Source organism: Phaethon aethereus (assembly GCF_964289735.1).
Source record: "Phaethon aethereus genome assembly, chromosome: 1".
Taxonomy (NCBI): domain Eukaryota; kingdom Metazoa; phylum Chordata; class Aves; order Phaethontiformes; family Phaethontidae; genus Phaethon; species Phaethon aethereus.
In genome coordinates this window covers 59,819,981-59,892,069 of record NC_138575.1, presented here as the reverse complement: position 1 = coordinate 59,892,069, position 72,089 = coordinate 59,819,981, and the positions used below count along the sequence as shown (strand labels likewise).

Below are 72,089 nucleotides of genomic sequence, written 5' to 3'. Positions count from 1 at the left end.
AGTGCATGCTTGGTATGGGATTTTCAAACATTCATATCTCAGTTAAATAAAAGTCAATTTCCTTCACAATATGTCTGGGCATTATGACCTAGGCTATAGCTAAGTCATGGCTATGGAAAATCACAGGAAAATCACAGTTTTCGACTGTCAGCCATTTTGCTCATGAGTTGTTAAAAAGGGTCACAAGATAGATACAGTAGGAAAAATATAACCTGCTTCTCATTCTCACTTGAAACTGGTCTGAATACTTTATATGTAAATCTTTCAATTTTTTATTCACAAAACATGGCAAATTTTAGCCTAGAAAGTGGATGTTTCACAACTATTGCAAAATACAGGTTTATAATAAAAACCATTTTGCCATCTTAAATAGAGAGTTAGTTGTCACTAACTTTAACACCTGGTATTATGGCTTTATAAATATGCAAATAGCATATAATTTTGCATCTAGTACCTTGATTCTAGGCTTTTAAGACTTCTAGGAAATAAAAGTAACAAATATGAAGCAACATGATAAAAATTCAGAGCTTTTTGGCATTCACTTTTGAAGCACAAGAAGCATAAAGGTATTTGAAGGGGGAGAGGGATAATATCAGGCTTAGCCATGACAAGCTGTGGGATGACATGCCAAGGTTAGAGGGATGGGGTGCTAGCGAGGCCCCTCAGCCTGTTCTACCAGTGAAAGGCCTCAAAGGAACTAGGGGGTGTTCCTCTTAGAAGGTGACACGTCTGACAGCCCAGCTGCAGTGCCTCTACACCAATGCACACAGCATGGGCAACAAACAAGAGGAATTGGAATCCACTGTGCTGCTAGAAAGCTATGACCTGGTTGCCATTACTGAGACTTGGTGGGACAAATCCCATGACTGGAGTGTGGCTATCAATGGCTACAGGATTTTCAGAAGGGACAGTCGTGGAAGAAGAGGTGGAAGTGTTGCCCTCTACATCAAGAAATGGATAGAATGTGAAGAGCTGTCTCTGAAGAATAGCCATGAGCAGGTTGAAAGTTTATGGGTAAGAATCAGAGACTGAGGCAACAAAGGGAACCTTGTGGTTGGTGTCTACTACAGGCCGCCTGATCAAGGGGAGTCTATTGATGAAGCCTTCTTACTCCCACTACAGGAGACATCACGTTCACAGTCTCTCATGCTGCTGGGGGATTTCAATCACCCCGACATCTGCTGGAAAGTAGCACAGTGACCTGTAGGCAATCCAGGAGACCCCTGGAGTGCATGGAGGATAACTGCCTAAGCCAGGTAATAGCGCTACCAGAGGAGATGTGATACTGGACCTGTTGGTCACTAGTGCAAGTGAGCTAATTGATGATGTCAAGATTAGAGGCAACCTGGACTGCAGTGATCATGCAATGGTGGAGTTCGCAGTCTTGAGGTCTATGGGTCAGGTAAAGAGTAGTCGGGATGTTGAATTTTAGGAAAGCAAACTTCCAGCTCTTCAGGGAGTTAGTCAGTAGGACCCCCTGGAAAACTGCCCTCAGAGAGCAGAACAGAGCTGGCAGATCTTTAAGGACACTTTCCGTAGAGCACAAGAGCTCTCGATCCCCAGGTGTGAGAAATAGGGAAAGGAAGGCAAGAGACCAGCATCACTGAGTGGAGACCTGCTGGTCAAACTAAAGGGCAAGAAGGAAATTCCAAGGCAGTGGAAGCAGGGACAGGTATCCTGGGAAGAGTACAGGTACAGGGACGTTGCCTGGTTGTGTAGGGATGGGGTCAGGAAGGCCAAGGCGCGGCTGGAGAGGAACTTGGCAAGGGATGCAAAGAATAATAAGAAAGCCTTCTACAGGTATATCATCCAGAAAAGGAAGGTCAAAAAAAGTGTACACTCCTTGATGAGGAAGATTGGCAGACTGGTAACAATGGATGAGGAGAAGGCTGAGGTACTCAACGACTTCTTTGCCTCAATCTTCACTGGCAGTCTCTCTTCCCACAGCCCTCGAGTGGATGGACTGCAAGATGGGGACTAGAGGAGTAAAGTAAGACAAGATCAGGTTTGAGACTACCTGAGGAACCTGAACATGCACAAGTCTATGGAACTTGACGAGATGCATCCCAGAGTCCTGAGGGAATTGGCTGATGTAGATGCCAAGCCACTCCCCATGGTATCTGAAAAGTCATGGCAGTCAGGTGAAGTCCCTGGAGACTGGAAAAAGGGAAACATTGCACCCATTTTTAAAAAAGGTAGTAAGGAGGACTCTGGGAACTACTGACCTGTCAGCCTCAACTCTGTGCCTGGGAAAATCATGGAGCAGATCCTCCTAGAAGCTATGCTAAAGCACATGGAGGACAGGGAGGTGATTCGAGACAGGCAGCATGGCTTCACCAAGGGCAAGTCCTGCCTGACCTGCCTAGTGGCCTTCTGTGATGGAGTGACTACATCAGTGTTCAAGGGAAGAGCTACTGATGTCATCTATCTGGACTTATGTAAGGCCTTTGACATGGTCTCCCACAACATCTTTCTCTCTAAGTTGAAGAAATATGGATCTGATGGGTGGACTTTTCAGTGGATGAGGACTTGGCTGGATGGTTGCATCCAGACGGTAGTGGTCAATGGCTCTGTCATGGTTTAACCCCAGCAGGCAACTAAGCACCACGCAGCCACTTGCTCACTTCCCCCACAGTGGGACAGGGGAGAGAATCAGAAGGGTAAAAGTGAGAAAACTCATGGTTTGAGCTAAAGACAGTTTAATAGGTAAAGCAAAAGCCGCACAATGCAAGCAAAACAGAGCAAGGTGTTAATTCACTCCTTCCCATGGGCAGGCAGGTGTTCAGCCATCTCCAGGAAAGCAGGGCTCCATCACGCGTAACGGTTACTTGGGAAGACAGATGCCATAAACCCCAAATGTCTCCCCATCCCTTCCTTCTTCTTTGGCCAGCTTTATATACAGAGCATGATGTCATATGGTATGAAATATCTCTTTGGCCAGCCTGGGTCGGCTGTCCTGGCTGCGTCCCCTCCTAGTTTCCTGTGCACCACCAGCTTTCTCACTGGCAGGCCAGCATGAAAAGCTGGACATTCCTTGACTCCTTAGCAAGAACTGAAAACATCAGTGCCTTATCAACATTTTTTCATCCCAAATCCAAAACGTAGTCTCATACTAGCTTCTTATAAAGAAAATTAACTCTATCCCAGCTGAAACCAGGACACGCTCACTGTCCAGATGGAGATTGGTGACAAGCGTTGTCTCTTAGGGATCCATACTGGGACCAGTACTGTTTAATATCTTCATCAATGACATAGACAGTGGGATTGAGTGCATCCTTAGCAAGTTTGCAGATGACACCAAGCTGACTGGTGCATTTGACACGCCTGAGGGACAGGATGCCATCCAGAGGGACCTGGACAAGCTCGAGGAATGGGCCCCCGTGAACCTCATGAGGCTCAACAAGGCCAAGTGCAGGGTCAGGGCAACCCCCGATATACCGGCTGGGCGATGAAGGGATTGAGAGCAACCCTGCTGAGAAGGACTTGTGGGTACTGGTGGATGAAAAGCTGGACATGAGCCAGCAATGTGCGCTTGCAGCCCAGAAGGCCAACCATATCCTCGGTGGCATCAAAGGCAGTGTGGCCAGCAGGTTGAGGGAGGTGATTCTGCCTCTCCACTCCACTCTGGTGAGACCCCACCTGGAGTCCTGCGTCCAGCTCTGGAGCCCTCAGCACAGGAAAGACACAGACCTGTTGGAGCGGGTCCAGAGGAGGAACACCAAAATGATCAGTGAGGTGGAACTCCTCTCCTATGAGGACAGGCTGAGAGAGTTGAGGTTGTTCAGCCTGGAGAAGAGAAGGCTCTGGGGAGACCTTATTGCAGCCTTCCAGTTCTTAAAGGGGGCTTATAAGAAAGATGGGGACAGACTTTTTAGCAGGGCCTGTTGCAATAGGACAAGGGGTATGGTTTTAAACTAACGAAGGGTAGATTCAGACTAGACCTAAGGAAGAAATTTTTAACAAGGAAGGTGATGAGACACTGGCACAGGTTGCCCAGAGAGGTGGTAGATGCCCCATCCCTGGAAACATTCCAGGTCAGGTTGGACAGGGCTCTGAGCAACCTGATCTAGCTGATGATGTCCCTGCTCATTGTAGGGGGGGTGGACTAGATGACCTTTAAAGGTCCCTCACAACCCAAACTATCCTATGATCCTATGATTCTATGACTGATTCTATGGCTCTATGATTCGTGTTTGCAGGTTTCCGAAGAACCATTGAAGCATTGGCTTAATTGGTTTTACAGTGGGATCATTCTGCTATAATCTTGTGAGAATTTTAAAGTGATTTAAAGGAGTTTCTCCTGCATTTTCCTATACTAAACAAGAAACTTCATCATCACAAACCATATTCTTCAACTTGGGCACAGGTCTCTGCTGTATTGCAAACGTTTCTTTGGAAGATCAGCTCCAACAACTAAGCAGAAGGCTAGTGCCTTAAATGCCAGAAGGAAAGCTACCATTCCACCTCTCAGAAAGAAGACACCACCACCACTAAATGCAAATAATCATCCTCATACCGAACTCCATCTCATTAGTGCTCCAACTGAATTAAATCTTTTTTTTTTCTTTCTTTTAGCTGCAATGTTCCAGCTAAATTATTTTCTTTAGTCACAAGACTTAATTAGCTGCTGAAGTCAGTGGAAAACCTCCTACCAATTGAATGCGAAGTGGTCAATCTTCACTTCCAACGAATGCTTGGAGTGATAGGATAAATAGTGCAAAATGGCAGCAATATGTGGACAGATATATTAGTTACACCTGTCACAGCCACAGTTAATCACAGTAGGATTTGGCTCACTGTGGTATCCTGAGGTGATAGCTCTACGTCTGTATACACAGAGCTGAACGTACCTCTTAGTCCTCTGGTTATGACGGCTCCCCCACTTCAAGTTGATGTTGTTCCTGCTACTTGCTATGAACCCATACAGCATTTGATAGGAATTCTTTTTTAAGTTTTAATGGAAGGTACAGTGTGATTCCCTGTGGCAGCAGATCTGCTCTATAGGAAGGCTTGATCCTTTGGAAACATTGGATGGCCACTTTCCAGATCCACACACAAACTCCAGCTTCCGCCAGATGCAATTTCTCCACCAGGGCCAAAGCAGCTATGGAAAAACAGAAATGGCAACAAGCTTAACAATCTTTTCTAATGACTGGTCAGTACACAGTACCAGAGGATATAATTCTAAGTCTGCTCCTGGGAAACACAACTTACTTTCATTTGCTTTATATTTCAGAAGAGAAATGATACCTTCTTTGTTGAGATATGCAACCCCACCTGAAGTGTCAAAGATTTTCTCTGTTGATTTTTTAGCTCCTGGTTCTCTTAGCATAGATGTCTTCTGTAATGTCAAAGAAGGATGTAATTCTTGGCCATTTGCACAGCATATGCACTGGCCTAAATTGCAATTTCTTACAGATATGTATGAAATACAGGAGCTGACACGGTAAACCGGCAGTCTGCCTAGTCCGCTGCCCTACCCGCAACAGCCATGGATGCACAATTATCTCTAAAGAGACAGCCCCAGTCCCACCCTCACCTCAGATCCGTTACACCTTTCTCCCAACGCTGCCTCAAAGCTTTCACGGGCTCTGGGGATGTCACACCCTGCCTGCATGAGAGCTGCTTCCCTCACCTGTTACGCAAACCGTAGCCTTCCAGAATCACTGCTAGGTGACAGGGTGGCAGAGAAAATACCTTTTCAGAACAGAGGTTCACAACCAAAAGAAAAATTACCACACTGTATCACCTTAGGCAGGTACTATGGTAGCAGCCATAACACTCCAGCTGCCAGTAGCCTTTTCTTCCTCCCTGCTAGACCTTGTGCTGCTTTGGAGTGGCTAAGGTGTTGCTAACAGCACCTCTGTTGCCATTTGGGAGTATGAGAACTTTAGGACGTGGCAGACTTTGCAAGGATGCAAAGTGACATTCAAGTCAGATCTAGCCCTAGGGTAGGGAAGCAGAAAGTCAATTCAGGCAAATATTATTGAGTGATTTTAATACATTTGTTGTTCTTAGTCTTTTTTTTTTTTTTTCCTTTCTTGTTGGTATAATTGATCCTTTGGAAATTAAAAAAAGAAAGATTCAGCAAATTCATTTTGGGTTATAATGAATAACAGCTTTTGGAATGATTGCCAAGTGCCTGAATTAGGACAAAATATAAATTTCTAGATGCACACAGAGAAAAGGGATAAGAAGAAATGGAAATTATAAAGGAACATTTATGATTTATGAAAAATTCTTCTTTTTACTGCTAATCATAATGGACTCCTGCTGCTTATAACCTTATTGTAATCAAAGAGGTATATTCATTTCTTGCATAGTTATGTGCACATAACTCCTGTTGAAGGTAATAAGTGTTATGTGCTTGCTGTGAGGGGCAAAGAGGTGCCACACAATTAAATCATTTACTATAGCTGCATTGTAAATGATAAAAATGACCTGGAATGTTATAATTATAGATAGCATTGTCCATTTTTAATTTTAAAATGGATGTATAGCATTGGCCCTTTGGCCTTGTGCTTGAGGGAAGACAGAAACAGTGGCAGGCATTGGAGGCAGTGGGAGGATAGGTTTCTGTGCATGGTCAAGCTCTCTGCAGGACTCCAGTCAGTCTTGCTACATGCTATACAGGAAACTGCTTAACCGCTTTCCAGTAAAGCTTCCTATGGGTGCCTGCAGGGCTGGGTAAAGGCTACCCACTTCACCATGCCCGAAGTTGTGGAAGAACTGAATCTTGTTGGGATCAGACACCACGCTGAAAATATCATAGACAGCAACTTTGAAGAAACAGAAGAGATGTCTGCATGGACCAGCAGGAAATTAATAGCCCCTTTTCAAGGGTATTAAGGAACCTGCAAGCAATTGTCTTGCAAATCTTGGTTCAGTATATTTTAGATGTGATCCATTGGTCAGGATCTGGCATCAGACTCCAAACCAGTGGCAGGATATTCAGTGTTGTACTTATTTTGAGTGCTCCTTTTTGGGAAAAGTGTGTCCAGATCCACCTTGGACAGCGTACCACAGCTGCAGGTAAACTAGAAGATCATATTTATATGTAAAAAGTTGTAGTTTGGCCATATAATTTCAGTTTTGTATGTCAGACTGAGATGAATTTTCAATATTAAAAGCCAAAATGGTGCAACTTAGCTATTAGACTACAGCTAAAAGTTTGCTTGGTAATGCTTAACCAAAACATTTCCATCATGCTGATTGAAGTAATTTCACTCAAGGTTATATAGATGAAATTGGTACATCCTAAAAAAATGCTTTGATTTTTGTGAATTATTATTTTCTGAAAGAAAACTGGAGTCATGTTTTCCAGTCCTAAGCAGTATTTTCCAAATTTCTGCATTTCCCTGAAGGAAATATTATAAAAAAAAAATAATGAAGAGTTCACAAACCTAGATAAGGGACTATGGTATCATAGATATTGCAGAAACAATTCACCGTAGTGCAGTTCAATGTCTATAGAACTGTTTGAAGGACCACTATCTTAGGCTGCTGCACTTCACACAGTCCCAGGATGCCCTGACATCAGTATTCTTGAATACAGCATTCCCAGCACCTTAGGAAAGCAAGAATTATGCAGAAACCAGAAAAAAAACAGGTTCCAAAAACAAATTCTTCAGAAATTTTGTGTCATTTTGAGTTTAGACAGCCTGATTTGAGACAAAAGGCACCTCATGGATTAATGGAAGTTGCAGTAGAACTACCCTTCCCCCTACTTCACCTCAGAAATTAACATCGTCTTCTCACATGATACACAGCATTTAATGGAGGAACTGCTGCCAGTAATTAAAGCAGCCAAATCTTCAGTGCTTACACAGCGCACACAAGCCCATGAATGTTACAGTCTGGAAACAAGGACAAATATCCAAATTCCTATTTAGTTAATGAAATAACTAGCACTTATTCTCAGATGTGCCAGACCATCCAAGTGTCCAGTTTAATTGCTTTCAGAGACTGTGGCCAAACATCCTCTTTCAGATCCAGCTGTGCTTCTGGATGTTGCCACTACAGCTGCTCATCTGTTGTGTCCCCTGTCCTTGTCTTACTGCCCCTTCCCTCCCCGAGCATGAAGCACTCACTTGAACCAGCTCACACAGCAGTTTGTGTCAGCATTCCCCCATTTGTGCCAAATAAAACCACCCAGGTTAGTTTAATGGGTTTAAATAGGAGGTGGCAGTAGTGACTGTAGCCCTGAGAGGTATCAGTCTGTGGGCAGCAAGGCAAGGATAAATGGCCAGCAGGCAGCTGCCCGGGAGCTGATTAAGAAGCTCAGATGCAGAACAAAGGCAAAGAGTCTGTTCAGACCTAACTCACCCTTTCGTGGTGCTGGGGAAAAAAAAAAAAAAATCAGGACACTGCACTGGTCACTCCCATAAGTTTGACCTGCAGATCTCACATTTTCTTGTATATCTGGTTTTCCAGCTTGTCCCATGCTCTGAGGTGTCTCACCTGCCATGAATGGAAATACACTGTTCATGTATGACTGCCATCTATCCACAGTACCTGGAGCACACCCTTTATTCTTCTGCCTGGAAATGCTGTACCAGGGACCTTTGAAATCCTTGTTTATATTTTTTTTCAGGGATTCAGACAAGTATTGCTAGTCAAGTATCATTACTTAGCACAATGAGTCCAGAAAGAAGTGACTTTGCTGCCTCCAAGATACACACTTAGCAGCTCTGATGCAATCAGGGAGTGTCTAGCTCCTCGTGTGTGGTGTGTTCCCATCCAGGAATTCCCAGCTAGAAATGTGGCAGCATTAAAATGATCAGCAGAATGGAACACCTCTTCTGTGGGGTCAGGCTGAGGGAGTTGGGGTTGTTCAGCCTGGAGAAGGGAAGGCTCCATGGACACCTTGTCATGGACTTTCAGTACTTTAAGGGGGCTTATAAGAAAGATGGACACACACTTTTTTTAGCAAAGCCTGTTGCGATAGGACAAGGGATAATGGTTTTAAACCAAAGGAGGGTAGATTTCGACTAGATATAAGGAAAACGTTTTTCACAATGAGGGTGGTGAACCACTGGCACAGGTTGCCCAGAGACATGGTAGATGCCCCATCCCTGGAAACATTCCAGGTCAGGTTGGATGAGGCTCTGAGCAACCTGATCTAGTTGAAGACGTCCCTGCTCATTGCAGGGGGGTTGGGCTAGATGACCTTTAAAGGTCCCTTCCAACCCAAACTCTTCTATGAGTCTATGAGTCTATGGTTACCTGGATGGCGCACACAACCCAGAAAGCTTGATTGGTCCCGAAAGCACTGGTTCTCCTATGTTTGGGGATGCAACATTTGCACTTCTAATACATGTTCTTTTTCAGTCAGTGACTCTGAACAGTAAATCCTACAGCCTTTTTCATTTAGGAGATGATTCAGGCTGACTTTCTCCTCTCTCCCCTTTGCCCAACCCCAGCTGCCATGAAGTTTGCTAATAACGCTAACATGTCAAAATGGTAACATGTCAAAATATTAGCACCCATGCAAAAGATAATCCAGTGTCCTCATCGCCGTCTTTGAGGAGCTGTGCCCAGTGAGGCATGAAGCATACTGGCAACTTTCTCATCAAGTGAAGCTCAGCTGCAGAGAGTTTGGGAATCCCCATCCAAATCAGCAGACCAGGCTGGAGAGCTGGGATGTGGGAGGGAGTGCAGTCCGTGAGAAACTGAATCAAGAATGTATTAAGTAAAGTCACCTTGCTCTCAGTGAGGACAGGTCATAATCCTCCCTGAGTCCCAGTGGGAACATAAGAGCTTAAATAATGAATCTCAAAGTCTCCTTTGTGAGGTACAGTAATGTGACACCTCTTTCTCCTCCTCAGCTTGTCCTCTGCAGCTGTTTGATTCCCAAGGAATTGCAGTGAACGTACAGATTCTTCCCTATTACACAGAGCGGGAGAGAGCATCCGCCAAGGAGTTATTCTTACATTTTCAGTCACCTGCTGTCCTGCCCCAGCCAATTATGCAGTTGCAATAGAGACTGTTAAAAAGTGACTGTATTCTGTCCCAGAACTAGCTGCATTCAGAGGTGAGTGAAATCTGGGCTTCTCTCAGTTTCAGTGTCCTCTGGATTAAAAATTAAAGAGGAGATATTTGTGTTAACTTTTCTCATAACCTGGGGAAGGATTTGAACAATTTGAAACCTCAAATAGCTTCAGAGAGAGGTTCTGCAGTTGTGCTACCAGGCACAGTTACGCCTCGTAACCCTGAGGAAGACAGGCAAAGGCTTATAGTGTCAAGTAGCACTTTTAGGTATATAGAGATGCTGATTCTTTTTTCCACTACCTTTACAATGGAGCAGGATCTTAAGGTGAAAGTAAATATTATTTTTGCACAATTTTTCCTTGCTGTTACATCAGGGATAGACTTATAGGGAGGAGGGTTGATGGGGCTATAGCTCTGCTTATGGCATGTACTGGATGCCATGTACTGGATGCCATGTATCCCTCTTAGCCGCAGGTTGGGGAGTAGCTGTTCCTCTTTCCCCACTTCCTTAAATTGTGGTCACATCCCACTCAACTCTACACTGCCAAAATTTGTAAAAAGACTTTTCTGTATGTGAGAACAAAACACCATATATATATATTTTTAGATCATTTCCTCTTTTGTTTTGCTTTGCAACAAGTGGTGAACAAAATTATTTCTATAGTCATAGTTGTGTTACAGAGTTCGTCTGGGAAACTTTCTAGAGAGTGATTAAAGAATAGAAATTATCTCTTGTGATCAATAGAACCTGCATGTTCCAGGGTGCCTCGAAGGCTTCTGTTCCCATTATACAAAATAATTAGTAGTTCTTTAAGAAGCTCCAATAAATTATGTCCTCAAATGAAGATGTTCTGCTCTCTGTGTACAATGTTACTAATTTCCTTTGTACAAAGAAGAAAAAACATTAAGCAGAGGTATGAAGGGCATCTACAGTATCCCTCCTTTATGATCACGTCTGCCCATCTTCACAACCTTTTCTTCTGGACTCACTGTTTGAAGTCTTTTTTGCTCTTCCTTTTCCAGAAAATATTCATATTCTGAATGGCCTGATTTGCTAGGACAAATTCATCTAATATATTGTAATTAGGAACATGGTAAACTTCTATTCATGTACAAAAGACAAAAGGTAACAGCTAGCAAGTGATTATTTCGATCAGTAGGTTTTTGTATAACATTTCAGACAAAACATTCCTGCTCTTAATAGCTTGAATGTCTCAGAAGAAATCCATGGTAACTTGATCAACAATGTCTGAATCTTTTCACAGCCTGGATGCTTTTCAAGAAATAATGATATTTGATGAATCATCTTTCTTAATGAAGAATATTGCATCAATACAATGTGCCAGTTCTGTTGCTTAGCCACTCAAAGTTGGCACAGGCTTAACATTAGGTTTGTCTACTTGGTGACTGCAGAGTGCTAAGGCCCTGATCCAAGAAAGGAATGAAGGACGTGTGCCTAAACATAAGTCTGAAAGTAATTCTTCAGACTATCTGTGTTCAATGCCATGCTCCTGCTCCAAGTACCTTGCAGAAACGGGATGGGAAAGCCAGGAGGGAAAGGAGATGGGTGTTCTTTGCAAACACTTTTGACAAACACATCCCAGCATGGAACATCTGACATTATGCAGCACCTGGAGCTATGGTCTCCTGAGCATATTCAAGGTATGTGAATCACTCACTACAGTCTCCTTAATTGTCTGGAGGATCAGGAGGCACAAAGCTGTTGTACTGTTCAGCACTACACCAGACTGCCATAACTGGCATCTCAAAGAATGATCATAGAAACATAGAATAGTTTGGGTTGGAAGGGACCTTTAAAGGTCATTTAGCCCAACACCCCCTGCAATGAGCAGGGTCATCTTCAACTAGATCAGGTTGCTCAGAGCCTCATCCAACCTGACCTGGAATGTTTCCAGGAATGGGGCATCTACCATGTCTCTGGGCAACCTGTGCCAGTGGCTCACCACCCTCAGTGTGAAAAAAGTCTTCCTTATATCTAGTCAAAATGCACCCTCTTTTAGTTTTACCCCTTGTCCTATCGCAACAGGCCCTGCTAAAAAGTCTGTCCCCATCTTTCTTATAAGCCCACTTTAAGAACTGGAAGGCTGCAATAAGGTCTCCCCAGAGCCTTCTCTTCTCCAGGCTGAACAACCTCAACTCTCTCAGCCTGTCTTCATAGGAGAGGAGTTCCACCTCACTGATCATTTTGGTGTTCCTCCTCTGGACCCGCTCCAACAGGTCTGTGTCTTTCCTGTGCTGAGGGCTCCAGAGCTGGACGCAGGACTCCAGGTGGGGTCTCACCAGAGTGGAGTGGAGGGACAGAATCACCTCCCTCAACCTGCTGGCCACACTTCTTTTGATGCAGCCCAGGATACGGTTGGCCTTCTGGGCTGCAAGCGCACATTGCTGGCTCATGTCCAGCTTTTCATCCACCAGTACCCACAAGTCCTTCTCAGCAGGGCTGATCTCAATCCCTTCATCCCCCAATCTGTATTGATATCGAGGGTTGCCCCGAACCAGGTGCAGGACCCTGCACTTGGCCTTGTTGAGCCTCATGAGGTTCACGGGGGCCCATTCCTCGAGCTTGTCCAGGTCCCTCTGGATGGCATCCCGTCCCTCAGGCGTGTCAAATGCACCACTCAGCTTGGTGTCATCTGCAAACTTGCTGAGGATGCACTCAATCCCACTGTCTATGTCATGAGAAGCCCACTGGGGCAGGGATGTTTTTGCTAGTTTTGTTTTTCTTCCCGTGAGATATCTATGACTATCAGCCTAAAATTACTGAGTTAAAATGATCCCTGTATCCACTGCAAGGTGTGAAGTGGGAATTACAGACAGATGTGGAACCTAGGAATTACCTAAGATGAAGTTCCCAGGGTCTCGCAGGTTGTTCAGGCACCCATACAGCATGCCGCAGGCATGATAGCATACATAGCTGATCTGTGGGCAGAGAGGGGATTCGTCTCTCTCCAGCTTCTCAGGATCAATGATGAACAGAATTTGATTTTCCCTGTCTGCAAGAACTCTGGTGTGAGAAAATAAGAAACTTTGTCCTAAAGCAATGGGATCTGGCCACAGAAACCACAGACCTCAAGGTTCCTAGGTTGGGGAAAATCTGTGATAACTGTTGGGAGTTTATGGCTCTCCAGAGACCCAGTAAAGCAGGAATATGTCTGTGCAACATCAGTGTGCACAAGAGGGAGGATGCAAATGGTTTAGATGCAGCTAGGCACAGGTCAGTTTGTGGGGACAGACTTGAAGGAAGAAATTTTTGCATTTTATTTCAAGCTAATTGTGTGCATATTTCTCATCAGTATCCCATGGTCAAACTAGAATATTGGAAATCTCTCCTCCTTTTTTTTTCCTCAGCTGCATTCCTATTCTTTGCAGAGCAAAATCACTCATGAATCTTGAACAGCTTTTGCACAGAATCAGCTCAACTAATGAAAAAACAGAGAAGAATGCCATAATCTCTTGAATCTAAGGAGTAATACAGAGCACTGATTCCGTCAGGATGAGACAGACAGACAGACATGAGAAAGATGGCCAGGTGCACTATGAATTCTCTGCAGTTCTTTAAAAAATGTGTGGGAGGGAGAGGTGACAGTATTTTAACAATACCATTATTTCACATCATCCTTCTCCTCATTACTTATGGACAGGCTGATGCTGAGATTTAGCACAGGAAACAGTTTTAAGAATCCATATATTCTTGGCTACAGTTCATGCCCTCACACTGTGCCACAACTCCAGCTGAATGTTAAATATCTAATCTACCTATGCATTTTTAATGCACGCATTACCATCATATTGAAATAACACTGAGTGCTAATAGCAATTCCTTTATTTTTGTTATCCAATAAAAGGCAGTAACCAGAAAATGTATTGAAAAAATAGGTACACCCAAAAGTGACGTACACTGCAAAACCTTATGATTTCTTCCCAGACACGATGTGCCATATTAAAGAGCATGGAATTGGATATAAACACACTTGTAGATAAGGTTTGTTGGACTGGTAGCTCTTTATTTGGAAGATTTAGGCAGGTCTGCAATTTATTCTAGTACTGCCCCTTTGTGTGCCCTCAACTAAGCCACTTTAGACATGTTTGTCACTCAAGGCAAGATGAGTGATGGCTCTTCTGCCAATGCTCCACAGACTTGCTGTGGACGTGGAAACCACATCAGCCTGTCAGCTCTCCCACACTGACCTGGGTCAGAGGAGGGACTCCAGTACGGGCACAGCACTGCATCTGAGAGGCTTTTTTGCACCTGAGGCTTGTGCCCGGGGGCATTTCAAGGCACTAGCTTGGTCAGAGGTCTCTAACCAAGCACTGCTTTGGGTGGATGTTCCTTTACAAATTATGAGGACTGTCAGAGAAATTGAACAGGAGTACATCTCTCCTCTTTTCTGCCATGGCTTCTCCTGTCTAGTTGAGCACTGATGGCTTCAAGCCTAGGACTCTTCCTTAGTGTTTGTACAGATACAGCACAAGGGAGCTTCAATTTCAGTGGCAGCTGCTAAACACTACTGCATGATAAATAATATGAATTAATTGTATATACCAAAGAAACTAGCTGACCGGCAGGCCTGAAAAGATTATTAGCTCTTTATTTTTCTCTCTGCTTATAAATACATACATAGGTGTGTATACCAGTTTCTTTTCCACAGAAAAACTTCGGTGATTGACCCTTTAAAAAATAAGGTAAATAAGGCTTGAGATCTGGAGACAATTAGAGGTATTTTCCTAAACCATGACATTTTCAGGACTTTCAAATGGTGTCTTCCATTTTTTAAAATTATTTCTGGAACAAACATACTAGGTTTTCATTACTGCTCATGTGTCTGATCCATTCATCTTTTCTCTTGAAAACAGAAAGACTCAGTGCAAAGAGAAGAACTGTTGATCAGCTGCTACATAAGTAATTAAAAAAAAAAATCCATATCCCTGGAACAGATTTTCCCTCCTTCTTGTCTTCCTAAAACATACAGCTTAAAGTAATCTTTCATTTGTATTGCCTTCTGCAATGTTCTCCTTTAGTTTTGCCTACTATTAATCTAAAACATTTTTACTCTAGTATTCGGGACCCAGTTCTGAGGAGTGATGTTTCCTCACTGGCAGAAGGACTTTCTCTGATAAAAGGGGATGAAACCCTGGCTAGACAAAGCAGTTACAGTTCTGCAGCAGTTCACTAATGACCTAAAGTGGGATCCATATTCAATAATCCTGCATCAAACAAATATTTATGCCTCTAATGCAAATACCATTTCTGGGTTTTGCTCACTCGTTCTGTCATTGAGACACTTGCAAAGTATGGGTACTCTGTTACATCCCAAAGGCAAACTATCACATTTATTTTCCTCAGGGAAATTATATTCTCAGCTCATGTCTTTACCCCAAGGTGTCCAAACACTTTCACCTTCATTCCTATTTCAGGTGCTGAAAAGCAGGCAAAGGGACTTATGCTCTGATGTTTTAGTTGCTTTTTTTCCAGGTACATGATACGTATTTTGCCTTTGTTTCCTCTGGCAAATCTGGTACTGTGGAAACACTGTGACAGGAAGAAGTACTTCAGTTGTCTAAAGAATAAGCACCTAGTTCTCAACACCAGCTAAAGTCAGCTGAAATGAATCACACTCACAGTCACTGCTACTTTCTGGGTAGCTCAAAGCTACCTGTTATAAGCTGCTCATGCTGTGCCAGCAGTCTCGCTTCAATCAATGCAACACCTCACACAGTGAGACATGACCCACCTAGAGGCAGAACTGATTTCCCTGTTCTTTAAATCAATGAATTCTGCCATTGATTTTCCTTAGGACTAAAATATTTCTTTATCTTTATATACCTTATAAGTATGGCCTTGTTGGTTAAAAGCAAAGGTGTGTGCAGCCCAACAGATTAAAAAAAAGTTAGAAGCAAGGCTGGAGTAGAGCGATTATCCCCATGCCTATATGCCTTTCCAGCAGCTAGATACTATGTTATTTCCTGAGCTTACAGTTGTGTCCCATCACTCAAAAATACAGCCTTTGTTTGGCCTAATGCCAACAGCTTTATTTAATTGTTGTTGGTTTAATTTTATTACATTTTGGCTTTCAAAATTTCCTGTGGCAATGAGTTCCTCAGTGCCGTTGAATACTTACAGTACTTCTTTTAAAGCTGCTGTCTAATAAATTGTTCCCTCCCTCCAGTGAACCTTGTCATCTTCTTAATGAAGTTTCTAGTTCTATATTTTCCACACCTACCTTCTTTTTTATTCTGCCAGGAGACCTGAACTGCAGACAGCATTCAACATGTGAGCATAGCATAGGTTTGCATGGAAACAAAAAGTATGTCTTTGTTATGTTCTCTATTTCTTTCTTAATAATTTCTAATATTCTATTTGTCTTTTTGACCACTGCTAGCACTGAGCTGATGTTTTTGAAGAATTATATGTAATGATTCCCAAATCTGTCATCTGAGCGGTAGTAGCTCAGAGTCCACTACTGTGAACGTATAGTTAAGGTTGTTTTCCTCCATGTGCATTACTTTGCATGTATTGACACCGAATTTCATCTGCCATTTTATTACCCAATCAGTCCGTTTCTCAAGCTCCTTCTGCAAGCCTTCACAAACCATTTTAACTTTGACTGCTGTAAATAATGCGATGTCAGCAGCTTACTATGCCAAGTCATTATTCACCTTTTTTGCAAAGAGAGTGTTTAGAGGCATGCTGTGCCTTTGGGACCACAACAACAACCTCCCGCTTCCATGAAACTGCCCCTACCTTCTAAGCTGTTAAAGCACCAGGATACCCTGACATTACCCAAACTGACCTGTATCTCTAGGGTGCCTAGGCCATGTGGCTTTCCCCTGCTCCTTCTAGAGACTCATGCTCACCCACACCTTATTCCCATACTAAAACTCCCTTGGTCCATTCCCAGAGCCAGGCTTCTTAATCCCAGACCGGCGGGGCGAGGTAAGGAGTTTGCTTCCCGTCCAGAACCACCGAAGAAGCTCCTCCCGACCCTGGCACGGGGCAACCCCCCACGCCTCCCAGGCCCTCGGTGCCCTTGTCGGCGCGGCGCGGCAGGACCAGCCCATCGGCAGAGCCGCGGCCCGGCCGTGCGCACGTCTCCCTCTGGCGGCAGCCGGCCAGCACGGCTGCCCGGCGGGATCCTCGGCATGGGCACGGCCGCGGTGCCTCGGCGCTACTTACGGAGCAAGAAGCAAACAGACTACTCGGCAGGAAGGAGGCAGGGAGGCTGCCAGGCCTGCGACTCAGAGATGTCTGCATGATAAACCTCCAAGATTGCACGAGCGGTGCAGGAAGCACTCCGGAGCTTGAAGTTTGAAGCTTTTGGAAAGGAGTTTGTTAGTGCTGCAGTCCCTGACATCTGCTAGCAGCGTCAGTCATTCCCTGCTGCACTTGCTGCCATAGTCCTTCGCAAGCCATGGCACTGTTACAACGCTTTAGAATTTATGTCGGCCCCAGCAACAGTGGGAGATGAATGCTTTAACAGGAAAAAAAAAAAAACCCTGTTTGCTGTTCTGTTCACATCTTCCCCAAAGGAAGGTGGGAGAAGAGAATTAAACTGAAGCTCTTGAAGAGAAATAGCTAATGAACAGGGAGCCCAGGACTCTGCCAGGGTAGTACGTTTCACCTGGGAACTTATCTACTGTAACTCAGAGCTCAGTGCTTTTGTTAGCATGTTGCTAACTGCTGGCAGACTAGCTATCTATGCTGTACAGTGCAGACTGAGAAAAACTTTCTAGTTAATTCTTCACTTGCTCAGGGAGCGGGCACTGAGAATGGAGGGTTCACCTCTCTCACTCTGGGCAGCACCGTGTGTTGATGCAAAAGTCAGTGCTGTAAAAGGTAACTACTTCGTCAGGCTCACGCCACAGAACAGGACTAAGTAGCTTGTTTGGGACTCTGTGTTAACTGAGACAGTTCCATGGGTCTTAGAAGCAGCATCTCAGTACAGCAAGGTTCAGCACAATCCTACCTAAAGCAACCAGCATGTTTGAAACTAGCCCATACATCTCTGCATTGCATGGTGCTGACGCGCCCTGATGCACCTAGAAGTAAGTTCAGATACAAATCCTTAAACTACAGCCATGGTTCAGCTCATCCCAGTACAGCCCATTCCACCAAGGGCAGCATGAAGACATAACAAGATTTTTGTAACATTTTTGTTTTCTTAAGATCACTGCATTTATTTGGCACCTCTCATCTTACACACAGAAGTGTCTCCTTGTTCTATACTTTTACAGCACCTTAATACAAGGATGTTCTTAGGTGCTAATGGTAAGTTGTAAACTCAGTCTAGTGCCTTGAGAAGTCCAGGTGGAAGCTACATTTTGGAGAATTAAACAAACACAGACTGCACACTCAGTGAGTAATATGACTACGGTCCCCACATTAATAGAAAACTGCATCAGTTTGGAGCATGTTTCCAACTTCACAGCTTCCAACCTTTATTTGTGACTGCAGGCTATTGGTCTGAAGACTACATGCTTCGACTCTGCATGGAGAGGACCCACTGCAAGGTTGAACACAGCCATGATGTGAAAGAGGGCCCGTGAAGATACAGAGCCATTCCTTTTTCCTTTGACCTAGTACATGTGCTCTTTGGCCTGGGTGAAACTTCAAGTGTCAAATGAGGCATTAAATCATCCTCGATCAGAAAGCTTTGTAACAGTTGTAATTGTAAGCCAAAAAGCAAAACCTCACCTGATCAATATTCCAGGTCAGCCAACACATGAATTGGGTACATTGCAAAATTGCAAATGTCTTCACTCCTTTTGGCTGTGTTCCTCCAAATGCTCTCACTGCACTGTATTGGTGTGAGCCAAACCCTATCACTTTTCTCAACCATGAACTAAGTCTATACAAGCAATGCAGAAAGTGCATTAACCTTACTTCCTTCACATGTAAAGGTCTCTAGTGCACTTGAAGTCCAGTACTTGAGCTGTGGTCCAGGGATACTCAGTCAGCACTCCAGGCAGACATCTTGACTACATGGATCATAAAACGAACACAGATCTTTTGATGGTCATGTTTTGCCATGCAGAAGGTGACTAGGCAAATGCTTGTTGTCCATCTCTTTCTCTATCGGGAAGCAAATAAAAATACTCTCAAGCTGCACTCATCACAGCTTCCTCATCACAGACACAAGCCTGTGCAAACTCTCTCTCTCCGTGTCTTTAAAACAGTCTATATATTTGGTCTTCTAAAAGGTCACCAGGAAAATTTGTCAACAATTCACTGTGGAGACAAAAGTGGGAGGAGAAGCTGACCATTAGCACTAAAGAGCAACTGCAAACTGGGCAGGCACAAGTCAGGTTAAACCACCAGCTTGTACATGAGGTTTAACATATTGTTTCCCCATCTTTCTCCCTGCGCCAGCTGCAAATAGAAGAGATATGCAAGCTGGATTAATCTTTGTTATAAAAATGTGGAATCTGTCAGGGTCCACAGAGTAAGGACCCTTGCACTCTCTTTGGACTGAAGTATCTTGGATTTGATTAGGTCAGTTACACATGAGGAAAAGTTCTTAATGGAAAGATTTTTGTGGAAGGCAGACACTGTCTTTTCTGAGGGTGAAGCAGGAAATAAAAAGCTTATGCTGCAGCTCTCTTTGATTCTCTGTACGCCCATTATCCAGGCTAGATATTAACTGTGCAGAGTCACCTGTGGATGCTCCACATGAACAGCTACGCTATTTCCACACTCAAAGAGGACATCTGCATGATACTTCATGTTCACAAGCAGTACATTGTCTCTGATGGACACTGGCTTCAACATGTCTGCACTGACATGATATCTGACTATATCCTCTTCTCTATTGCAACCTCCCTGTATGCTCTCTACCCTATTTCAAATACATTCAGTGCCAGCTGTCGTACTGCTTTTTGTGAATTGTGTTATGCCATCTGTATTGCTATTACCTTGCATTATCCCGAGAAAAGAGTACTTGGCTATGTATGATTCTGTGTTTATGTGTGTGTGTGCAATGTTTTTACTGCTGGGTAGCTGTGGAGCTACCCAGGTGGAGCTCCCAGGTGGAGCCAACTGAATATTTATCCATTTAGCTTGTTATGCCTGAGGTGGATTTTTATTGGAATGTGATATTTCTATTATAAGCTATAAGCCCTAAATGCAAAATTCTGCATCTTCAGAACTCTTGAATTCAAAAGATAGTCTCATAAAATTAATATTTCAGACGCATTTGGTAGTTCTAACACTTGGGTATAAATGAAAAAACATAGACATGCTGCAAGCTTGATTCAGCCACCATTTCAATCAAAGGAACTTTTTATTTGACTTTTATGGGAGCCAAGTTGGGCCCTGAACACACAATGTTTCAACTTTTTTAAAATGTTTAAGTGAAACTATAGATCTTCAGGAATAAGTAGGAGGATGCTTGAATGCAGTGTTCAAATTCCTTGGCAGTAGAGTTTTGTTTATTTAGTACAATTTCTAAATAACCAATGCCAAAATATGAAATGTGATCTAGACATACTCCTTGTGTCAGTATTGTTAGTCAAGTGACAGATTACATGTATTGTTAACTAAGCACTGATTTAAAGGTGACAGATTTGGAGATGTAAAAATAATGTGTTTGCACTCCACATTCTTCATAGTTTCTCAAAGGAGTAAAAGAAACTTATTATTTAAAATAGGAAGTGATAGGTAATTATAAACTCATTCTTAATCTCATCTCACTTCTACCATTAGTGTAGTAGCATGTAAATGAAATTTAGAAAAGTATTTACAAAAAAAATCACCAAAGCTGAAAGTGACTGTCTTGTTTATTCACCTAGTCATGTCAACAGTATAGGGATGGCAATTAGTATGTGGTGTCCGCAGGGAAGTTCCCATGGATAAAGCACATACAAGGCTGTATCAGCCTTTGCAGAGCCAGAGGAACAAATCTACATGATGCCCAGGCCAAATTAATGCACAGGCATATGCCTGGGGCTCCAGTTCTGCTTTGGTGACAACAACATCTCTGTTTTCATTATTGAGAAATGCTTTTAGCCCTCCTGGCCTTGAAGGAAAGCTGGAAATGGCAACCTGCAAGTCAGGGATAGAGAAAGATCTGCTTGGATCTGCTGTCAGTGTCCAGCAGAGGGAAGGGCTGTACCTAAAGCTAAAGAGAAATTACAAGAACTTTTTTTTTCCCTAAAAAATAAAGAAGACGGAAAAGATTTTTCATTTTTAAAAAAGTTGCTTTCATGCATTTCACAGAAAGAGCACTGACAATCTGAAAATGCTTTCATTTTTCAACATTTACTCCCATAATAATACAACTAAATGGAACATTTCAGCCAATTAGTTTTATTATTGGCAACCTAAACTGCAAATAAGCTTCAGTATTCAGTCAGAAAAGATACTCACTGCCCTGTTACATGTTACATTGCCACCAGCGTTAGCTGGGGTGGGGGGGAGATGGAGAGACCCCGCACCAGCAGTCCCTAGCAGAAGGGACTTCCCATCCTTGACCAGATTTTTCCTTGGCTGTTTAAGGGGGCTTCTCAGTACCTTGCTTTGGTCATGCACAGCTCAGCTGCTCTGCTCTCTGTTGATGTGTGGTGGGGGTAAATTTTCATTTTCTCCTCAGAGTGGGCCTTGGAAACATTTACTGGATCAGAAAATATCATTACTTTTGTAGCCCGTTTAAGTGCCTCGCCAGTGACTGACATCATCACCAAAGGAGGCTGAATGAGGCAGGAGCAAACCACAGAGGGGGTGATCTACCTAGCAGCTCCCGTCTCTTGCCTTCTGGGCTGAAAAATGCCCTTCCGTCACTCTCAGGGGCCATCTGAACCAGGCAATCCTCATCTGCTGCCTCCTCCTCCTCCTCCCTCATTGGCAGCAGAGTGCCGTGGCATGTGCCACAGCCACGGTGGTTTTAGTACCTACTGGGAGCTGGGGAGGACACAGACAATGGACCAAAATGTGCACAGGGAAGGGGATTGGGGGCCATGGCTGAGGAAGAAAGAGTGCATATAAATGTGTAACTTTTCAGGTAATTCATCAGTCCTGCCTGTGAGACAGATCCACCTTCTGCAGGAGTCCAACCATCTACAAAAGCTTTTAGTATGTCCCAATGCATCTGTTTCTTAATGTATGAGCGGAAGTAATCTCAAGTCTGGCATTGCCTTAGCTTTCCACTACTTAACTCTGCAGCCTCAGCTAATGAAGTCCTTTAGATGGACTTTCTGGTATGTGATTTTACAGATAAAAAACAGACAGTGCACTTGAAGAGAGGCCAAGTTGGCACACAACTGCAGATATGTTACTTTCCTACCACAAACTGCAAGGGAAAAAAAAACACTAAACTATTACATAGCCCAAACAATTTTCATAGCCTGTGTCAGGAGCACATCAGAAAATACAGAAATATGTTTAAAATGTCTGTGGTTATAAAAACATGGGATGGCTTCTTACAGGAAATTTATTTGAAATACAGGAAAGCTGCTATGTTAGGTGTCACCAAGGGGAACAAAACTAGGGCTTTTCTGTCCCAAAGTCATAGGCAGCTTTAGCAGCTGGAGCTAAACTTTGGCTTGAGTGTGTGTAGTTTGTGGGCCAGACCACAGAAGGACCTGCAGTCAGCTGCAGGTGGTAAGTGTCCATTTCCCTGACGTCTGAGTTCTCGTGCCGCTACGTGAGTGGAAATACCATGACTCAGAGAGCAACTTAAGGAGGAAACCCACCCAAACCATACTTTCGCCCCATAATTGGACAATTTATTCCAGTATGCAACTCAATGCCCCAGCAGACCCCCATGCATCTGTGTAGCTTTGGAGATGTCCTGCCTTTATCCAAACCCTAACAGTGACTTGCTGCTCCCCTCCAAAGATGCTGTAATTCCCTGAGTCACAAGAGCCTCTCTCTTCCCCTGCCTGTGCCACTTCAGCACTTGGCCTTTCTCTGGAGGGATGCAGCAAGGAAGCTCTTAATGGGCCCCCGTGGGACATCACAGGGAAGTCCAGGAGTGAGGAAGAACATCAGGCACTTAATTCATGACCTGCATCAGGTAGAAGGGGGCAAACAACAACAGCTGCAACAAAAACAAAGCTCTTCTCTCTAGAGCGGATTAATAGGAGCTCCCACTGGAGCCCATTAAACAAAACAAAATGCTGAAAGCCTAGGAATATTGTGCACTTCATCATTTTCTCAGGATCCCCAGGGACAGGAGGGGGAAAGTTACAATGCTACCGAGGTGGGGCGAAGGAGCCTGGGAAAGGACTACCTCAGGCAGGGCAAGCAAGGCTCATACCTCCTCAGTAAGTGGATGAATGTCTCTTTTGTGTGCCTGCAGGTGATATTTTTCCTTCTCTAGTCTGTACACAAAATCTTGTGCTCTCCCAAGATTTTGCAGGGCCTCAGTGGACTGTTTGCTTGTTTTGCCATTCTGCCATCTGGCCAGCCTGACATGACTGTCCCTGGCAGAGGCTGAAATTTTGATATATTGTCTAAATTTGGAAGTGACATTTTCCCCAGGTTTTGTAAGCAGAGCTAATGAATCACTACAGTGCAATCTCTTTTACTCTCTCTTCATGGAGTTTGACCTGAATTTTAGTACTGATGAAGATGATATCTTGACAGGACAGGTTGCAAGGATAATATCTCCCAGTCTGCTCTGCTGACATATCTTGCTCCTGTCCAGTATCTTCTCTTGCTATCAAGACTTTTTTGTTTACTGCTTTCACTTCTTTGTCAACAAAGAGTTTATTCTCCTCTTCAGACTCCCTTTGTATGGCTCTGAGGACACATTTTCATGCCCTCCTGGCGTTCCTGTTCAGGACCTACAGAGTAATTCAATAATACTAATCATCCCACCTCCCACCTGATCCTGAAATAATACTTAAGGTCTCATCAGGCAAGAGGCTGTTTGGCTCAGCAGGGTCTGGATCAGGATCAGTCCACTTTGTGGGTTAAGTAGAGTTTGGTGTATTTAACAGGAAAAAGCATGAAAGATTGTCACTTTTCCCAGCAGGAGTAGGGAAGTGATTGTGCCCCTGTACTTGGCACTGGTGAGGCTGCACCTTGAATATTGTGTTCAGTTTTGGGCCCCTCACTACAAGAAGGATGTTGAGGTGCTTGAGCATGTCCAGAGAAGGGCAACGAAGCTGGTGAGGGGTCTAGAGCACAAGTTTTATGAGGAGCGGCTGAGGGAACTGGGCTTGTTCAGTCTGGAGAAGAGGAGGCTGAGGGGAGACCTTATCGTTCTCTACAGCTACCTGAAAGGGGGTTGTGGTGACGTGGGTGTTGGTCTCTTCCCCCAAATAACTAGTGATAGGACGAGAAGAAATGGCCTCAAGTTGTGCCAAGGGAGGTTTAGATTGGATATTAGGAAAAATTTCTTCACCAAGAGAGTGGTCAAGCATTGGAACAGGTTGCCCAGGGAGGTGGTGGACTCACCATCTCTGGAAGTATTCAAAAAACATGTGGATGTGGCACTTCAGGACATGGTTTAGGGGGGCATGGTGGCATAGGGTTAACGGTTGGACTTGATGATCTTGAAGGTCCTTTCCAACCTAGTGATTCTGTGATTCTGTGATTATTAATGTCTTTAAAACTGCACGTCTAGGTGCTGGGAAGTCTACAGTTTAAAGAAGACAGGACAACTCTCAGCTTCTCTTGTGCTTTCTAGAATAAGTCACCTGAAAAAAGTGACTCTAGTGACCAGAATTTAACTGATTCTAATTTACTGGCTTTCTTTATAGATATGCTTGCCAATATGACACCCATTTACAAGAAGGGACAGAAGGAGAATCCCGGGAACTACAGGCCTGTCAGCCTGACCTCAGTACTGGGGAAAATTATGGAGAGGTTCACTCTGCAGGCGCTCACAGGGCATGTGCAGGACAACCAGAAGGTCAGGCCCAGCCAGCGTGTGTTCATGAAAGGCAGGTCCTGCTTGACCAACCTGATCTCTTTCTATGAGCAGGTGACCCACCTAGTGGATGAGGGAAAGGCTGTGGACGTTGTCTACCTGGACTTTAGTAAAGCCTTTGACACCATCTCCCACAGCATTCTCCTAGAGAAATTGCCAGCTCATGGCTTAGACAGGTGTACTCTTCGCTGGGTAAAAAACTGGCTGGATGGCCAAGCCCTGAGAGTTGTGGTGAATGGAGTTAGATCCAGTTGGCGGCCGGTCACAAGCGGTGTTCCCCAGGGCTCAGTGTTGGGGCCAGTCTTGTTTAATATCTTTATTGATGACCTGGATGAGGGGATTGAGCGCTCCCTCAGTAAGTTTGCAGATGACACCAAATTGGGCGAGAGTGTTGATTTGCTGGAGGGCAGGAAGGCTCTGCAGAGGGATCTGGACAGGCTGGATTGATGGGACAAGGTCAAATGTATGAGGTTTAACAAGATTTAACCTCAGGGTGGTTAAATCTGCAGGGGGGATTTAAGCCCTACAGGCTTGGGGAAGAGTGGCTGCAAAGCTGCCCAGCAGAAAGGGCCTGGGGGTGCTGGTTGACAGCCGGCTGAACATGAGCCAGCAGTGTGCCCAGGTGGCCAAGAAGGCCAACATCCTCCTGGACTATATCAGAAACAGTGCGGCCAGCAGGAGCAGGGAAGTGATTGTGCCCCTGTATGTGGCACTGGTGAGGCCGCACCTCGAATCTTGTGTTCAGTTTTGGGCCCCTCACTATAAGAAGGACATGGAGTTGCTGGAGTATGTCCAAAGAAGGGCAATAAAGCTGGTGAGGGGTCTGGAGCACAAGTCTTATGAGGAGCAACTGAGACAATTGGGGTTGTTTAGTCTGGAGAAGAGGAGGCTGAGGCAGGACCTTATTGCTCTCTACCACTACCTGAAAGGAGGTTGTAGTCAGGTGGGTGTTGGTCTCTTCTCCAGAGTAACTAGTGATAGGATAAGAGGAAATGGCCTCAAGTTGCACCAGGGGAGGTTTAGACAAGATATCAGGAAAAATTTCTTCACTAAAGGAGTGGTCAAGCATTGGAACAGGTTGCCCAGCGACTGGTAGAATCACCATCTCTGGAGGTGTTCAAAAAACGTGTAGACGTGACATGTCGGGACATGGTTTAGTCAGTCTATTCTGTTCTGTTCTGTTCTGTTCTACTCTACTTCTGTAATTCTGCAAAGCTGAGAAGTTCATATATGCAAAAAATCAAGGTTGTTCTTGGCTTGTAAATCATGGGGTTTACTGTGCCAAGTAATTGCAGGAGAACCTTTGCACGGAAATCAGTTGGATAAGTGTATAACTTCACATTCTGCAGCATCTTTTCACCATGGGCATGACTTGACAAAGTGGAAGACAAGGATGTAAGACAATTTTCACTTCCCCACCTGGGCTGCTGCAGTCCTGGTGTGCTTCCCCACAGGACACTCTGCCCTCTCCTGCTTGGCTTTGAGAGGCAGAAACGGTTCAAGCAGTGGTCACCTAATACTGGCTCTGTCAGCCTGAACATTGAATTAATTACTGGTAACTAAAGCACTGTTTCACAATAGTGTTTGCAAAGTCTATCGCGTGAAAGGTGTTGACTGGTTAAAATCCATGCAGGGTGTCAGAGCCAGTTGTGAACTTTATGACACAAGTAATGCTTTTTTCTCGTGGAAATCAAAGCAATTTTGGAGAAAGGTAAGGTTGGCAAACTTGTGCACACTGAAATCTGTGACCATCCCAGACAGATAAAAGCCCTGTTACGCACGCAGTATAGTTTCTTTATTCCCATATAAATTATCTATGCAATAACTGTTTTCCAGGGTACCTCACAGACTGGACTGCTGGATTTGAGAAAAATAGCTATGGAAACAGAGGAAAAGCCTTTGAAAAAAGTGGGTTTAACAATATAATATGACTAGGTAGTTAACCATGTCTCCTGTTAATTGGGACAGGCAGCAGCCTTAGGAAAAGCATATAATATAACCTTTCCTGAATGTTTTTTGACAAACAGCTGATTTTCCAGTTGCATCTAGGAGACCAGGAAACTGGGTCAGCGGCAAACACAGGCATTTGTTCTGCACATACAGAACACTACACCACCAGGCTTGTATTGTTTGGATTCACTATTCATTTAAAAAAGAAGATGATGAAAATTTTTCAAATTCTTGAAACATGTTGTTCCAATAGTTTCTAAAAGGTTGTTTTTCCATGTTTGAGATTACTTCTTTATTTAAAAATAAATTAATTATGGTGAAAAAATAACTGAAAGTTCAAAAGCAAGACAAAACATCTTATTATATCAAAATGAAATGCCTTTATTGAGCTGAGGCTGATGAACTGGAAAAAAAAACCTTTTTTTTTGAGTCCTTGAGAGTTTGACTTTTTGTTCTGATTTGGTACAGGAACATCTCTTGAAATCTCAAAATGCTCCCAGCACAAGAAGGCTACTTCCCATGAAATTGTACCTAGAAGGTGAATTACTCTAGACTGGTCTTCTCAGGAATGAGACAATAGCTGGCAGCTCCACCCCATCAGTATAGCACAAACGTTTCCCATACAGACAAGGCACTGATGGTCAGCTCAGCCTCACTGACTTTTGCCCACCGCTAGGCTCACTTTGTGTGTGTGTGTGTGCTGTTTTTCGTATGAGCACATTGAAAAAAGTTGTCTATCAAACTACGAGAGTCCAGTGCACATACGGTTAAGAACACAGGACAAAAAAGGTCAGTCTCACGCTCCCAATCTGTGCATTGCATGGTCGATTTTGAAGCGGGGACATTACCACAGTCTAGGCACCCAACTTTTAGATAATTAATCCAAACTGCTTCTTGATGCTTTCTCTCTTGAAAATGTCAAGAAACAAGTGCCTCCTGAGGGAGGCTAGGAACACCTCGCAGACATTTACCTGAGGATAGCTTGAATTGCCCATTGGGAAGTGCCACTCTCCTCCCCAGTGGCAAGCAAGATAGCTTGCCATGGCGCTGTTTAAAAGATTATCTTCTGCTAGTCATCCCCATAATGGAAAATGCAGTGAAGGCCTAATTATTTAATTGCAGATACCACTATAAAACAACAGCGGTCCAGCATAGTGCTAGTGATTCCTGGGAAGATTCTGTGCCTTCTCCACATCTGGATGATGAAGAACTGTTCTGGGACACGGGAAGTTCATTTTCATGCATCACTACGGACATTTATTCACTACCAAACTACAACCAATTTGAAATAATGAGCTAGAGGTCATGGACTTTCCGGTTTACTCTGTTATTGATTCCTGGAGGGTTTTTTTTCTTTTTCCTTGGAGAATTGTTTTTATTTCTGTACATGTAGCCTCTGTAGCCTTCTTCAGTAGGTGGGGAGAGAATTGTTGCTTTTCCCATGTTTGCAAGGATGGGTTACATTAAGCACTTTTTTTTTTTAACTTTTTGTCAGACAAACAGCAGACAGATCAAAGCCAGTTTATTGCCATGCTGGACAGTTCTCCATGGCAATAGCTGCTCAGAAGCCTGAATTGCTACAAAAAGGACAACCTTTGATCTCTCTGGCCCTTCCCACATATAACAGCTCCTGTTCCATTCAAAGCAAAGAGCCAGGCTCCTCGTTGTGGATTAACTAAAGACTTTTGACAGAAAAAAACTCTACAAAGTGCTTGCGGGGCATGGAAGGGGAGAAGAAGCATCATGAAATATGAGAGTGGATTAAACAGAGTGTGAAGTTGCTAAAAACCACCTCCAAACTATATAATCAGTGACCTGGACTCAAACTGTTTGTGTGCTTCATCTCTTGTAGTCCTGCTGCTGCTGTTATTATTATTTTTGGCCTGGGAGAAATATCTTTCTGAGTCTATTTCACCTTGATGGATGATGATGCCATTTTAAATGTCAATTGATAATAATTGTGCCATAAAAAAAACATAATAAATATTATCACTTTAAACCTACAGTGTCCCTTTTATTAATATTTCTAATTTATGAGCTTGTTGAGAAATCTACAGAGACAACAGGGCTAATAAACCTGAGGATAAAAGGACTCCAGAAGGCAGGCTGCATGGGCTTTCTACTAGATCATTACCAGCTGTTGAACTTTGAGAAGATCAGAGCAGCTCAGCTGTCACTGGGGAGATTGTCAGAGTCCAGTAAGGCGTAAAGGATGGAAGACAACCTACAAGGACATGAGGCTCCAGAGGTGATGTGGGCAATTTGCAGCTGCACCATCTCTGGCAGCTGCTGGCACACCTATGCACTAGTGCCTCTGACTGCCCGAGCTCGTAGACTTGCTCTGAACAGTTGACTGAGCACAAGCCCTCGGAGATGAGGTGTTGCGAGATGCAGCATCCGTGCTGTGCATAAACACTGGACAGCTCTGACTCTGAGTCACATGCAAAAGTGGTAGCTTAAAGGAGATGTTTCAGAGGCATCAGGTGGAATGTCATCCCGTTATTGTATTTGTCCAGAGGGAGAGACTGATGGGGCAGGAACGGTCATGCTTCCTGACTGACAGCTTAAGTACAATTCTTATTCCTCTTCAAGACAGGCAATACAGGACAAAAACCTCCCAAGTATTGATCACAGGTTGATTTTGAGTCCACACATCCAGGATTTTTCACTTTCTGAAAGCACACCATATTTCAAAAACTTCACAGGCTTTGTGGACCTCTAGATTTTCCTGGCACAGGCATAACAAGTTGAGAAAATCAACACAGCATTATTTTTTTCTAGACAGCTGCCTTCTGGTGTAAAGAGTTGCCTTCAGAGCTCAGCAACCCCAGGGGAAGATGTGTTTCCTGCCTCAAGGAATTTATAGACTAAATTAAACAGGTAGCACAATAATTGTAACAAATGAGAGTCATCTGCATTTCCAGGTCAAGCACAAATGTAAAAATATCCCCAAACTACCCTACAAAAGCCATCATATTAGAACTTGTCAGAAAAATAACTTCTTCATTCTTTTATAATTTAAAAGTAAATCATTTCTTGTTTTGAACATAAATAATTTGTTACATTTCAGCAACTCAATCATTTGAAAAAGGGGGTCAACTGAACTATTTTAATTTTCAAAATATTCATTTGCATTTCAAGCTTCTATTTTTTGCCACTCATCTTTATTTTAACATAATACAAAGCAAAGAAATTCCAAACTAGCAGCCATTCCAAAGGAAATATTTCTTTTTTTTAGTTAATAAAATAGTATTTGTCATTATTTTTACATTTTTGTATTAAAAATATTAATGTGTTCCAGTCTTTTGGTATTATTTAAACATTTTGATATCAAATCTGCACTTTTTTCTGAAGAAACTTTTGTACACAAAACAGGGGATTTATGCATCATTACACTGTTGCTTTCTAATCCCCTTTCAAGAATTGTCACTTATTCATCCTATTTCCTACTTCAGTGCTTGTTGTGTTTTTCTATATAGAAAAACAAAAATATATTTCTCAGTTGGCATTGCTTTCGGTTTTAATAAAAAGAGCAATACAATACGACAGAATAAAAACAAAGCCTTCACAAGGAAGCTTTCAAGTCATAAATTTACATGTGCACATCTCATTTAGAGACACACAGAAAATCAACTTGTCCCTGCAAGCAGCAGGGAGGTTTAAAGTCACAGGTTGAGACAGAATACTTATACAAACATGCACGGTTTGATTTGGTGACATGGGACTACAGTGTTGTCTCAGCAGGTGCCTACCCAGAGAGAGTTGGTGGCGGTGGAGACAGGCAGCACATACTCGCTGACTACAGGGATACTCTGGTTTCACTTGGTACATGTTGTCAATGTGATCATAAAGGTATTTCACCGAGATGAAAACCTGGAGTGTGCCTGTCTCAGCTCTCTTTTCTTCAGAAAATTTTTAACACAGAGGCACATGCATTTCTTTGGGAGCTGGTGTGAGCGTTCATAGAGACATAACTGCCAAAAGGCTACATTTCTTCCTTTCAAAATAGCGTGTATTTCACTCGACAAAAATGGAGCTGGAGCAAAGAAGGGGGATAGGAGGTGTATTTTTTGCACTAAGAGTCTCTAGGCTAATTTACCCAGCCAGTGACCTCCGAAGATATGAGTCATCTCATAAGGAGTGTTGGGACTTATCAGACTTTCTGGTGAAATCCTGCTCCTCCTCCTCCTGCAGCAGGAAATCAGCCCCTTGAACACAAAGACGCTGAAGCAGACAAATCCATGCACTTCACTCCTGCACCTACATAGAGCCTTTGGAAAAATGGACGGCAGGGGAGGCTTAAAAAACAGAGGCTCCTGGTCGCTAGAACTGGTTGCCCTGTGCCTGAAAGCTTTCAGATAAAAGATAACACGCTAAACATCAGAGTCCAGACACTGTCATATATGCTAAATTAATACACTGAAGGCTGGATCAAGGACATTCAACTCATGATATCTGGGAAGTGAGTAAGATTTGAAGCCATTGCTCTATAGGAAGCCAGTGAAAGAAAGAGTGGCCCCTTTTGTAGTTCCTTAGGCAAGCTGAGTTGGGAAAGTAAGGCATTTGTAAAAGAATGCACCAAGATTCTCCTTGTGGTTTTTCATGGATTTTGAATCAGGAATCACACGGAAAAGGGGGAACCTTGTTATTAAATAGGCAGTTTTCATCCAGGGTGTAGATTCAGAGCATAGTTCTTTCCCTTCCCTCTGCATACCGATAGCACACTCACCTCTTCTCAGCCCATGAATTACCCACCCTTTCATTCTGCCTAAGCAGAGAAGGGGAAGACATCCCCTTTTTTTCTGCCCAGACAGAATTCCAGGCACTGGCAGAAAAGCAGGAGAGGACAGCTTGGCCAGAGCAGCAACCCCCTGTGTGCATCAATTGAAATAGCAAAGTGTCCTCCGCTTATGGAGAGGGCCACAAGACCTTTTGTGCCCACGCAGCAGCTGCCACTTCATCACACAACCAGGAAGGCGTGAGATCCTCCGTTACATAAACAGCTCCGTTGAGCCACTGGGCAGAGGGATGCAAAGGGACCAAAGACAAGCGCTTCCCACTCTCTACCCCATGCATTTCCTCCGTGCGAAAGACACTCGCTTGTCTACCCTGTCGCCTAGGAAGAAGCTTGATTAATAAAATCGGATAACTAAATATTCTTCATCAAGACTGGCTGCACCATTTTTTACCTCTTTCATTGTTCTTTTCCGCACCACCCCCACTGCTTTTCCAGTATCTCTAACCTGGAAAAAGCCGAAAGCCTTTCATCTTATCAGGTGTGGTTTATTGCCCCCTGGTTACACAGTAATTTTGGTCTCCGCTCCATGAAGAGGTCATATGATGGGATATCAGATCAAGAATTGTCAGTTCATTGGACAAATAAGGCAGGGCCAGCCAACAATTATAAGACCCCGATAAGGAAGGCGCAGAGGAGAACCAGCAGGAGAGGGAGGCACAACCATAGCAATTTAAAAGGTGAGGGGCAATCCCAGAAGTAGGCAAGAAATGCCAGTGTGGTCAGGGAGAGGGAAGGAACAGAAGCATATCGAACCACACATTCTTCCCAAAATAAAAGTTAATGAGAAGATAGAAGTGGCTCAGGAGAGCAGTTGCTGGCATTCATCCACATTATCCGGGAAATCTTCTCCCCCTGCGGTGGATGCCCGACGGGGAGGCACAAGTGGCTGGTGGGATGGTTATCAAGCTAGCTTGCCTCATAGCTTAGGAGAGAAAGAAAATAACGTTTTATCTTTAGGAGTATAGGTGGGGGTGGAGGGCACTAACTCCTATCCCTAAGCATGTTGCAAGGGCCATCTCTTTTTCTCTTGTGGCTGATAAGATGGGATGATGTTGAAAAGCACCTGTTTGGAAAGCTCAAAGGGTTTCCAAAGTAGAAGAAAAGAGAATCTGAACCAAAGATGATGTTTGGGGAGGGGGGGGGGGCGGGGGGGACTGGACGATAACCTGGGAATTGCTGGTGAAGGAGGTTTCCATGTCCTCCTTGTACGCAAGAGAAGTTTACAAGGCATCTCTCTTGCTAATAAATGGCATGAGGGACAAGTATTCACCCTGCCGATTATTTTCTTAACTCCATTAATAGTACAAATCCAGTGGGTTTGTCACAGATTTCAGCCTGAAGGCCGAAAAGGAGGATAACTGCCCCACAAACAGGATTTACCAACAAGAAGCAACCCTTTCCAGGGCATTTTTCACCTGGGTCTGCAAGGAGCACGCCTCCTCCTGGGACAGCCACGCGACTGTTCAGAGCTCCGTAAATCCGTGCCGGCTGGGGGATGTTCGGCAGTGGGTGGGGTTGGTAAGACTTTTCACCCCCATTTCTACTGCTGTCTTCCCCAGGCACGGGAGCGCAGGTCTTCGTCCCAAGCTGACCAGCAGAGAGGAGCAGGCGCGTGTGCTCACTCGTGGGTCACCTTTGTTTCTCCTCCCAGTGCTCCTGCAGGTCGGCCGGGCACGGGCAGGGAGAGACGCGTACCTTCCCAGCTGCATGTTCCTCGGGGTGCACCCAGAGCCAGGAGAGCAGGAGAGGACTTTCTACCCCGTGGCCGCTTTGGCAGGAAGATGACGGACCCCCGGGTGTCTGCTGGCCAGGGGAAGCCCAGCCTGTCCTTTTCCATTGAGGAAATCTTAAAGAAACCTTCTGCCAGCAACACCCTAAACAGCGAAACCAGGAACAAAAGTAACTACGCTGAGAGGCCTCCAGCCCTAAAAGCAGGATCACCATTGGCCTTTGGTAAGTACCAGTTATAACACTTAATGAAAATGCTCCTTTCTTTTTAACCCCTTAAGCTATCCCATTTGATTATGTAGAATTTTTATTCTTTAAATTTTGTAGGAATCTGGGATTTCCCTATTCAGGTACAAATCGTTCTTTATATATACAGAAATAAAGTTTTTTAAATAATTTGCTTTCAACCTTGCATTAGACTGGGCTCTGCTGCCAGCCTTTGGTACGATTTTGTATGTTATGAAGCCCCAGTGTCACTGGAGAGGTGGGTATGCAACCTGAACAGTTATTGCAGGTAGCTTTCTTCAGTAACTGTGAGAAGTGCTTACTGTAGACAAATACATCCTGGTGTCTTTCCCTTTAAAAAACAATACTCTTGTTATTTAAGAAAAAAAAATTACCTGTCATAAGGAAGGACAGGTGTTCAAACTCAGGAAGCTAGCCGAAAACTGGTGCAACTTAATGAAGTTGTTGGAGTTTCACTTATATCAAGAATTGACTGTTGTCTGGAATTACAGCCAAATCTTATATAAGTACCATTTTCTGATAAATCTGACCACTCATTCTCAAGCAGGAGAAATGGTCTGTAAGGGTAATGGTAGGTAAGGAGTGTTAGAACTCAATTGCTGGAACAAGAAAAGAGAAAGCATTTGTGTTTAATCATTTCTCCTTATCATGGACACTAGGTCCTTTCATGAACTAAATAAAATCAGCTAGTAGAAAACTAGCATGACTTCGATCTCAGCAAACCAGCAAATGCATTAGCCTTTTTGACTTCGGTTTCCTCAGTTCAGTTACTTTGGCCTTGAGTGAACTTTTACCCCCACAGAAATTGTCTCTTTTTTTCCCTTAAACTAAGACCAATGGCCAACATTTCCTGGAATCAGTATTTCTTCTTCTTTTTTTAATCTACATCTTCCATGAAAAGGAGATGTTTTATCTATACAAACACATCCACTTAACTGAAAAATTACTTGTAGTTTTGACAGAAAATTTTCACTCACCTCTCTCTCAACTGTTTTCAACAAAGCTTAATGCTACACTTTATTTTTTGTAACGCAGGAGAGATCCTTTCATGGATCAGGACCCCATTTCCCAGGACACTGGGTGAACCACCTAGTAGTAAGGGAGAGAATCTTTTTCCAAGTCCAAGTAACCATTGCTTATTCGCATAGTTTCAGCTCTTTTTATGTCCAAACTGGATGCTGACCTGGACTGGAAAGCAAAAAAGGCCTAAATCAGGAAGGAAACCATAGTGAAGTGAGCACCACACTCACTAGTGTAACATTAGTCACCAGCTGGGCTCGAGCCCAGTCCCACTAACACTGCCTCTCAGCCATGCTTAGCACAAGATTTGCACTTTCTTGTTCACCTCTGACACGGGGTAACTCCGCTCACTCTGTACAGAGCTTGTTTCCCAACCATGGGCAGAGCCAGCCCACACCACATCTCACAGCCGTGGGAGCCCCAGGCACGGGGGCTCCGTATACAACTGCTGCCTTTGTGCCAGTACCTGTGGCTTTCCACAGAAACCTGCGTATGGGGAAGGGGGATAGCAAGCTGCTGATTTTCACAGAACCATAGAATAATTGAGGTTAGATGGGACCTCCTGAGGTCATCTGGAACTCCAGCCTGCTGCTCAAAGAAAAGGCAGCTTCAAAGATAGACAAGGTTGCTGAAGGCCATGGCTAGTGTGGCTTGGCTGTTTCACCACTGGTACTTTTGGAGGACTGCAGCATTTAGAGGTTTCCAAAAGCTGCCAGTGCAGATTGGACCTGAACAAGAGCAGACCCAGGCCATGTTTTAAATACGGTACTGAAACAAGCTGAAGCTTGGTCATTTGTAGGGGTACAGAAGGACATAGCTGATGCTGGTGCAAGTGTAATGGGGCCCGTGTGCCAAAGGAGCCCAGGTGCCAGGTTACAAGGAGGAGGAAATGCTGCTGTGAGCTCTGTGGGAGTGACTTTTTGTGAGCTGAAAGTCCTTTCCAGAGAGTCCATGGCAGTCATTTGGTGCCATTGGCTCCAAAGTGAGACAGATAGCACCACTGAAAATTGTCAGTGCTGTTCATAACATGGACCACAGAACTGCATTTTAACAACATGAGACTCTTCTCTGGGAACAGAGAAGTGTGGCAGAGACAGGACCTTTTTATATTAAGCCTGCTTCACGATCAATATGTTGAATCCCTGTTTCACTGCATGTCTCGGCTAAGTGTGCCGCTCCAAGCACAAGGTCTGACAAATCTGTATGCAGGACGTGGAGGGTTCCTAGGATTGCATTACTGCACTGCCAGTACTGCCTCATCCCAAATTGCTCCACCTGAGAGTACAGTCAGTTTTTCACCTTGAAAGCAATACAAGCAGAACAGCCAGGCCTTGCCTTTGACTTCGCTTCATCACCTAGCCTAGGCTGTAGCTGTAGTGATTCTTCTCTCCCCTGCTAGAAAGCAAGGTTGGATTAATATACTTAAGGCAATGTCAAATGTGAACTAATGAAAATAGTATATACGCATGAAGATTCACTAAACTGTTACACTAGCTTGGAAAACAGGAAAGCTGTAACGATATTCCAAATGTTGTTGTATCTTGCTTTTTCCAATTGGTCAAGGTTGTTTAAAAAAGAGAATTAAAATGAAACGTTTTCAGTGTTGGTTTCTTACTAACACCAAAAAGATACATAAGCTTAATACCCTTTGCTTTCCCAGCAGAACTGCCAATTTTTGCAGATAAGGTTTATTTATTTCAGAAGTGCAATACCCTGTGCTGTACATCTTGGGATAATTGCTGTATTTCATCAAAGTCATTCAACTTCATGCCATATAAAACTGGCATTAAACAAGTTGTGTAAATAGTCAGCCATATCTAATTTGGCTCAGTGCTGGTCAAGGTCAGGGGACTGAAATGAGGTAGGGAACTTGTTGGAAATGCCAGGATGGGACACAAATCCAGCTGCTTTTCCAGAATAGTTCAGCAGGAGAAAAGAAGGAAGTACTGCAGGTCAGGGCTGAGTTATATCTTGCTATGGGTTTTAAGAACATTTCCTGCATCCTAGATGGCATGTATCTGAACCAAGCCATTATCCATATGAGAGCAAGAACTGGCACCACACACATACTCATGGCTAGCATAAGGTACATACCCGTGCCAGAAATTATCATCCAGCTCGTCTGCTGGGTCCGATCTAGGCAGTCTAGGTACCAAGATCACACTTGTCCTGACATCTAGTCATTAAGAGCTGAGAAGATGGGTAGGACCAGAGGTCCAGAAGATGCAGAATGTCAGAAATGAGGGACATAGACAAAGCTTACCCTGGAGTCTTTTCCCAAAAAAAACCCAGGGGTGCTGAACCAGATTACTTACAGAAGTTTCTTCTAAAGTGAATTATTCTATGATTCTTTTACAAAAAGGATGCTGTGATGTACAGCACCAGCCTCTCATGGAAAGCTGGGGCAGGATTTGATCATGTATGAGAAGATCTCTGGGTATGACTCCTAAGTTCACAGGTTTTTGTGAGTGTAATTCCAGTGGCATTTGGAATAAGGACTGTGCAGTCTTCCCACAAGTGTGCAGCTTTCCAGTTGCAGTGTTAGCCATCTGTGAGTTTACTGCACAAACACAACTACTAGATGACCTGGAACTGCACCTGTTGATCTGAAGTCTACTGAAATTTTTGAATTTTTGAAAGACTCTTACCAAGGTAAAAAAGGAATAGTGAACAAGAAGACATTTTAGTATTCAGTCTATGCTTTCCCTCTCTTCTTTTTGTCACAGTGCCTAGAAAGGGTAATCATGCCTTTTGCAAGGGACACAAATAAACACCCAGCATGTGCTGATCTCCTCACTAGTGCCAACTCTTTCATTTTAAACAGAGAAGACTAGCAAGCCTATTTCAGAAGAAAACCTTCTTCTGAAATCCCTGGGAACTTGATTTCAATGTGCTTGAAAGTACATCTGAAATAATTGTTCATTATTCCCCCAGCTTCTGGCAGGTTTCGCCAACAGGAGCTCCTTTATCAAGCCAAGGAGAGCTTGGGATGAGGACGTTACGCCTGAGAAATTAATAGTAAAAGCAGTAACAGATACTGTAATTTTGTCATTCTGCCTGTGTTATGCCCCATTATGTTAAGGATATGCAAATTAATAGGAATACAACTGCGGCTTCACACACAAATGTCAATGGTGATTGTTTACTTCACCATTAGCAACACTCCACCCAGCTTTATTGCAAAAGAGGAAACATCTGAAGGAATATAACTGAACAGATACCACCTGGCCATATCACCGATTCACCCCACCTATTACAAGGGAATACAATCCACATTAACCAACAAGGGAAAAAAAAAGGTATAGGAGCAAGACAAAAACAGTACAATACAAAGTTGCTTGCACTCCTCAGTGACAGACCCTTCCCTGTTCACAGCCTTAGTAAGACCCTAAAATCATAAGCCTTATGCCTACAACACATCTCTCTCTCTCCAGTGATTACACAAAAAGGTTTAAATGGAACTTAGGCTATCTGAAATAACCTCCTGCTTCCAAAAAGGAATCTTACTATCTTGCCTGAAATTTCCCATCCTTTCGTATGCAATTGAAAGTCAAGCCAAAAAGACTGTTTTGAGACACAAGTTAAAGTCACATCTGTGCATGACAGTAATAAATATCTCATGTTGTGCCAGACTGAAATGCCATTGCCATCCCTGGAAAAAAAAAAAAAAAGAAAAGAAAACTGCATTCCCTGAAGGAAATTTTAGCCCATGCCTACTCATAGGTATTTGTCAGAAATCTCTGCTGGAGTCACATGAATACGCATCAAAAAATGCTGGCTGCCCTAAAGAGCTACCACTTCAGAGACTCTCCTTGCTTGTTCAGGACAACAAGCACCAGAGAAGGTTGAGGACTAGACCTTGAGGCTCCCAAGTCTCAGATATGTGCTTTAAACTCAGTATCATCTACCTTCAATCTTATCCTTCAGAAAAATTCCTTGATTTTTCCAGCCTCTCTTTAAGGTTCATGCCGCTCTGATTCGCTGCTTTGATCTCAAACAACAGATCCTCCCACTTCTTTTCACCAGTTCACAGAGACATTGGTATTTTCCCATCTGCCTAGCACAGTCTTCCATTCCCTTCCTGTTTTCTCTTCTTCAGCTTATGATTATTCTATCCATGCTCATACACAAGTTGTGCTCATCACTGCAGTATGTGAGCATCTCAGAGAAAAATTTTGGGGAGGAAAGTTGTGTACGAAGGATGAAGACATATGAAAAGTCTTCCATAATTTAGAAAATGCCACTGTCATTCTTAGAAAGCTTTAATCACTACCCATAAAAGCACCTTACTCAGGTACCCTTATGTTCTTCATTATTGTAGGATATAAGCACCATCAATTCTAGAACATACGCATTTTCGCAGCATCACATCTAGCAAGGGAGTGCAACTAGTCCTTAATTTAGGGATGGGGGATTGAGATAGAAATCGTGGGCTAAGAACCTGTGCTGAAACAGGTATCCTCTGAGTTCTTGAGTAAATCATTTAACCCCAGCCCCATGCTGGTGACCACTCCCAGGTCTCTCTTTCTCCTTTATCCCAAAAATACTGTTCAAAACCTCACCTGTTTTCTCACCAGAAAACTCAAACTTAGTTGATCCTAAAGTAATTAAGTGAGTTCCATTTTGCACAATGTGCCTCAAACACAGAGTTGGACCTCATACTAGGTTTTTAAGGTCAGCATGGCTGAACACATGCACTTGTGTTTAGAAGTTTACCCAAAGACTGGTGATAATTTGAAGATAACATTTGAACAGTCATCTTTTATTGACATGAGGCTTTGACTAATTTCCAGAGCTCTTGTAACTGCATTTTCTTCATGTCAGTGTCAGCCCTTTGTAAAATTCCTGTTGTGTGGGCTTTTACTGAGGGCAGAATTGGGCACTTCATCTCCAGATGTTATAATTATCATTGCTCCAAGGCTACTTACAAAAAGAACTTGTTATTTGTTCAGAAAATAAAACTCTGACAAGTCTAAAATGTTAGATGCTTTGCCAATGCTAGATACTGCACAAGAAGTAAAATATATATTAAAAAATGGAGTTTCTTCCAGTACAATCTGTTGGGGTTCACATCTGCTGCTATTTAGGTATGAGAGGGGAACAGCCACAGGTGCTGCAAACCCCAGAGTCTAGACATGGGTGACTGCTCAAGAGTGCAGTCCATTATTGCATTAAGATTCTAATGTTCTTTAGACAAACCTGTGCTGTCACATTCGCTTCAGGGTTGTGCTAACCATGGAACCTAAATTCTCCAATGGGTCCGTAATGCTTATGTGTTGCCTCTTACCTTGCCTTTGCAAGCAAAGAAATCTGGGCATGGAGGAAAGCTAGATCAAATTCTAGGTTTGCCATTAAAGCAGCACGGACCCGGTTATCTTGTCTCTGAAGAGCCAAGCCTGAGCCTTGATTGCATCTACCAAAGGCAGCGCATAAAGCACTCGGAATTGGGGCTTATGGTAAGACTTTCATGTAGAATAGAGTAGGCAAGAGAATGGAAGTATTTGGCACACCTCCCTTGGGATGCTAGCAGCCACAGACAGCACACTGCCTTGAACCACAAGGCTTCCCAGCATGTTATATTTCAGTGCATGGCTTTGCAAGGTCCACTTACCTTTACTGGGAAGAATAAGGACTCATACTACATTCATGAGTGCAGAAAACTAATCTGAAATATCTTTGCAGTGTCCCTGCTACACACGGAGATGATGGTGTTAGTAATAAGACAACATGGAAGAAGAAGTATCATGGTTTCTGTGACCAATTTCATCACCACTCAGGGTCAGGTGTCCTAGCCTATGTCACCACTGGTTACTGATGAGGTTACCTTCAGCTCCCATTGACATTGTTTATAAACCCCATGCTCAAATCTAAGCTAACCTTGTGGCTGCACTTCATGAAAATGGGCCAATATGCATTTCTTTTATGTTCGTCCTGTCAACAAGAGTCTGCAGGTGATTTCATGAAGGTGAGTTGGCTGTCAGTACCTTCCTAGATATCACCAGCATCACCTGTCACAAAGGCAGATGAGAAATGTAACATCTACTGGAACATCGACTGGAACATCTCTTGTATGAGGAAAGGCTGAGAGACCTGGGGCTGTTTAGTCTGAAGAAGGCCGAGAGGGGACCTTATCAATGTCTAGAACTATCTGAAGGGTGGCTGTCAGGAGGATGGAGCCAGTCTCTTTTCAGTAATGCCCAGTGACAGGACGAGGGACAACAGGCATAAACTGCAGCACAGGAAGTTCCACCTCAACATGAGGAAAAAATTCTTTACTGTGAGGGTGACGGAGCACTGGAACAGGCTGCCCAGAGAGGTTGTGGAGTGTCCTTCTCTGGCGACCTTCAAAACCCGATGGGATATGTTCCTGTGCAACCTGCCCTAGGTGATCCTGCCTTGACGGGGGAGTGGGGTTGGGCCAGATGATCTTCAGAGGTCCCTTCCAACACCTACCATTCTCTGATTCTGTGATTCTGTGATTCTGTGAAATGTTGACAGCCCGGGCAAAGGCTGCCTTTAGAATTATCCAATGCCTAAATCTGAGTGGCAGGCAACACAGATGTAGAAGAAAGGACAAATGGACCTGAATTGGGGAAGAGACTAACCTTTAGCCTATTCTCTGGCCCGTCTTCCTATAGAGTAGATGTACCTACAGGGACATAGAAGAAAGGACCAGATTTTTAAAAACGTTTGGTATCCAGTGAATTCCATGGCAATCTTGCTGACAGATATTCAGAGCAGCTCCACATCTATTGTACTTCTGAGTTCTTTAGAAAAGGCAGCCACCAATTTGGATACTAACAGGGAAGCTGAGATTTCTTGATCATTTGGTTGTGTTTCCTTACTTCTACAGTCCTTTTTTGAAAATCCTCCACCAGGACTATTGAAAGTTTTAAGGTGCAAGAACGCAGAGAACAGGATAAATTTTGGGGTCAAATTCACCAGGATCATGCCCATACAACATGGGGTCATCTTGGCATTGATGCACAGCACAGAAGGATTAAGGCCATTTTAAATATGATCAGGTTTGAATGGTAAAGTATCTAGACCACACCCATGTGCTTTTTTTCCCCCACATAAACTGGAAGGTGTGCTGAACAACAGTTGCCTTATGCAAAGTTGTTTTGTGCTGTGTCCTTCACAGATTCCAGCAGCAGGAGTCAGTTAGACTGTGACTTACCTTCAGCCAAAATGCTTCTCCCTGCAACATGTGCTACACCCATGGCCAGGGCAAAGAAAGTGCAGGCAACTCACTGCAGGAGACCTACTGACAGCCCAGCTTCCCTCCTGGGTGAGGACACAGGACGTGAACACCTGGAAGGCAAAAGAAAACATGAAGAAGAGGAAGATCAGCTATGCGATTTCCCAGTGGACCATCCACTTCACGGTGAGTGCCTCTATATCCATATTTTTTCCCAAAGTACCCAAAAATACATCTGTTTGTTACCTTACAGTGATGTACATGGCAATACCTAGCAACAGACATCACAAATATTTCTACTGCCAAAGCTCCTGGCTGAGTCACAGGGATGGTTCTTCAGCCTCACCATTGAAAAAATGGAGACCCACACTTGGAGCTAAAGATCTAGCTCAGGCTTGCCAACCCTACCAATTTTAATGATAGGGACAGCTTTGGGTGTTTATTGCCCTCCTACTTGGGGTGGCAATCTACGAAGTTACCACGTTCAGCAGCCTCGCTCCCTGGGTTGTGCAATGCCCATTTCTGGGTGTTGCACAATGTGGGGAGTGAGGCTGCTGAACATGCTGAATCAGCTCGATGTGTTCTGTACACCTTGGACCCACTGTGCAGGTGATGAAGAGGTCATCAAGCATGTGCATGGGCAAACTGTCAATGTCTGGCATGCAGGATGTGTCAGGCACAATTTTCAAGCCTGACCACGTTAGTAGATCTGCTAATTTCATTAGCTGTGAGCACTAGTAAACAGCAGTCTATCTCTTAGCCAAAGCAAAGGACAATACAAATATACTTTTCCACTATGTTGCACAGAGACTTTAAGCTAAGCAGGGTGCGTGGTACCTGAAGAAGACAAGTTCCTAACAGACAGACTGCAATTTATTAGTAGCATGTGAGAAAAACTGCTTTAAGTTCTTTGAGTTTTAGGAAAAGTTAATACAGATGATCACACTACACTCCAGAAAACAGGTTCTCAGTAGCAGCAGTAAGGTGTGTCCTGCATAGTTTGTTATTATTCACTCCTTTCTGAAAGAAAGAAAAAAAGCAATTTTAATGAAGTTCATTGAAGACTCCTCATGGGCTCATGTGACTGCAGATGCAGGCTTAATCAGCTGGCTTCCCTGAGATCCACACATCTTCCACAGCCCATAGTCTGCAAGCTGGCAGAGGAAAAGTTTTTTTTCTGTGAAATACATTTGAAGCCTTGTTTAGCCTACCTCTGCCCCATAAGCTGCACGCAGCTGATGGCAGCAGGGCAAAATCACGTTGCCTCCTTGCAGAAGACTAGGGGCTGTATGTATCTGACACTCAGAGTTGCCTGTGAGTGTTAAAAGGAAGTATATTTCATGTGGGAGGGAGTCCCCCGCCACGGGGATCACACCGGCGTTGGGAGGTGGCTTTCCCAGGTGACAGAGGAGGGAGGCGGCTGTCCCGGCTCAGCACTTAGCCTCATTGACCAGCACAGTGGTTGGTAGCAGCCTCATCAGCAAAGAAACGGGGGGAAGCATGTGATTATCTGCACAAAACTGAGCCAAGCTGAGCAGACCCTTTCACTGACAACTTATATTTTAAAGTCATTTTAAACAAAATCCCTCTGTTCCCTGGTGGCAGTGGGGATTTGAAACCAAGCAGAGGTTTAATGATCTGCCATTTTCGAGGCTACTGGTTCCCACAGTTGCTGAGCCTTTGATAGAAACTGGCTGAAGGAGGGGGAAGGATCTAAAGCACTGGATTGCCATTTTCCCTGCAGTGCACAAACAATGATGTTTTGGATCCTGTTCGTGCACTGTGTCATTCTTAGCAGAGAGATGGAGGCCTGGGTTTAAAATCCTTTCCAGCATCATAAGCTTCAGCCTCCTTCCTCCACTTTGCTTTAGGTGGAAGAGCTGGCAGCTCTTTCTCCTGAGACTGGCTGTGGCTGGAATCACCTTTCCCAGACAAGGTCAGCAGTAGCACCTGCAGGAGAGGTAGACTGCACCATCCCTGGAAGCAGTCAGAAATCCTTACAGCTCGAGCTGATAGCAAATTAACTTCTGTTTCCATGCCTGTCAGCTCTGCGGTGTTTCAGATGCGCTTCTGGCATGGTTGCTATAGGCCAGTTACAGGTCCTCTAACAAGGCACCCGGGCAGTGCCAAATGCCCATAGCATATGATATGGAGGTGTCCCCAGGACCTCCCTCACACCCACACCGGGGATGCCTATAAGTGCCCAGGGGAACAGCGCCAACCTCAGCAGCAGGAGAGCTTTCTGATCGGAAAGACATCAGAAGTCCTTGGCTGGGCATTCCCTCACCTCTTTCTCACCTCTAGCCCTCACCTAGATAGCCTGCCCCTATCTATATAAAACACCTGCATAATTTGTGAGGAAGGACAGTAAGTTCTGACTAAGCATACACATCTGTATAGGTGGAGGGAGGGCTGGGGTTTGTCTGGTGCTTTTTTGGATAAGAGAAGAAAGATGAGGAGGAGGCTATGACAATAAGCCCTTTATGGACAGGTGGTCTGAGATAGCAAGAGCACCCTGACTGTGACCCTAGGTGTGAATCTGGAGCATATTTCCAGGAAACTCTGTAACACTAGTGTTCCTAAAAATTTGCTTTGCCACAAAATGGCTTCTGTGACTAAGCAGTTTAGAAATGCAGTGTCATTTAAACCAAATAGATTTATGCCCTTATCACAAACCATTTACAGGAAGCAATGCCTCTTGCACATTGAACCTGGAGGCTGCATTGTAAGCACAAGAAGAGAAAAGCCTTCATATGCTAGAGATATGCTGACAGTGGCATTTAGTTTTGCTAAGCCCCCATTTGAATTTGGAACCCTTCGTTGGTTGCTTTCACCTGTGGCCTTCTGCATGAAAAGCTCAGCAAAACTTTTTTGGAAAACCTGGTTCTTGGAAAGCAGTGCTGATAAAACTCATATTAGGAGGAGACCATTCAGAGATAGGCCTTACTTTGGAGCTGTGGGTACCGACTGTGCTTGGGCCAGCTCCCTGTGAAATGATTAATTGCTTCCATTTTGCTGTGTGCAACCACCATCACTGCCAGGGTCTTCAAAACTTAAGAAGAAGCAAGGCAAACTCTTGTGGCTGTCGGTCAGCATCACAGCAATATGTCCATGTAAATGCCCAAGTTAAATCCTGAGCTCCCACTTTCCTTTTAATTCCTTCTCTTTGATTCTCTTGTCACATAGAGAGATTAATTCTCTCTCTCTCTATGTGACACCCTTGGGACTTGACCAGTTCATGACAGCCGAGCACTGAAGCCTGAGAGGACTACATGCCTGCCTGCCTGACCTACAGCAGCTCCTGCTGCCACATACAAGATCCCAGCCTAGTTCAGATACTCATGGGCAATTCTTTTGCAAGGTCTTTTACACGTGCTGGGTCTGACTGTATACATTTGTGTGTGTGCACTATAACTGCTTACATCCAAAGGCAGTGGATGAGTGTGGTCAGCATTGCACGTGGGTAGTGGTTCCAGTCCTCTGCTCCAGTGAAGGAGCAGTCAGTGCCTTGGAGAAGTCAGACAGCAGCATCACCTTAAGACACTGCTGGATGCCCAGTCTTGTGGGATTTCTTCTCTGGGCAGTAATTCAAGCACAAGGTAGATCCGGCTTCAATAAATGGAGCTGACTCCTAATTCCACCAGAAACTGGGGGTTTCAGGCCATGGGAAAAACTCAACTGTGTTATTTCCTGCAGTTCATGTCTTCATTATTCACTGTAGAGGAAGCTGCCATAATGAGTCAACGTCACCCAAATATTTCCGTAGCAGGAATCCTCTGCACATTGCTGACTGGGAGTTCAGGGATCTTTTTATTAATCTAATTGTTTTATTATATGATAGCATCTTTGATCCCAAAGCATATTGACAAATTCTGATGGCAATTATCATAAAGACAACAGGAATTGTAGCAATGATCTCAGTTCTGGAGAACTTCCAGTATAAGTCATGTCCCCTCTGTACTGATGCCAGCTGCAGGCATCTTTAGCTTAGTGTTTATGTTTTCTCTGAAGTCATAAATTCATTTGTACTGTTCATTTGTGGACAATATGGCCAAATCCATGTAGCCCTGTGAAACAGCATGGTTTATCTCTTGCAGAGCAGTCTTGTCCCCAATATGCTGACTTATCTTAATGCATTTATGAGAGACCCAAGAGACAATTAAGCATTGTATAATCACAGTCCCAGATAAATATCATCTGCCCAGAGTATGCCAGTGGGACTGCAAGAAAGGGCACAAGCATCCCATTGTCCTGCAGAACAAAAGGAAGCAATTCTAAATGAAAAGGAAAAGCAGAAGGAAAAATAAATGCTTATATAAATTATTTTGCTGCCATTAGCTGTCTTACCAGTCTTCTGTTTATCAGTGTGAATGGTGTCTGCAGCCTTGTGTCTGTGAAGTGCAGTGTTCCTATATACATTTAGAAATGCAGCAGACCATTGACCTTGTTTTGGTGGGTTTACCTGAGGCATTGTTGAAGGCTGGTTCTTTGTTCTTCTCCCTCGTTGAAGACTGACCGTTTACAACCTCATCCTGGATATTAAATGAAAGGCATGAAACCCAAATCCTTTACTCCCACCCTTCAGATTCTGTTCACATAGAAGTCTCACTGGTATAAGTAAGCACCAAAGAAAGCAAAGCTGTCAGCAGTTTTGGGATTATCATAAATTTTTTTTGTGTTGTTTCTTCATGTTTTTTGTGTTTGGGTTTTTTTTTTAGTTAAAGCAAATGTTAGCATTGAATGCTTTTCTCAAGCAGCCCCTTCTTTCCTGGGAATTTTGAATCCAAAGGGTACATTACACAGGACACAGAGGTTAATTTGTTCCTGCTAGTCAAATCTCTGTAATGTGACCACTTGTAAAGTTGATGGCACATCTTGATAAGTTTATTTCAAAGGTCTTACGAGTACTTACTGGCTTCTCCTAAATTGCCTGAGAACTTTTCATTACATCCCTGGGATTTGGTACTTTTAATTACTGTTCTTTGAAATTGAGGGCAGGCCTTTTACCTACTGTATTAGCAAGTGCTTTATGCTGAAATGGGAAACAGCAGAGAATACATACGAAAATAATGATGAAATTATGCTTTCTTGGAGGGAACGCAGACTCTGAGGCAGGGATGTAAACAAGCATACCTGATTGATGTCTAGAGGTTTGCAAGTACAAATAACACCAAAGAGTAGGAATAAAGCAGAAAACAGGCTGTCTGTACAACCTGCAACAAGCTTAGCTTTCTCCATGGGCAAATGGCTGGTTTCTGACAAAGGTGGTTGACCAGAGAGTGCGGGGAGAGTAGTGGGGAACTTGTTGTCCTTGGTGAGAACCGTTACTGGATTAGGCTGGCCACTGCTTTTAAGGTGAAGTCTGACAACAGCTCAACATTCACAGAAAGTACTTTTCAAGGTTGAGATTTAGTGGAATGGAGAAACTACCCGTATACCTACCCCAAATACACTTTGATCTGAAGGAATTCATGAAGGTACAGGTCATTTAGCCTAGGTACAGAACTGATATCAGGTGATGGAAACTAACACACACCCCTGTCAGGTGGGGTCCCTCAAACCATGGCCTGCATGCTTCTTCCTCCAGATATTTCGCTGACCGCTGGCTATGCCAGTGACGCACAACGCCATGTCAGGGCAGCAGCATTTGTAAATGCCGTCATCATTTTGTTGGCAGGTGGGAAGAGTTAAATTCACTAGGGGCTCAGGTTGATGGTGAGTAACATCCTCCATAACAAATTGTCCACATGAATGATTTCATACATACCATCTACTCCTTGCCAACTCCTCTGACAAGCAGACTAAGAAACTCCCCTGGCCACCACCATACAGCTTGCTTAAACAGGTTTCTAGGCTGGTATTTTTAGCATTCCTGCTCACACCACCTAAAGTCTGTACCTCTCTGCATTTCAGCCTTGCTGCCAGGTGATTAGGCACTATACTCTGCACCAGGGTGGAAGCAACTCTCCGTCCAGGAGTTGTGGACTGAAGGGAGGAATTCAAGCCTTTAAAATTTCAAGTCATGATGCTCTGTCTTAACTTCAGCAATGCCTGAGCAGCCAGCAGCTGGATGCTAAATGCTGCATTTCACTAGCAGGAGGCTCTATCTGGAGCACATTGTACCTATCCAGTTACGATCAGTCTCACTCGCTATGCCAGCCCTTCTTAACAAAGGCTGAAAAACCACTTTAGTAAAGATTAGCCACACTGTCATACTCCCACCTAAATATTGAAGCACAAGCCCTTTTGAAAGCCATGAGCCACATCTTTAACTAGGAGAGAGACTGCCACAGGCAGATCCCTGTACACAGGCAAGCACGTTTTGTCCTGATGCCATCAGCACTCTGTAGTAACTCTTTGATGGAGTTGCAGTTGGGGTTGTTTTGCTACGGGCTTGGCTGCCGTGAGCAGAATGTCACCACAAGAGAACAACATTCAGAAAAGCCATGAGAGGGAATTGGCTGGGAGACCCACATATCTGTAATTGTTTGAATTAAAAAGGAGAGGGAAGAACTACTTTTAAAGAGGCTAAAAGGGAAACACAGAACTTAACCAGATATAATGAAGCTCTTTTTCAACACTCCTGAGTTTCTTTCTGAGAAACAAATGATAGAGTTTACTTCATTACACAGAGAAAAATATATTTCTGAGGATATGAAGCTAAAGTCAATTGCTTGCTTATGTGACTACTTTCTCATTTCTTGTCAAAGAAGCAGCAAAATCTTTGGATCTGGTTATCGCATACCACGAGAGGGTACCTGTCCAGAAATGACAAAGAGGATTTCAGCAAGATAAACTGATCCCACCAGTTTTTATCTACCTAGATTACATACTCCAAAGCAAATATGTGCCAGGACTGACTTCCAGCCCTTCTCCTGGGCTTTTAGTACCTTATCCCTCCTGTGTATGCACCCTTGTAATGAGACCCAGTAAGCTTGATAGGGTCCTAGCCTGCTAATGGGCTAAGTGCAAACGGGAGATGCAATTGCAGAGATCAACCCGAGGTAACATTTATCTAGCTGGTTCAGGTATGCAGGGCAGCTGAGAAACAGCAGTGCGAGGTGTACCATAGGCTGTTTGCAGAATTTGCCCAAGCACAGCATTGCTACAGCTGCACATTTTTTCCTTAACAAACAGGCACAAGCAGTATTCTTCAGTATTCATTTGATCATACCTCTAATACCTTGTAACTGTGTTATACTGGATAGTGGAAATAAGCCATAACATGCTAAACTAAAACTGTGTAAACAAACTACTGCAAATCAGACTCCTTGAGCTGTGCATAGTATTAAAGCCTTAAATTCCCTTATTTTTTAGGAAAAGAATGATGGGGGGCTTCAGTTCATGTGGATATTAGGAAATCAGAGAACACAAAATAAATTAGGAGGTTCCTCTGGAGACCATCTTGTCCAACTCCAACTCTAAGCAGCACCAGCTTAAACCGGGTTGCTTAGGCCTTTGTTCAGTCAAGTTTAGAATATGTCCAAGGATTGAAACTTATCAGCCTCTCCAGGCCTACATCAGACTACCTTCATGGTGAACACATTTTTTCCTATTATGTAAACAGAATTTTCCTTGCTGCAACTTGTACCCATTGATCTCATCCTTTCACCGTACACCTTCAAGAAGAATCTGTATTTCTACAAAGTTCAAGTGTTTCAGCTTGCTCCAAGGCTGACCTAGTAATAAATCCAGATCTGCAGAGGACAAATGGATCCTGTTACTGAATTTAAAGGAGCTATACTGCTTTATCAGCATGGAGAATCTGGCTCTTCCAATGTCAACAGTAAGACGATGTATAGACAGCTGTATCTCTAAGCATCTGCAAATGCTGACATATGTAGCTTCCTGGTATTTTCAGGCTTGATTTCAGCAGTCAGCTAACCTGCGAATGACTTTCACAGAGCATAAAAGTACACTTGAATATCCCCAGCTTTTACATAGAAAATAGCTCAGGAAACTCAGGCAGAGTCTTATTTCCCCAGAGACTCTAAAGCCACGTTTGTAAAGCCAATGTTACACTTCCAACACTTTCTACTCTTATATCTTCCACCCACATTCTTTATCAGACTGCAATTCTGAATGCTGTTGTTTGCTATGGGATCTCTAAGCTAAGGTCCCAAGGCAAAGGGAGGTATCAAAGCTACAGTCAGAGAAAGTTTCATCTTGCAAGAGAAAATGTTAACACAGAGCCCCAGATTTTTTGTATTTTTAATAGGTTTAAAAAAAAAATAAAATTACTGATTACTTATAGAAAAAATGCACTCTTCTAGATTTCCTACTGGCAAAAATCTTGATTAGTTCACAGGAGCCTATTTTGTTAGCAATTTAATTTCATTTCATTGAAATCAAAGCCTGTCCTTTAGTCTCTCCCGGCCCATAGCTGACCTCATGTTATTATATTTTGTTTAATCATCTGATGAGTTTCAGCTTTGAAAAATCTGGGTTTAGTAGGATAGACTCTTCTGAGTGCTGTGTAGACCCTTCCCTTACATAAGAGTCTCATCTGTAAAGCAGTTCACCTTTCAAGAAGGAAAAATATGGAGAATATAAAAGTGAGCTGATAGGGAGCTTCTTTTGCCCATCACCAAGTTATCTGGGTCATTTTCGTACCAAAGAAGCTGATATGAGACATCAGAAACTCATGAGCCTATTCTCTCTGAAGCCATGCTCTCTAGTCCTGGACACTTCTTAGCTCCCAGAGGGACAGAATACAGTAAGAGATTATTTATCTGGCAGATCCATTCCCCATCCCATCTCCAGCACAGTTTAAAATACCGTGTGGTTCAAAGCAATGGATCCACCTCTCAGGTACCGTAAGATGTCCCAGCTCAACTAAAAGTTTCTTCCCAAACTTACACCAGCTGTGTACAGCCTTTGTCTTCTCATTCTCATATATTCTTTGCAGGGTAGACTTTGCAGCTCCTTCTAGACTCATGATCTTCATTACTGAGTTTGTTCCACACCTCGACCCTGTAAAGATGATATTGCATTGCTTGTAACAAGTGATTTCTTGAGTCTATCTAGGTTGATTAATCCAATGAACTCTGTACCAAGTCTCCTGCCAGCACCCACAAATTCTTAAGCTGGTAGCCAAGGACAGATATCCACATTATCATCTCTGCCTCTGGTGCCTATGAACATACTCTCTGGAGAAGTCCTGCAGCTAGCATGGTCTAATAATGTAAACCATTCCTTTCTAGTTCAACTGGTAGTCTCTCGTTTGGGCACTAAAAATCTTGCTTTAGCTTTGATTCCCCATTATGAAGAGGAGATGATAGCTATCATCGTATGAGCTTACAGGCAAGAACTAATGATTGCTGTTTGTACAGTGCCAGCTGTGATGAGGTCTGATCCCACTGGTCTTTGGCATTCACTTCAATCCTATCATGGTCGAGTTCAGTCATCCCAATTCTATAGAATCTGGTTAATGTATGAGACCAAAGGGTTTATACTGGACTAAATAATTATTTGCTGTATTTTGATGGAATACTAAAATACACCTTTTTTTTTATTATTCAATGTGACATCTTAGGTTTTAAAATGTAGGTAGCTTCTTTTTTGCTTTGCATAGTCATGAAAGTATATTTCAGTTCATTAATTTTTTTTAAAAGGTTTGTTATCTTTCTCCTGAAGCCTTTCTGATTGCTAGAAGGTACAGAGCTGCCTGAGTGCACAAAACCTGTCAGGACAAGAACCCTGCCAGCATCCCAGACATTTATGTACAGTTAGGACCACAGGAACAAGGAGGTGGTCACAGTTTGAGCTTGCATCTCTTGCTTCACTCTGGAAATGCCGGAGGTAGATTCCAGCAATTGCTAGATTGCAGATTGTGGCTCCACTCCAGGTTTGTGGAGCCAGTCTTCTACTCTGGGTAGAGGCAGGAGCTCAGCTCAGTGTTCAGGGAGACGTACAGGACATCTCAGGGAGGCCTGAAATTTCTGCAACCATGACAAGGTCAGGGAAAACTTCAGTTGTTGTCTGGATCTGCTATATGAATTGCCTTGTGCTAGAAAAATATAAATACCATACGTTGTAATGATACAAAAACAGCAGAGAGATTCATTACTGTATGACAGAACATGATCTGCTTGACAAAATATCAGCTTGGTACTCAATCTTACCTGTCTGCAGTATCTCCCAGGAGGATATGGAGGCCAGCGCTCCCCTGAGAGGTGTGAGGTGAAAATCTTCCAGATAAGAGACACTATTATGAACTGTTAGCTCTATCACCTACAGGGGACATAGTGTCCTGACATTCATATTCTCAGCACTGATATTTCCCTTTTAATCCATACAGCAATAAATCCCTCTTACAGCCATCTTTTGGGAAGGTTCAAGTAGATGCAACTTTGTAATCAGGGCTTCTTAGGAGGGATGCCCATTGCTATCCTCAACATAAACGCACGAAAATATTTCTCATTTCAGATCTCTGCCCCAGTAGTGCCAGCAAGATTCAATGTAAATAACATTTTTCTCTTGAGGCTGAAGCCAGTGCTGCAGTCTAATGAATAGTACTTTGATAGGCCAGTGAAAAGTCTGATGATACGGAGTTAACTGTGTTGGACATCAGCTTTATTAGGCTGTTTCTGAGATATGGGAATATTGACAGTGTTTATGATAAATGAAGCTCCTCAGTTATTTTTGCATGGCTGGTTTCCTTTCAAAGTACCTAAAAGGTTTAGAAAAGATGAAATATTCACAATGGAATATATTCACTTACTGGTCCTGAGGTATTGTGTCCTAGGCACCTTCCTACCAAGTCAATGGACAGAATTTTTATTCCTTATTTTCTGTGTCAACAGAATCACAAAGAAGTTTCGATTACAGAATGAAAAATGTCATTTTCTGGTTGGCACAGAGCCCAATTTATATTGGTGAAGGCGTTTAGTTACCTTTTTCACTGCTTTATCCCCCAACAGAAAAAGTTGATGCTAATGGTTAAACGAAAGGGGGGAAAACGTACAATGTCTTTTTGAGGAACTAAGCTAACCTCCTCTAGTTAACTGTTCCCATTAGAAAGTGTATGCATCTAGTAACACAGTGTGAATTGGTAGTTGTCATCAGACCATGGAAGACCACAGGCAGTTATTCAAAAACGTCATTTTCTCGAGCAACATGGTGTCATTGCCAATTACTTCAGATCATTGCATAGCAAGCTCATCATAGTCACTGGTGATATTAGAATTTTTATGCTCCTATCAGGATGCAGTTTTCTAAGCTCAGTAGAAAAAAAACCTGTCACTCACAACGCTTGGGAGATGGCTTTTTGCTCTGGTCGTTCAATGTCCTTGCAAGACATCAGCCCTTCAGCATCATTTCAGAGCAATCTAGACCTTATTCTAACTTACACCAAGTGGCATACAGAGTTCATGATCTAAATAAAACACCTTGGTGTAGGAGGGAATTCTCAAAACAGTGTAGGGTTGCTGAGGGAAGTCTTTAGTGTGGTCATACCACAGCAGGGGAAGGAATGGAGCAGTCTAAGAGTCGCCTTAAGAATTCACAGCTCCCAAAGTTCCCCATATGCTGCTCCATGTGTTTTAAGGCCTTGTAGTTCTTAAACTTACTTAGAAAGTCCCCACACCACAACAGTGCAGTCAGAGGAATACCATGCCTTTTCTTTGTAAGGTAACATTTTTAATGTCACTGTCACACTGCAGTGAAACTGATGGCTGTCTCTAAATATTGCAGTGGTCAGTTGGTCTGGAATGGTTGACTTCCCTCCACCACGTTCATGCATTTTGAGTACTCCTTGATCTTGCTGGCATACAGAAGGAGAAAATTCACCAAAATTGATAGAGTAGTAATGGAATAAAATAATACTTCAGAGCTTGAGGAAAGCTTAGTAAGACCAGTATGACAGGAAAAGATAGGGATGGAAAATCTATGAGCGGAAAGATAGATGGTGATTTGTTACAGGCATGAGAACAGGACCAAGACAAAATAGAGTATCCACTCTTTCATTCTGTTTACATTAAGGGTTTCTTCACAAACAGTTAATCAGGGATTATAAATTAGCAACAGATGTGTGCATGTGACAGGAGCAAAAAGGGGTCAAAGGCTGGTCCAACACTAAAGGACTTTGATGACAAACCCATTGCAGGGCTAGTGCTGTTAAAACACATAGGGTTTTGTTGACATGCAGTGGATGTATGGAATTAACACTGCAAATGAGCACTTTTGCATTCACTCCTTGAATGATAAAGGAGTTTATACACATTCACTGCTGAGTCAGGAGACAGTCACCTATGGTAAGTACATCTTTAGAAGGTGTTGGAGGTGCCATCCCAGTTGCATAGCAATTTACAGAAATTGCTGAGTGTCTGAATCTTCTTGTGGCCCTGTGGCCTTTTCCTATAAAATGTGATACACCTTTTCTTGTTTGCACAGTTGAGAGGAAAGGGAAACGGAGAATCCGGACAACGTTCACAGCTGAGCAGCTCCAAGAACTGGAGAAGATTTTCCAAGTGACTCACTACCCAGATGTCCATATTCGCAATCAACTGGCAGCAAAGATAAACCTCCCAGAAGCCAGAGTTCAGGTACATTGTGTCTCCAAGAGGCTATGCTCACTGTACCAAATCTTTGTTCAGAGTACATTCTTAATAGTATATGCCTGGGTGACAATGCTAATGAAATATGTGACCTCTCTGTTACCTTACAGAGGAGGCCAGTATCGCTGTTTTCCTTTTACAAATAGGGAAAAAAGTATTTGTCGCCCAGCTGGGACTAACCAAATAGGATTAATCAAAGGGTTAACAGGAGCTCTAAGCATACTAAATGCATAGCAAATAGGAGTTAGATTATGAGCAACCTGTTGGACTTTGTAGCGACAGAGTGGCCATTTATGAAAATATTTATTAATCATTTATCAACCTTTTATAGGATAATGTACATCAAGTACAAACTGTCATCCACATCCATCTTCTACAGGGTCTCAAGAAAAGTAAAAACAGCTGCCCAAATGAAAATGCTTTCTTACTGTTCTGCATTTTGATATCACAGGCTATAAATTCCCTGACTCTAATTTCAGTGCATGGAAACTGATCTAGTTCCCCCCAGCTGTAATGTAGTCTTGCTGACTGAGCTCAAAATTAACCACAAATGTTTACTGCCTATGAAATCTGCTACATTAAAATATACGTACCACTGTGTATTGGAATTTGATGTTGTTTTCCAGGCACTGTTGTGATGATTTTTGCACTAGGCAGTTTCTGTACTTGCCATAATGCTAGAGTCATCAGGGTACTTCTATGCACATATCCCACTCTAACAATCAAACTTCAATACAGAGCAGTTTGTTGACTATGACATGCTTGGGACTATTGACTATCCAAGATGATACTGCTTCATAGTTAGGTGACAGGGAGAATTGGAACAGCATAGCTGTAATATGCCCATTAGCATTATCAGTGCACCCACAATGCATTTCCAATGCTATAACGCACAAGCTGGGCTACTAGTCAGTGTTCCCAACAGAATAGCAAATCACATGAAAGAATAGGACAATCTTCTGTTAAAAAAATTATTTATAATCTGTAGGGGGAAAAATAAAAAAGTTATCATGGGAAACATCAACCTGAGATATACATGAAGGAAGTAAAAAGCCCCTTGTATATGAATTGCAGATGGCAAATTCCCAATTCAGACAGTGTTACCCATGACATAGGAAATTCTGCATTTGACCTCATCTTGGCTGATATAGGGAAACCGGCCACAGAACTGAAAATTAGCAGTAATTTAGGTACAAGTTACAAGTCGTTATAATTTTGATTGATCGCATTTGTCACACATAAACAAAATAATAGAATGCAGAGAATTCGTATATGCTTTTAGTACTTCGAAAGAATAGTTTTGACAAAACTAAAAGCACTGTAAGTCAAATCACCTCAAAGAGATAGTTTAACTGGGAAAAACAGTGAGCAACCATTGGGTAACCAAGTAAAACATTTCATATCCATAAAAAAGTTTGCGTCCTCGAACCAAGAAACAAAGGTATGATTGTTGTGAAACAGTTTAAGTGGATAGATGGAATTATATCCCTGCATGTGTGCATGCCCACATGCAACACAAAATGAAGAATGCTGGATGAGTAAACATTATAAAAAAGAAATTGGAAAAAATGAACAAACAAAGCAGAAGGATACAGGCCAAAGCTTTGATCAAAGAAATTAAGGATCATCAGAAATTCAATAAAAGACCATTAAGAACAAACAACAAAAAAAGTGAACAATTATATTGATCTGTTACTTTATAGAAACAGTGGGACTGTCAAGGGTAATGCAGAAATGGCAGTTATAATTTCTGCTCTATCCTTGGAAATATGTCAGGTAAGGTAGTTGTATCACATGATGATGAAAAAACACTTTCCATAAGGACACTGTTGAACAGCAGCTGCTACAGACAGATATTTTTAAATCCAGACATCTAGGTGACTTACCTCCAGTAGTTCTTAAAAAGCTGCTTGAGAAGCACTTTGGGTCATCAGTGTTGATATTTAATCAGTCCTGGAGCACAAGTGATATTCCAGGGGCCTTGAAGAAATCTAATGTTGTGTCAGTATTTAAAGGGTAAGCAGGAAAACCAGATAATGACTGGCCTGTCAGCCTAACACTGATTTTTGGCAAAGCAGTGATAAAGCCAATATGAGTGTCTGTTAATGAAGGATTTAAAAAAAGGGTAATAAATTTAATTTATTCCATAAACACTGGTTTATGGAAAATAGATATTTTTATGATGAGTTTATTGGTGACAGTTTTAAACTGAAAGAGGGTAGATTTAGGTTGGATATAAGGAAGAAATTCTTTACGATGAGGGTGGCAAGACTCTGGAACAAGTTGCCCAGAAAAGTTGTGGATGTCCCACCATTGGAAGTGTTCAAAGTTGGGTTTGGACAGGGCTTTGAGCAACCTGATCTAGCGAAAGATATCTCTCTTCACAGCAGGGGAGTTGGACTAGATCATCTATAAAAGGTCCCTTCCAACCCAAACTAGTCTATGGTTCTATGCTTCTATGCTTCTATGCTTCTATGCTTCTATGGCTTCTATGGCTCTATGTATTTGGTTGATAAAGGTAATAACATTGATGGCATGTCACTGTAAGGACCTTGCCATGGTCCTACTCCCTGCTTGGATTAAGAAAACAGAGCAGATCAAATGGCATGTGCAAAGCAGACAAGAGCTAGATCTGCAACAGGTGTCCAACTGCAAATGAGGACATTTCAAAGGTGGTCTCTCATTGAAACCATTTACTGACACAGGTGAATTTGAACTACAAAATCAGTAAAATCTTTAATGATAGTGATATGAAATGGTAAGAAGATTACAGGACTGGAAAATAATGAAAAGGATGATTCTTTAGTACAGCAAGCCCCAGACCATTGGTCAATGTGTCTGCAAGAGAACAACAAATGGACAATCTCATAGAGCAATAAATGGAAGCCATTCCTACAACATGGGGCACACCACCCTCCCTCCGCACTCTGTTTTAGCCCTTGTTTCCTTGGACAACTTGCTGACAACTGAGAGGCCAAATGAGTCTTTTTGAAATGTCAGGCAGGATTAAGGAGGTACTTGTCCCTGGCTTTAGCACTGTTACAGAATCACAGAATCACTAGGTTGGAAAGGACCTTTAAGATCATCAAGTCCAACCATTAATCCAGAACGACCATGTCCCCTAAACCATGTCCTGAAGCGCCACATCCACACGTTTTTTGAACACTTCCAGAGATGGCGACTCCACCACCTCCCTGGGCAGCCTGTTCCAATGCCTGACCACCCTCTCAGTGAAGAAATTTTTCCTAATATCCAATCTAAACCTCCCCTGGCGCAACTTGAGGCCATTTCCTCTCGTCCTATCAGTAGTTACTTGGGAGAAGAGGCCAACACCCTCATCGCCACAACCCCCTTTCAGGGAGTTGTAGAGAGCGATAAGGTCTCCTCTCAGCCTCCTCTTCTCCAGACTAAACAACCCCAGTTCCCAGCCGCTCCTCATAAGACTTGTGCTCCAGACCCCTCACCAGCTTCGTTGCCCTTCTCTGGACACGCTCCAGCACCTCAACATCCTTCTTGTAGTGAGGGGCCCAAAACTGAACACAGTATTCAAGGTGCGGTCTCACCAGTGTCGAGTACAGGGGCACAATCACTTCCCTACTCCTGCTGGCCACACTATTTCTGATACAGTCACTGTTGTGACTTTCGTGAACATGCATGCGAATACTGTGCTCTGTCTCAGTGACAAAGCTCAGGAGCAGTGGAAAAAATAAGGTTAGTAGCATGTAGAGAATAAATTATATCAGTAGCTTGGTATCTGGTAGAGAGAGCATGAAGGAATATGTTTAAATCCCAGTAAAAGAAATTCAGGGTGGGCATTGAGAAATCATTTTGGGTGTAAGGGTGTTGGAGAGCTGGTTGGGCAAACAGGAGCAGTTTGGTCTGTGAACATAGCTTTGCCTTTATTTAAAAAAAAAAATCCCTGAAGTAAGGACTTTATCCTATGCGCAGACTTCAGAAGGAGCACTTCAGAGGTTGAATTTTGGCTTCAGTCCCCGCCTCTGCCCTCAATCACTTTGTCAGTGTTAAAGATGAGTCCTTTTTATGGTGCCGTTTCACCATGTAACTCCTGCATGGTAGAAAGGGAATGGAGCAGTTCATACAGACTAAGCAGTTCTCAAACACATGCAAAGCCAGATAAACAAGGCTGTGCTTTCCGTAACCTCAGATACTGCTAACTATCAGCAATATAGCAGAGGGCTCCTGACATTCCCATTACTTCCTGGGCAAGAGATACAGAAATAATTGAGCTGCTCATTATTTCATTTAAAATACATACATATTTACAATGCAGTAGCATCTGGTTTTGATCACTACCACCTTGTGTTCATGTGAACCACTTGCTTACATTTAAACAACAAGTTCCCAAGCCAGCTAGAAACTACAATGGAAGGGGGATTCAACTTTTCACAGCCATGCAGCAAGATACACGACTGTGGCTGCACAATAAATTTTCATCCCCTTGGGTCTTTTGCTTAGGTCCCTTATGTGAATTTCAATGTGCTACCAGCTAAATATAGGAAGAACCTTGTTACTACATCTCCACCGACACATTTTTATTGCAGCCCAGCAAAACATCTAGGTGGTTCTTTTCCCCGTCCATTCGCTTGGGAACAGGGTGAAAGCACCCTGCCATGCAACAAATCACACCTCCTAGGGAGAACAGAATGCCGTGTGCCTTTGCTGCAAGGCTTTGACCGTGAAAGGATCTGCTTTCCCAGGAGAACCCTGGAAGACCTGCTGCACCCTGTGACACCACCTTTCCTTGAACAGGGAGGTACTAGCTCTTCTGTGAGCTGCGAGAGAAAAGAGTCTGTCATGATAGTCAGAGATCCCATATGCTATCCAAAGTGTGAAAGGTGCTGTGTCGAACCAATGTTTTCCTTTAGATTCAGCCCCTGCTTCAGCTGAGCTGGAGGTCAATGTTTTCTGATGCTCAGTTAGAGAGTAGGGAAAGTAGTTGCATGTGAGCAGTTCCTCCTTAATCTCGTGTTCATTTCTGTGTCTTTTCTTTCTTGCCTGTATCCAGATATGGTTCCAGAACCAGCGAGCAAAATGGAGGAAACATGAAAAATTTGGCAACTTTGGTGGCCTTCAGCATTTGACAGAAGTTGATTTCATTCCTGCTCCCAAGTCAGATATCACAGTGAGTATCGGAGGCTATGTATAAAGCCACTGAGGGAGAAATAGCTATCCTTCACCAGGTCAGCTCTTCACATGGAACTATGCCAGAGAAAGAGGAGTGGAAAAGACAAAAATGGCAATATGATGAAGAGAAATCCTATCAAATATAGTCAAATAACACATTTCTTCATGAAATTAAACTTGTTTTGTAAATATGCCATGAGGTGTCTCTTGCAGAACGATCCTTCCCCATTTTACTTCTAAATCACTTCCCTGTAAATCATACTTTGATTCAAAATGTCTTTACTATCAGAAATTTCCTGAACAGGAAGAAATATGACTTTTGCAGCTACAAAGCCATGTTTCTTTATAGACATATATCTCTCTATAACATCCAACAAGCCTTGTTAGGCTGACCAGCACTTTTTGCCCTTGACGGACATCCTTGCCAAGTCCAGGACAGTTAATATTATCTAGGCTGGCATACAGGCTCTTTCCCTTTCAGGAGTTTTTCCATGGCTAGAACAAAGGGTATTTTGCCTTGCTCCCTGGGTGACAGCACACCACTGGGTTTTAGGAAGTCTATTCTTCTAACATTTTCTTCTTAATTACTGAGCACCAGGGAAACAAATAAGGTTGATCGTAAATTGTATCTAACTAAAAGTCTGTATTGATTCACCTGAGACTGCACTTTTATTCTTGAAAGGCTCCTAGCTTGACGCCAAGAAAGTTCGCTGCTACCGTCCCTGCCGTGGGATACTACTCATCGCTGCAAGGGCAGCTGACAACTGCCTGGCTGCCCAGAACGCTCTCCTTCATTCCCCACCACTTGGAGCTGCTGCCCTTCCCAAAACCATACTTGCTCTTCAATGTCCTCCCCCCTTATGGCACACTGCTACCCCACAAGTTGGAAAGGAGCAGTATCTGCGCCAGCTCCACATAGAGGAGGATATGAGGGAGTGTGCTTTTCTCACCCATGACCATTTTGGGGATGTGCAGTTCCTCTCCTCGAGCAAGCCTGCCAAGACGATGGGTGGCCTTTGGTGCAAGGTCAGCTTGCTGCAGGAGTGCCACCATGAGTCGCCACAGCCTAGAGAACATGGGTGAGAGCCAATATGGACGAGGAAGGAGCTCTTTATCTTCCTGAGGGGCAGCACGCTCTGTAGAAACTCAGCCTCTCAACTGAGAGCCTCTCCCTGGGGGGATGGTGCACCAAGTGACCCTGCAAAAGGACTGGGGTTTTTCTCAGCCCTGAGACAACTCTGGATGTCCCTATTGTGCTGGTGGCTTGGGGAAAGCAAGATGCCTGTGATGAGGTGTGCTTAGCCCCAAGGTCCAACCAAAAGTTTTTTCCTCCACAGGTTTAGGCTGCTTTCCTCATACATTCTGGTCCTTATGTGCTGGGGGGGTCCAAAGAGTATGTTTAGGTCAAAAATCAGACTTTCAAAATACTTTCTTTTTCCAAGTACTCAATGAGGGAGGGGGGTGGGTTTGATTTGCTGTCTGTGTTTTTGACTTGAATAAAGGGGCACAAACACAATTTGAGCCGAAATATGACAGTCTGAGAGGGGTAGCAGAGCTGAGCTCTGGATTTGGTACCATGAATCTCTAGGGGCAAGAGAACTCTTCAGCTGGTTAATTAAAATGCTTATGAGGAAGTCTCTCATTTTTTGACCTGAATTAAGCAAGCTCCAAAACTACATCAGAAACAATGACGAAAAGAGACAGCCTGGGTTTAATCTGCTAGACATAATAGGTTGGTATGACCCCACAGTTTGGTTTAATTGTAGATCAATAATGAGATTGGCCTGACCACTTACAAAATGTCTGTATGCCTTATTATTTACATAATATTAATCTCCTTCCAACATATGGTGCTGTTTTCCGCCTGCTTATTCAGGGTCCAATCCTGCTTCCACTAATAGCTCCATTGACTTTCACGGGAAGCACTGTTAGAAAGCACTGTTCAAAGGGTTGCACCATCTTTTGTCCTGCAGCCACAGCACATATTGCACACTGACAGGGGAAGCTACTGAGCAAAGCCATTAAAATGTGGTCTCCCTCCCAGACATATCACTTGTAAGGGTGGCCATTTGTGACAGACTCCAAAAGCAAAGCAAATTGTGACCCAAAGGCTTGCTGGGGAGGCTGCCCCGTGCACATGGGAGTGCAGGTAGGTTAATGACTCTGAATAGGTTGCTTGCTTAAGAAATCCCTCCAGCCAGACTGCAGCTGCCAGGTCGTCAGCTGTCTTCTACCCGTTAATTGTTAGTTACACAGTGGATCACAGTGAGTCAATAGCTTTCTTCTTGTCTGGCTGGTACCAGCTTCCTGACTACTTCAGGTTTGGGAGACTTGTAAGCTAGGGAGTAGCTCATTGTTGCAGGGGAAGACATAAATCCTACCCTATATGGGTTTAATTTCTCCAGGCCACAACTATTCAGCAGGAGTCAGAGGTACTGTGCCCTTCCTCCCATAGGTCTTACCTAAGAACTTTTTCCCACACCTGCTTGGATCTTTACTCTGTATCCTCTTCATCTCTGTCATCTTATCCGTCATCTGAAGGACAGTCCAGTCAGGCACAGGACTAAACTTCAGCTCCAACAAAGGACTTTAAGCACCTAACTGATCAAAATCAACAGAAATTAGCTATGGTGTTCACCTCATGCAACTTTAGGTGACTGCACTGCAGCCACACTCACCTGAATTAAGCATCCTGGGCTCACTTTAAAGAAGAAAAGATGATTACACTAAGGTTTCTAGGTTAGGTGAAGTCCATGCATTAGTGCAGTTTACAGGGTGTGAATTGTGCCTGTGCAATGATTAGCTTGAATATAGACACTGGCATTGTAGTCATCTTAAGTTAAGGGGGCATGACTCTTTGCACAGGTAGACCAGGGCTGCAAGACAGCACCTGCATTGGGACAGCTTATCCTGCAGGAATATTTGTGTAGCATAGAGGAGGATTCTGGGATGATCACAACGTGACAATTTTTCTCGGTCAGGATGTGGAGTGTTTGAATTTCTCTTAATAGAAACCAAGCTGCTTTCCAGGGTTATTGATTACTTTCTGTCCACTCCACATGTCTGTCTGATAACCCCAGGGCCAGGGTTCCTACACATCATGATGCCTGCCCAGAATCTGGAAGCTCTGTTTCATGCCTCTGAGGTCCTCTAGAAATCCTGTTTTCAACCAGAGAGGTGAGAAGCAGAGCTGCTGAGCAAACTTCATCAACTTCACCTTGAAAAATCAAAGCCTTAGAATTCCTTTTTTGCTAGAAGGTTCAATACTTGGAGGGTTTGTTTTGATGTAGAACAATTTTGCTTAGGTTTTCTTGTTTATTTATGAAGTTTCAGAATTTCCCACTGAACAGCAAATCTAGGTTTCAGGATATGTGTAGCATTTCCACCCAAACACAGCTGGTCAAATCCCAGAGAGACTTAATACTACTACCTTGTTTTTCACCAATGTCATAACTTTATTCCAAGGTGCAGCCAGAAAAAATAGCACAGAGTGGGGCAGTTTCTGGCATTGGCATCTTCTTATAATCCCAACACCTCCTAGTCTTTCAGTTTTCATCCCATCTCATCTGATTGGTAGTGGCATCTGTCCCTTCCTCTGCAATACCCTACCTACCTTCAAAGCAAGAAATAAGAAAGTTCACTTGTTTCATGGCTGTGCTGGTCCTCAGAATGCTATTTTTGCATTGTTTTATACTCTGATCTTTCCAGAAAATGTCAGGTTGGGCACACCAGCCTTTGGGACACCCTAAATTCCCCAGTCCTTTAGACATATAGGATTGCTTTGGGCATAAATGTACCTTAAATGTGCCAAAGGGTTGCTAGAGGAACAAGTCATCCGAGGAAACTGACCACACACTAGCAAGATCTGCCCATATAAATGCAGTTGTGGTTTCATCCTAACTTCAGAGTAGTCTGTGGTATTCCCTGAACAGGTGACTGGGAAAAAAAGGAATCAGATTTCTCACCTCCAGTATGTGACTCCAGCTGTGCCGCCTCAGAGTTAACCGGTCCATCTGATCTCCCAGCACACGTGCTACACTTGTCCCAGCCAGAAACACCTTGACCACCTCTCAGCAGACTGAGGTCACCTCACTTCTCAAATAAAAATATGTGGTTGTCACCTCTATCCAAAGGGCCTGGCAGAGAGCTTGGGCTCAAATCAGGTCATGATAACATTTTGTTCCTTCAGCAGATCTGAATCACTTCTCCAAGGCAGCAGCAATGAGATGCGACAGCATGGAGCTACGTGCTCCACATCGATGGACATCCTGGAAGGCTGTTGCCGCAGTCCGCTGGATCAGGTCACATTAGCCTAACAGCATCTCAGAAATAAGTGACGGGAGAGCCCTATCTTGTCTTAGTCCCTGACAAAAATGAAGGGTCATTATTTATGGTAGATGCTTAGAGGTTTTGCCTCACCTGATTTCAAGTGACTCAAACGACAGGGCTTACAGCCCCCTCAGAGGACACCCCTGTGCAGTCTCACAGCTCTCCATGATACTCCGCTTACATTTTCCATATGACAGTTTCATCCCTTAATCCTTCATAAAACCCCTTATAACTTGAACAATTCCTGCCCCTGGCTTACGGCCCTGATTTCCATTTTCACATTGACTTTTCTCAGCAAGCCAAACCACCAGTTTCAGGGAAATTAGTCCTCATCAGCACGAGGAAGACACAATCCTGCCGATAACTTTTGCACACCACAGACACTTCTGAGCCCTCAGACTGCTTTGCCTCGTTCTTAGGTCACTTAGCTATCTGGTGTCCTTAATCTTTCCTTTCAAATCCCTCTGGGACACAGATATTGAGGACAGAATTCTCAATTGGGTTAAAAACAATTAGATGGAAAACCAAGGTCTGAGAACTGACATAAACTGACAAAAATCAAGAGGGCAGAGACTGGGACAAAATCCAAAGGGGATGGTAAATACACTCTGGGGAGAAGGGGATGGGGAGTGGGCAAGTTGGAGGGTTGGGAGCAGCTTTGCCCACGTATCAGCTACCTGGGAGAAGAGGCCCTGTGCTGCTGAAGGGGAAGAAGGCACAACTGTATCTGAGGACATCTGGGCTTAAAAATGACCCCACATAAAAAATGGATGGTGAGGCTACCTGACTCTTCTTTAGACAATTTAATGTTGAAAACTTGCTGCATATCAGACTGAGAAGTACACCAGTGGACAAAGCAAGAAGACACAGGTGCAATCATTGGTCTTCTGATCAAAAGCTCATTTTGAGGGTATTTTTACTTTTAACCAGAGTTTCCAGATTGGATGGCTTTTAACTGTATCATAGTAACAGAGCCCAGGGGCCTCTAGAAAGCTTTTCTGTTATTGTTGCTGCTGTTATTTGTGGGGGTGTCTAGAAAAGAGAGCTGAGGTTTGGAGGGGGTTGTTTACTTTTAAAGGTTTCTTTTTTCCTTTTTTTTTTTTCCCCTCTGATTACCACGCGCTCTGATCACGGTGAGAAAGAGAGCCTGTAGAGATGGTGCTGCCTGCTCTGCAATTCCAAACAGGTACGTACTAGATCTTGGGTCAAAAAAAGCTGCGATTTAAAGCAGCCAAACATCTGGTTCTTCATGCTTGTTGACCAAGCTCTCTGTCCTTTTCCCGCTCTGTGCTGTGACCTGACTTTGATAAGTGACTGCAAAGAGTCCTTCCTCTGTTACCTCATGCATCCCCTTAGCGTAGACAACAGGTCTTGCCCAAGTGCCTACTTAAGTAGGCCTGGCCTTGTTGCCACTTAGTATTTGTTGTTATGAGAAAGTGCTATCAGTTCTAGCTCAGGCACCAAATCATCCCACATCTGTGCATCTCAGGGAGATCACCCAAAAAGACTGGGTGTAAATCAGGGCTTAATTCAAAATATAATGGTCAGTGAAATTATTCAGGTGGGCTTTATCCAATCAGAAGAGCTTGGCTCTTCCAGGAGGGCCTCCTGTGGCACTTCCTCCTTGCTTGTGTCTTCATGCAAACTTGCTCCGTTCCTGGACCAGTTTTCACCCCACTTCCATGACATGTTCTTGCTTTTGCTGAAATCCATCATTTACAGTGTCTATGCAAAGACACCTGCACAGACTAACTTTATTTTCAAGTGTCTAGCAATAAAAACTCACCCCCTGACCTCCTGAAGCCCAGCAGAATGGAGAGGGCAGGAAGGGAAAATGCCTTTCATTCCAGCTCTTCAGAGCTAGGCCTTCTGAAAGGACTCAGGAGTTTGATCAAAAATGAAACTGGTGTCAAAGTCACAAGGTAGGTTTAGACTAAATGCTTTAAAAGGAAACCCAAACAGATCTTTTTAATCCGCTCAGAAAAAAAAAAATCTGTGTCTCAAAGTAGCAAATGATTCATTACCCCAACAGCTGTTTTCATAGACATTTCAAGGAGAGGATGTCCTCTCATGGGGTAGCTTGCATTGGCACTACAACCCTTTCTGGGACCAGCATATCAAGCGGCCACCTGAATGATCTGCAGCCTGTTAAAGAATTAGAGTACCAGCCAGCAACTGCGTGCCAGGAATTCATAGCAGCTGCCCCTTTTTCTCCATTTCAAAACTCTCATAGTCACATTCTTTGCCTTTGCGTTCCTCATCTTTGTCACATGGCTGATGTCAAGCTTACAGGACACAAATTCGCTGAATGCTTCATCATCTTCGATTAAATATAGATGCTACTATTTACAGCCTTACAGACCCCAGGCCTTGTCAGCTTTTAATGTTTTTGAATGCTGCCGATAGTAGAAAAGAGCCATTTCGTCTGCTCCTCAACAATAGGAAAAGCCAATTTAACACCTTCCTTTCTCTCTCCGCAGGAAGCACGTTCCTGACTCTGGGGTGGTACCCTGTGCTTTGTTTGTGTCTGCTGAATCTAGGAAAGCATTTCGGGCTCTCAGCAATATCAACTTTGCCTGTCACTAATTTTCCACTCTCTGAAGCCTTGCTTTTCCCCTCTCCTTTCTTTTGTCTCCCCCATGCATTAACAGAACAAATACTACTGTTACTTTTGCTTTATTCCCTCAGCTAATCTCTTTTTGCTGCTCTCAACTTAAGGCTGCCCCATAAAATGCTGCCAGGATTTTCCAGGCAGGAATAGATGCCCACTCTTTCCGGTGCACCAGGCAGTGCAAAGCACCTCCTCACTGCCGTGAAATGGTTGCTGGTGTAGGGAGCTACTCAGGAGAGGCTTTCTCCTTCATTTGCTTGGAGGATGAGTAGGTAGGTGTTCAGTGTTCAGCGTCTACCATATGATCCCCAGGGTTATCCGTCTTATAGTTAAGGAAACGCAGATCCCCATCAAGGGGTCTTAAATCTCAGCCAGCGTCGCAGGCGTTCGGGCAGTCTTTTATTGACAGCATTTTACAGCACTCCTCAGTGCACTTCCCCTGCCCTCAGACACTTTGAATTTGTACCAAATTTTAACTTTCAAAATTTAACGTTTTTCTGTTTTATCTGTCTGCCTCAGGCCAGTGTCTTAAATCTAAGGAATCCACTCCCTGAGGCTGGGGAAAGTGCGCTCTTTTGCTCAGGGTGACAAAATTCTGGTACACTTTTGAGAACAGCACTTGGAGCATGAGCTTGAAATCTGGCATGGAGGTGGTCTTTTCTGTTAATTGTGCTCTTTGCCATCATTGTGACCAACTACTGTTGTCTGGCCAAAGTATCAGTCTTTGAAAAGTATTGGTTTGCACAGATTTATTGTGTGTCCCTCAGATTATGGCAATTACATCCCTTGTGGAGTCGATGCTCCCTAGGAATGTTTATTCTGATGACTCAGCACAGCTTCCCCCACAAGCTCAGTTCTTGGCTTGCTGTGAACAACACGTGCCCCAGACTCTCCTGATGATAGCCACCAGAGCCCTTTTCCCTGGATTCTGAATGCTCAACCACCTCAGTCGAAGGATCAGGGTGGTGGTGCAACCTCCCCAAGCCTAATAGCAGAAGCATATTCCCCAGGGAAGGTGGAATGACAGGGAGGAGCTGTGGCTGGAGAGGGAAAATAGGGCGAGGACTGGCATAGGCAGAAGAGGCTGGCTGGGCGAGGAGACTGCTGGGGAGCCAGGGAGGTGCAACTGGAGGTGATGCCTGTGGGTTCATGGAGCCAGGAGGGGTGGGTAGCAGTGCACTGCACGGGGACAAAGAGGTGATCTGAGGTGGGGTGAAGGACAGGTTTGGCCCTACCTCTTCCTGTGGGATGCTCAGCTAGTGGCCTGAACTGCAAGTTTCACTCATGCAAGGTTCCTTTCCCACATGCCTGGCTTGGCTGGATCACACTACAGCACTATTTTAGCACTGTCTGTCTGCAAAAATAAGATCCCCAAGATCTGACAGTGGTGTGCCAAGCTCAGGAGTGCTCCCAGCCTTTGCCAGCCTGTGCCCCTGTCCCTGTCTGCAATATAGGGATTGCATACCCTTGCAAGACGTGAGTCTGTGGGGCTCAGACACCCCCAAGGTGGGGCACTGCAGAGAGCCCCGTGGGCTGGGAATACTTCTAACAACAGAGCAGGCAGCAATTAAGGCCTGAAAGCACACAATTAACAATAAAGAGAATAAGACAAGTCCTACCTAAGGCCTGTTCTTCAGTAAGTCCTTCCATCCTGTGCATTCAATGAAGTCTGATCTCACAGGGGAAAAAAGCGTTGTGCAATCCTTTAATTAAGGACTCTGTCACGATGCAAGCACAAAAGGGGGCATAGCTGAGGATTCACTCCATCCTCTTGGGGTTTCCTACCCTTTTCAGTGACCTATTTAGCTACCTTGATAGCTTTTTCTTTACTCAGCTTTTGCCTGTGGTGTTGTGCGGAGCTTCACTGCAGAGGGGTGAATGGTGAGGAGGGTAAGAACCCTTTGTGCTGTGCAGAGCAGACAGCTATAAACTCTCATTGACTGATGGAAAAAACTTGACCACACTAGGAGGTATTTTATTATCTAATTATATCATCCATTACTAAAAGGCAGCAATAGAATAATATATAGACACCTATATCTGATGAGTGTATGTATGTTTTTAAGTGTGGGTGTATATGTATGTGTGCATTTCTTGAATTAAACTGATTAGAGTCTACTGGGACAAAAGATAAATTCCACTGATAAAACTGCTTATTTTATAGAAACTGGTGCAGTGAAAGAACACAGAAACAGCCACACTGGATCAAAACCCAGCCCAGTACAAGAGAGTGCTCAGATGATCAGTACTGGATGTTTTCAGCATGTGCTATTCCACGTTGTGCTGTTTGCATCGGGTTATTTCTGTGCATTCATCCAGCTCAAGCAAACAACCCGACATGCTGTCATTTCTCAACAGCAGCCTCTCTGTCCTTGGCATCATCTTGTGATGCCCAGTTGTGAGAGTTGTTCCAAGTGAGACAGTTGTGGTGTCTCCCCCACCACCAGAAACCCTCCATGACCGAGACTACACTTTTCCTCCTCTGTGCAAAACACTCAGTCACAGCCTCCTCCCTATGACTATTTCAGAACAAAAAATCAGAATATCTCCTCGTGCTGCACAAGCACCCGTCTCCCTGCGTGGTTGCAGTCCACGCACTTTTCACCCAGACTCTTTGAGGACTGACCAAACTCTGAGGCAAATGCAAGGTGTCTTATGCAAAAAGCAGATCCATTTTCAACCACCAAATATCAAAAATGGTCCCCAGGCATCATGAGCCTTTCCTGACCCTTGAAACCCACAAACTAAACATAAACCAAGTCATTTCCTGTGACCAGTCACAAAACAAGTAGGGTGCTATGTGGCAAACACTGCCTTGTGATCTATACCTTGTAAAAATCTGCTCTTCAGCTCTTTGTAACTGGGTGCGAGGGATGGCTCCAGGAAGGATGGTGCGTCTGGCTGTGGGAGTCTGGTTCGGTCCCTGTTGTTATCAACAGGAAAACATCTATCATTTTTGGCAGAGCCAGGGATTGGTATATGCTAGAAAAAAAAAAGTCTAACACCTGCTCACTGAACAAAACCACAGCCGGAGGCCCGTTGGTGCTGTACTGGGAGTTACTCAAGTGCAGACCAGCGTTAGCACAGCATTCCAGGTCTTAATATCATTCCAGGCAACTTCTTGCTCTCCAGTATTAAAGCCGCTGTCTTTATGAAAACAACAGTGTGTGGTGGCATCTCATATTTTCTGTGTTTAGCTGAGCTACCTCAGAAATGCTGCTTCAAAATAGTTAAATTTGTACTCATGTGACAATGACCAATAGTGCTGAAGGAGCTATGAAAATTAGGAGCTATGTGAAAACACGGCACTAGCCCAGGAAATGTTTTATCTCACTGTTATGCAATAACACAGTGGTTCTTAGTGTAAGTATTTACTAGAAAAAAAATTAATTTGTGCCTGCATTTTCCATGGGCAGGATGCTGATCAGGGAGATGAACCTCGGTCCTGCTTCTCCCAGCAAACTACGCCAAGCACGAGGTCCACTGGGCTCTTTGGTGTTTGCTCTCCTTCTGGCCCCACAGCCTGCCTGCACCGTGACCCAGCCCGAAAAGGGATTACCCTCTTCCCCCATACCAGAGCTGTGCATACCATCTTCCTCCAGGCAGAGAAAACTCAGGGCACACCTCCTGGTGAATAAAAGCTGTGATCAATAGTTCTGAGGTCCAGCTGTGGCTTTTTGCCTGGGAATTGCAGCAGTGGCAAAGATCACACCCTCAGTGCTGGTGGTGGCAGATACCCTCAGCGATGCTGGCTGCTCCTGGCTCTGAGATGGGTTATGCACCATGTTTAAGTGGCAGGAGCTTTTGGACTTCAAGCATGCCTAAATCTCTCCGTAGAGCCTGCAGGGAGACTGCCTAATTCAGGCAGCTCAGATATGGCCACAGAACTATGGTTCCGCAATGCCTGTATCGGGCATGGTCTGCATGCTGTCCTCAATGTAACAATAGCAGTACTTGTCGTCTTAGAAGGCTGTCATCACCATCCAGCATGGTAAATAAGGGATGCAGCACTACACCTCTTCATTCAGGCTCACAGAACACCTGCTTCTGAATCATACGTAAAGAAAGAGGACAAAAAAAATCCTTTTAAAAAATTAAAAATCAGATGAGGGTAGCTTAATTAAAAGATAAACACAAATGAAATCAAAACAATCAATGATAGTTCAACTCTAATTAGATTTTATCATCAGCAGAGCTGCTGTTGTTTTTCCCTTCCTCCCAAAATGAGAAGCTCTGGAGAGGAAATTTCCCTCATCAAATTTCACATTCAGTTGAATTAGTCTGGGAATCTTTTTAATAAAAAAAAAATCCAAACCCCCAAAAAAACTTGAAAGAAGACTCTTCAATGCCAGCCAAGGCCCTTCAACCAACCACTCTGTGTCAGGCTGTTCAGTGAGGGAACTGGGGGGTGTCAGCACTAATCATTTGCCCCTGCTTTCTGAGGGCTAATTCGGCATGTGTCTCAGAGGTGGGGAGAAGAGGCTCTGGAGTCCCCCAAGGAATTGGATTGTAATTCTGATGTGATGGCATCGGCTAATTAGCAGCTCTAACAAACCTCACCTTCAGACCCTCTCCAGATTTTTCTCCAATTATGGCGAAGAGTGAAGCCTGCAAGAAGGGGAGGTGAGGTAGGGAGAGGTGTCCATAGTTATTGAAGGTTACATAGCTGCAAAGAATAAAAATGACTGCAGTATTTAATGACACTTCTGTTTAATTCTGACAAACAGGAGCATTAACATCCTGCAAATAAGGACAAATTAATGTGGAGGATACTAAACAAAGACAAGCCCCAAAGCCCCTTTCTCCGGCCCTTTGCACAGAGCTAAATTTTATCATTATCGACATAAGGGACTTGGCAGCCTTTGAACATGATTACTCCTTTACATATGTGTGTGACTATAAACATATAATTTCCTTGAGGTTCTGCTTTATTAAAAATCTTAACTACAGAGGTTTTTTTGCTGCACTCTTTTCTCACACATACCATGCAAAGCAGCACATACTGTTTACCACAAAAAGAATAATCACTTACATGCCAAAGGCAGAAAATACTTTAATTGCTGCTGTCCTCAAAAGAGTTTTCTGCCATGCTCAGAAAGTTTGGGTGTGTTTTTTATCCCTCAGTGGCATTGGAAAACTCTCCCACTGAAACCAGTGTAGTTCATTTTTCATTGAAATCACAGCACTTCCCAACTGCCATAAAATGACGCTACTTTACAAATGCCATAAAATTGCACAGAATTTTACAAACACCATAAATGTGGTCATGCAAAGAATGAAAAATGTTCAAAGTGTGGTTCCATCTCTCCCAAGTAACTGTGACACCCCTGTCACAGTACAAAGCTTTGGAACCGTTACGTCGCCGCACATAGCAATGTAAAGTGCAAATGATGACACCAACAAATGCTCAGTGCTGACACTTAAAAAAGCAGCTCTAAAAAATAGCAGTCCATGACGAAAAGCACAGCATCAGCCATTGACTTTATGCAAACTATTATTTACTGTACAAACATACCGGGCTGTAAAATATAGCTAATAAAATAAGTGATTTGCCTGCCTGGTGCTTACAGAATCATTCAGTTTCCAGTAGGCACAGTTCCCTAGGGGTGATGGAAAGTATCTC

At 43.6% G+C, this 72,089-nt stretch overlaps 1 protein-coding gene across 1 annotated transcript; it reads left to right on the top strand.

The window, feature by feature from the left end:
- Positions 1-33,410: 33,410 nt before the first annotated feature.
- Positions 33,411-60,445, top strand: ISX (intestine specific homeobox; the record flags this gene model as incomplete). Its single annotated transcript, XM_082015515.1, has 5 exons — positions 33,411-33,582; positions 41,768-42,010; positions 54,218-54,369; positions 59,408-59,524; positions 60,209-60,445. 5 exons carry the CDS (start codon positions 33,411-33,413, stop codon positions 60,443-60,445), a joined length of 921 nt encoding a protein of 306 aa, XP_081871641.1.
- Positions 60,446-72,089: the final 11,644 nt, after the last annotated feature.